Source organism: Coenobita brevimanus, chromosome 14 (genome assembly GCF_032717465.1).
Source record: "Coenobita brevimanus isolate Jiangsu-jjx chromosome 14, ASM3271746v2, whole genome shotgun sequence".
In the NCBI taxonomy this organism is placed as follows: Eukaryota; Metazoa; Arthropoda; class Malacostraca; order Decapoda; family Coenobitidae; genus Coenobita; species Coenobita brevimanus.
The window spans coordinates 6,525,121-6,597,209 of record NC_136967.1 but is presented as its reverse complement, the minus strand read 5'-3'; the positions used below and the strand labels follow the sequence as shown (position 1 = coordinate 6,597,209).

At 42.6% G+C, this 72,089-nt stretch overlaps 1 protein-coding gene across 1 annotated transcript; it reads left to right on the top strand.

Annotated features, from left to right (window-relative positions):
* The first annotated feature begins 14,933 nt into the window (after positions 1 to 14,933).
* LOC145418141 (EF-hand domain-containing protein 1-like) lies at positions 14,934 to 71,843 on the top strand. Its single transcript, XM_080286666.1, has 13 exons — positions 14,934 to 14,981; positions 19,119 to 19,228; positions 25,832 to 25,919; positions 27,304 to 27,432; positions 29,600 to 29,752; positions 31,341 to 31,507; positions 34,638 to 34,816; positions 37,435 to 37,531; positions 39,495 to 39,594; positions 53,318 to 53,410; positions 57,077 to 57,184; positions 70,794 to 70,923; positions 71,665 to 71,843. Exons 1-13 carry the CDS (start codon positions 14,934 to 14,936, stop codon positions 71,841 to 71,843), a joined length of 1,581 nt encoding a protein of 526 aa, XP_080142792.1.
* The last annotated feature ends 246 nt before the right edge of the window (positions 71,844 to 72,089 follow it).

Below are 72,089 nucleotides of genomic sequence, written 5' to 3'. Positions count from 1 at the left end.
CAGTTGTAACTCTTTCTGCTGCACCTATAACGCCTCGACGCTGTTCACAGCGCTCTTTCTTTTCTTCACTTTGTGCTTCTAGTTGTTCACTTCGTGCTTGTAGTTGTTCTCTCAGTTCTTTCTGTCCTTCAGTTTGTGCTTGTAGTTGTTCACTGAGCACTTTCATGAGCTCTTTCTGTCCTTCACTTTGTGCTTGTAGTTGTTCATGAGTTCTTTCTGCCCTTCAATTTGTGCTCGTAGTTGTTCACGTTGTGCTTGGAGAAACTTATGATTGGAGCCACAGACGCCTCTTCCTGCCTAGCTTGGCTTCTTGTCTATACGCCTTCTGGCAATCTGGCTCCATGTCGAAGATTTAATTCACTGAAGCACTTTTCGATCCCATTCCTGACATCACTGTTACGTCCACGTCCCACACTGCCACAGGCTCCAACAACAGTAATCTCTCCAAGATCCGACGTAATAGAGCCAAAGGCATGTCCAGGACTTTGTTTTGTTCGGGACGTGGGTAAAATGCCCCTGGACAGGTATACTTATACACCCCAACCGAATCTAACATTGAAAGCCACTTAACACTCCCTACCGGACATGCACAGCACCTCTTTAAGACCCTATTCACACAAACAAAGGCCAGAACCAAAAAAAATAAATGAAAAGGAACCAGAGAATGAGAAATTAGAATTGAGTAAAGAAAATATTTAGCAGTGTACAGGGTACTTACGACACGTCCGTGGCCGTCGCGAAGATTAACCCGCCTCCTCTATATAACTCTGTCAGTGAAGGTGAACTTGAAACACGTACAGTTTGAAACACGTACAGTAATTCAGTGTTGTGCTGCACTTAATCCTTTGCATTGTAAATTATAATTGTTCAACACTGCACATTCTGTTCTTATTTGCGCCACGCCAGTTGCAGCACGCCAGTGTTGCACTCTGCACTTAATCCTTTGTACTCTGATTTCTTAACACTGCACAACACTGTAAATTCCCATGTGGTCTAGTGGCGACGTATTGCAGTTTACTCATTGTCCACCACAAAAACGAGCACGTGGACAGCCATGGTACGAGCATGCAGTCACGACGGTAGGTAGGCGGGAACTGGGGAGGATGCAGGGGCATTCTAGCAGATGCCGCCGGATATACACGCCAAAACACAGCTGTTCGTCGCCGTGCGGCAATTTTAGAGTAGGGATGAACACATATCGGCTTTTCTTTTTTTTTCTTGTTCGTTTTTGGGCCATTTTTGGTGTCCAAGATGTCCAGATATCTTAGGGAATATTCCGAAACTTGGACTAATGGACCCAAGCCCAAAATGTCCGGGACTTGAGGCGTCTGGGATTTGGCCGTCCGGGTCTTAAGGGATTACTGTACTTTAGTATAGGAGGGACGTCACTCAGTGATTTGTTCTTCTTAGGGTCAGCCTTTCGGTGTACAACAGCAGATCCTTACACATGATCAACTCAGGCATAATAACACAGGTTTCTAGTGTTCATTGTCTTTATTTTACCAAATAATTACATTGTCTGCTTCACAACTCCAGAGCAACCCTAACTTCACAAGGCCCTAAGTCAAACAAAACTGAAACTTCTCTATTCTCTCCCCCATCCTTTTATAACCCTCCTTGTTTCCCCATTATTCTAGGACGTGCTGAGACCCGCTCCTGGCAACAACAGCTACCAAATCAGAGACATCCAAGATATTCCTGAGTTTCCTTATATTACCTAGTGAAATACCCACCCGGCGGAGGGAGCTCGACACCACCACCCCGGGAGGAGGACATAGGGAGGTAGCCCCCCACCCTACTATGAGGCGATGGGGAGGTACATCTGCATTCTGCACGGCAAGGACATACATCCCCATGACCCGACGCCCCTCTTCCATGCAACTGGACCACCAGGCAGTACTCTGATTGAGTGTGTTGCTCTCCAATGGAGCAAGCACTTGCCAGAATCAGGGTGGAACTTGCCCTAGGAAAGTCCCAAGTAGTCCCTCGGATGCAGAGTCCACTGGACCTGCCTTCAAGAGAGGACAAGCTGCAGCTAGCGCTCACAAGCCTACTTCACCCCAGGAGAGCAGTGGCACATTAGCATCCACCAGATCTACTGTAGGAGGAGCGTCCACCAGATCTCCTCCTTCTGCCACCCACCTTCAGGAGCCGGTGTGTCAGACCTTCTTACCGATGACCTTCGCTTGTGCTCCCCAGGAGGGTGGTGGGCCCCGTGGTGGTATCCACCGGATCTGCCACACAGGGAGAGACCACCAGTCGTCCCCCAGCTGCACTATCCCCCGGTGGCAGGAGGGCAGCAGAGTCCACTGGACCTGCTGCGGAAGCCAGAAGGCCCTACAGGACTTCTCCTCTGGTCGTCCCCGGGACGAGTGGTCCCCCAGCAGTGTCCCCTGGATCTGCCAGCCTGAGGGAGTATCCACCGGATCTCCCTCGACCACCATCCCAGGAGGGAGCCTAGGCAGCGTCCTCCGGACCTGCCCAGCAGAGGGAGTGTCCTCCGGACCTCCTTCCTACGCCCCGGCATGGAGTTTTGGCAGGGACCGTCAGGCCCAACAGGCTGAGGAACAGGCCACTGGTCGTTCCCCCTCTGCTACCCCAGAGGCTCCCTGTAAGGGCAACGTCTCTTGCTCAGCCCGCCCCTCCTGTGGCTGAGCGAGATGCCCCTCCCGCCTCCCCTCCTTCACGGAGAGTGGAGACTGCTCCCCCACAGAATCCCCACCAAAGAGTACCTGGGACGAGACCACCCTGAGGCCAGGTGTCCTGTTGCTGCATTGCAGCCCCCGACGCCCGCAGCTGCTGATGGACTCCCCCAGAGCGAGTGGCCGCAGTCTACCCCTGATGGCCTCCTCCTCCAGGAGAGGCCGCAGCCCCCAGGTGATGGCAAGCCACCCCCAACACCCCCAGCAGCTGCCGGATTCCCCCAGTGCAGGTGGCTGCAGCCAACCCCCCGGCCTCCTCCAGACGAAACCGCAGCCCCAGGGAGGCGAAGAGTGTCCCACAGCCGACCCTAGGCCCGGACCAGCCCAGGTCCGTTCCCAGGACTCCCACTTCTGCTATGGGCAGGCTCCATGCTGAGCGCCTCTTAGCCCTGTTTGGTCCTAGCCCAGATGGCCACCATACTCCAAGGGCCCCCACCACGAAAGGGTCGCCCATCACTCCTCCCTTCAGCTCGACCCAGACCCCAGACTACGCCACCAGAGACACACCGGTGTTCTGGTGCCAGACATCGTTTCCATGAGGTGTTGGAGTCTCACACTATTTTTACATATTACATACAGAAATGTTTATTCATAATTAAAGAGTGTGTAATATAGTATGAAGATAATCAACCAAACACCACCTTAGTATAAGTGTGGCATGGGATAGGATGGGTGCCCAGACTTGCAAAGCCAGCATTTCTCTGACATAAACATTGAGGGTAAAGAAAGGCAATAGAGAAATATAAAATGTACATACGTTTAAGTCTTGGGGAAACATAAATCCATACTAAAGTATTTAATGTACTTAATACTTCCTTGTTGAGGTATCTGATGTGCATGGTAGAGTTGTAATTCATTTCTACTCATGTGCAAATCCCAGAGAGTCTAAGGGATATGGTGTCTCTAAAAACGGCTGACCTGAGGCCACTCCCAGATGCGTAGCAGGGCAGATGTAGCAAATTACACTCAGCCTTCAAGAGAGAGAGACATACTACTCTGAAAATACTCTCTTATCGGAGTTGTATCTTTCTGTGGCGAATAAAGAGAGATAAAAACACATCTTCTCCAGTTTCTGTTTTGGTGTCCCAGGGAGTGTTTGCAGTACAGCCGGCGCCTGGGCGAGACGACCAGCTGATGGACTCCCACTGAAGGCAACGCCGCAGTTCAACCCTGACGGTGGCCTGACAAGGAGGGAGACCACAGACTCCGGACTCCCCGAGGTGCCCCTGCAACCCCAGGGCACGACCTCCCCAGCCCTAGATGACGGCGACCTCCTCCCCAGGGTGGATGCAGACAAGCACGCCTACTCGCTCTGTTTGGCCCGAGCCCCAAGGACCAGACCACTCAGCAAGGCCCAATGAACGGAGGGCCTCTCACCACGCCCAGCAGCAGCCCACAGAAGACGACGTCGCCCCCGAGGGTTGTCCCGTGGCCTTTGCGAGAAGGAGTACCTGACGGGACCCCTCCCACACCTGGCCGACACCTGGAGGCCACCAGACTCCTGCAGCCCAGTCGGAGCCCTCCAGTCTGCCTAGTGTAACTGTGACTGACTAGTGTATGGTGTGATTATGGTGTTCATGTTGTATACTGTGCCTGACTAGTGCCCTGGTGACTGAGTAGCATACTGTGTCATTCATGTTCATATTGTGTACCGTGTCTGTCAGTGCCCTTATAACTGCATAATATACTGTGTGATAACGGTGTTCATATTGTGTACTCGTGACTGGATAGTATACTGAGTGATGCTTACGTCCATACTGTGTACTGTGTCTGTCTAGTGTCCTTGTGACTGAATGGTATACTGTGTGACACTTGTACTAACATTATATTTTACGTATAACAGTCCAGTCGAAGCCATCTAATCTGCCTTGTGTTTTTGAGACTGAATGGCGAACTGTGTGATACTTATATTCATATTGTATACTGCGAGTGGAAATTAAGATGATACACGTGTAAGGTTGTTGTCCAGAGTTTTTATGCCCTGCTCTTCTCGTTGTGTGTTTCTAGCTCCGGTCTCGAAAGAGAACCCCGGTTCAACAGCTGATGTTTCTAGGACGAGAAGTCGGCCTAAAAACACCTAGCGTAACACTTTCTCCCATCGTTTCTGTCACTGTTTATTACTTTTCTTTCCACTTCAAGTGACTCATTGTGATGTGTCAGTGAATGAAGAATGATATTTTGAAATGGTGGGGGAGTTAAGTACTGTCCCGTGGTGCATTAATAAATGGGCTAAGTGAGCATGTGAGAAGTAGAGTGGCTAAAGGAAGCCAAAGACGACGGCGACGATGATGATGGTGATGATACCCGAAACTTCAGCTTACTTGTCTAAATTCTGCCTCTATCCCCGCCTCCATTCCCCTTGCCACGTGTGTTTATTTTTTCAAGGCAACACTGAAGGGGATCGTAAAATGTCGCGTGTGTAAGGGAAGACACAATAAACGTCAACAAAGTAACCATCCCTCCCCATCCCCCACCACACACACACACACACACACACACACACACACACATTCGTAATAGGAGTAGTGCCAACTTCCGTGGGCCCAAGATACACCCAGGGCCAACAATGCTACAGGAGACCTGGGGTTCACCTGATGACACTGCTCACATTATTATTCAAACTGTTCAATCTTCATTCACATTCATTTTCCCCACAAGATTACATATTCATTCATGCTCCTTCACACTCCTACTAACCTCATTTTTCCCTTTTGTTTTCATGATCATTAATATTCATTCGCATTTCTACTGCCCACATTTCCCCCGTCCGTTTTCATGCTCATTCATAGCATTTCACATTCATATTATCTTAATTCTCCCGTTCGTTTTCATATTCATACTAGTTCACATTCATGTAATCTTCATCCCGTTTGTTTTCGTATTCACTAATACGTGTTTATAGACCCATTCTCTTCATTTTCACATCAGTTTTAGGTTCACGTTCTCCATTCCCATGTTATTTCCTACTTCATCTCTTTCCGGCTTCCAAAATACCGCGTCCTTCACCACTGCCCGCACTTCACGTATCAACGTATTGTCACATATAGCATGTATAAATTTCTCTGAGTGCATACTCAGGCAGAGCTACTCATGTCTCTACTGCCTGTTTCCCGGCGTTGTAAAAAAAAAAAAAAAAAAAAAAAAAAAAAAAAAAAAAGCCCCACCCTGCGCAGTGGGACAAATGGTCACCACGACGACAACGACAGTGATGATAATACATACTATTATTACATGATTCACTGAAAAAATGGTAAAGATGACGATGATGATGATACACGTTCTCATTACATATTTCATTACAAAAATAGTTATGATGATGATGATGATGCACATTGTCTTTACACAATCCTTTACTAGTTCCGCATAACGAAGCAGCTCGATAACCAGCCGGCGTCTGAAGGGGGCAGAGGGGCGCTAGAGTGGACGGCAGGGGGGACCCTAGCGTCCCCGTCGCCATGGCAACCTCGCTAAACTTTACCCGCTAAATTCGTGAGTCAGTAAGGGTGCGTGGCCGGGCCGAGGTGGAACTGGCACCAGAAGGGAGGTGAAGGAGGCACTGACAGCATTCAAGTATTGCAGGTATGTACTGTATGTTACAAAAAAAAAAAAAAAAAAAACAGTTTCGGACAACACATAAGTGGAGTTGCGAAATTACTAGTGTATTTCGACAGTACTCTTTCGATAATTATCTTCAATGGAACTATGGGAAAGAAACAGAGCAGTCTTCAATCTCAATAAATCTACTTTTAAGTACATTTAACCTACATTAAAAGTAGGCTAAGCACCGCACTGTTACTTACTCTGATTTTATATTTTTCGGTAAGACTTTCATAACGGAAAATTTTACTTCGAGTGGGTAAATAATGAGGATAAATGGACTCACCTTCAAAAACAAAAGTTAAGAGCGGGAACTTTTCTTCTTATTGGTAACTGGAAATTAAACTGAGCAATGATAATAACCGTTCAATCCGAGGACGTGCGTGCTCTCCATTTTATTCGTGCTAATGAATGACGATTTTATGTTGCTTAAGAAAAAATGGTATAAGGGAGTTAATGGAACTCGCTTCTAATACCTTCATTATGAGAGGGAATATTTAATCCGAATAAAATCGTCTGGTGGCAACAAGAATGAACGAAAAATGAAGTCGTCGGGCTAAAGGAGTCAAATATTAACTTGAAAACTGGCAAAACATTTTATTAACCATGCAATCCTCAATAATTTCAAGTACGGAGTTCTTTCACTGCTTTGGACGTATAGCTACTTGGACATTCCCTTTAGTACATTAAATGAATGTGTTCAGACACGTAGTAAAGTAAATGCAACCCCAAGTTTATCATGTAAACCCTGCCTTCCTCCCGCAGTTCACCCTCCTCCTTTCGGGGAATAGGAGAGTTATTGAGGAACGTCTGTGTAATCAGGCGGCCCTCCGCCTGGTTTTACCGGTGCCACCACATAAAAGAATCTCTCTCCAGCATCGTCCAGAAATAGACTGTTTCTGTTAACCCTTTCAGTACCGATATAGTGACGTCTTATAATTTTATTTCAAACTATCTCATTTAATATTAGAGATTTTTCGAGCCGAATGGGTTAAAGTGTAACTTTCATATAACCCCCTTCATTACGATGGGTGTCTCCTAGCTGGGTGAAATAATTTTATGTTGGCTAATGCAAACATGGGAAAAAGAATCCGTTGCACTCCTTGCTCAGCAATCTATTTTTCACATTATTCACTAATATCCTCTTGTGTGTTTTCCAAGTAAATCATGCCGGTATTAAAACCATATAAATGGCATGTTAAAAAGTATAAAGATGCGCTGTGCAATATATATTGGTTAGGATGGGATGAGGTGCTACTAATTTCTATGCCAACGAAAAAACTGCTTTTTATCTCCTATGGCGGCGCTGCTTATAATTACCAGCTATGTGCAGAATATATGAATCAGTAAATACCAGCCTCAATCCCACCGAATCGCTGGGGTGAGGCAGTTTGAACAGAGAAATCGTGAGTGGGAAAGCTATCAACCATACCCAGTGAAATTTGTCAGCTTTCCACAAATAAATTAGTAAATAAGTAAATAAATAAATATTAAATAAATATGACTGAGCAGTACTGGAAAGACGCCGTCACGTGGTGGTACCGCTTTGACTGGACTGTGTGTGTGTGTGTGTGTGTGTGTGAATCTAAACCCCAGGCTTCAAGAGTAATGTTTTCAAAGTTCGTGAAAGATTCGTGTCTACACCTGGCGGATCGATACGAGTGGTTGCTAACACAGCCAGTTGGTTTGCGTCACTTCAACAAGACATACATATACGTTTCATACATATACACAAAGGTTTACACAAAATATCACAAACCGTACGAAGAGTAGCGTGAACCACTGCAGTCTGGCGTTGCAATGCAGCTGTTGTTAGTACAGTAACCTGAATAATCTCCGTTCCCTCACCTCCAGATCCACAGGTTGCCGCACAAAACTCACAACTGTCCTTGCTTTTACTTTTTAAAAATCTTCACAGCACGCGCCCATTACTTTACTGACAATAACTAATCTCAATAACTACGTTGTGTGGCTTTGTCCTCGGCACATCCGTAATCTTTAGGTAGGTGGTATCCGACCATCTGCAGTGAGATTATAAAGAAATAGCACACACGAGTCAAGAGAACACTTCTTCTGTATTGAGCTTGGTCTTGATTTACAGGCCTTGCCATTTTAACAGCAAAACTCGTACATACCGGCACACACATTTTAAAATGACGGAGCATCTCTAGGAGCAGGTATATGTCCGTCTGCCTCCCACAGACGATTTTCGAACCTGTAATGCCACACTCCCATAGATTCTAGTGACTTCAGCGAAGCCACACCAGACCACATCATACCACAGAACACATCATACTACATCACACCAAAAAACACATCATACCACACCACACCACACAACACAACACAACACATCATACCGCATCACAGTACACCACACAAATTCACCCTTCCATACCACACCACATCAAGCCCATTAACTGAAGGGCCCTGAGGTTTCCTCATCATTCTTCTGTAATTGCGTTTTACAACACCATACCAAGTGTAGCTTACATGTACATTTTGTATGTATGTCAGCATGTTCATGTTGTCTGATGTCAGTGAATTTAGAGGCTACCGTTTATCAGAAGAAAGCCCAACTTCCACCACCTAATGACGATGGGCAGGATCGATCGAGGGTCCAAAGGGTTAACAGAACCTCACCCTGCAATGATACTGCTCAGAACGATGGCACTTTCCCTGTCACATTCGCTCGCAAACCAGCCACTGCTAACCCAGGTTTGCTAGAATCTCTCTTCCATTAAAAATAATTACCATCTTATTATCAAACTAGTGGTGAATGTTGCCACTACATAATATTTTTGATTTTATTCCTATCTTAAAACTGTTTTATTCAGGACAGAAGAGACTTCAAACTGGAGGGGGCTACATTACTGTAGTGAAGGGTACATAAAAACGTCACGCGCAGTTCTTGGTCACTGGCGTATAACTAGAGCGTGCTTAGTAATTTATTGTTTCATGAAGTGACAGTGTTAGATCTTTCATGTGAAATTAGCTAATTAAACCTCAAGTAATTAGCGCGTGACGTGGCTTGTAGTGAGTGCTAGAGGTTCATTATTCTTCTGGCAAATTTGGGGACAGGGTGGCTCAGTGGTACAGCCCCTGAATCGGGACCGAAGGGTCGAGAATTCGCGCCCCGTCATGGTAGCTGCCACTGAGCTATATAGTAGACTTCGGAATGGAGAGGCTATCTCCGCCGCGAGCGTGTGATTTTGGCCGCCATATTGGAACACCAGCATTCAAATTCATATTCAAATACTTATATTTCCACTAAGCAGTGGTTATTAATAAAGATACACTCGTCGCTTATAATACAAAAACATATATGGATTATGATTTTTTTTTCTGCCTAGTTCAATGAATTATATCGGGTACATTTAGCCAATGAGTATAAAACAACGCCATAGGTTGCTGCAGTGCAGAACTTGCCCTTTATGACACTTATGCAGCGTATTCTGGGTCCAACTCCTTGGACTCAGATAGGGGCACGGACTTGGGTTCTTTTGTTCTGGACCGGGCTAGAGCATGCAAGCAAGGGATAGGGCTCAAACACGGGCTAACCAGACTTACTGTACACGTATATTACCTTATAAACAAATACAGTGGACTTTACACAATTAGTACATGAACAACACCATGGTACAAGTATGGTATATGGCACAACACTATATATGGCACAAGTATGGTATATTATACAACACTATATATGACACAGGTATGGTATATGGCACAACACTATATATATCACAAGTATGGCCCATTGCACAACACTACAGTATATATATCAAGGGGAGACAGGTATCCCATATGACTATGACGCTGTAGGTTACCACATGTATGACATAGGGCTCGTGATATTACAACTGGGGCACAAGGGTGTGGGCGCGATATTACACACCGCAAGTATGATATATGGGGGTCACAAATATTACACAGGGGTGTCGATATTACATATAGGGTACGGTATTACACAGGGGTGGAGGGCACAACACAATAGATCACTAACAGGAACGATGCCAGGGGTTGAAAGCATTACACAAGGACAAAGTACAAATATTACACAGGGAATGTGTACACCTGGGGTCTATGACACGTTACGGGGAGGGGTTACTGTATTACACAGAGGCACGACCCTCTAGGGGGGGGGGGTTCACAGGGATTATAGCACTAGGGATTGGACAGGGGTGTTGCACAGTGTTGGCGGTGCCGCTGGTGGGCGCCGGGGCGCACAGAGGGCTAGATCGCAGGTAAACACAGGTGACGGGCCGGTGTGTGGGAGGGGGGGCGTCAGGGGTGCGCTCCCAGTAGGGGCACAGGTCTCGGGCGGCATGTTCAGGAGTCCGGGGTAAGCTTGAGGACGGTGTGGTGGGCAGCCCTTTCCTGGTGGGGGCCCTGGGAGTGTGGTGGCCCTTTGGACTGGGGCTGAACAGGGCTAAGAGGCGCACTGCACGGCGCCTGCCCTTGGCCGTGGTGGGAGTCCTGGGGGAGGGTCCTGGATGGTCTGGGCTTGGGATCGGCTGAGGGGGCACCCCTCTGAGGGCTGCTGTCTCGCAGAGAGGGGAAGGCCATCAGGGGTTGGCTGCGGCCGCTCGCCCTGGGGGAGTCCATCAGCTGCTCAGGGCATCGGGGGCTGGGCCGCAGGGACAGGACACCCAGGCTCACAATGGGTCTGCTCCAGGTACTCCCTGACAGGGGCCCCGTTAAGGAGCAGTCTCCACCTTTTGTAAAGGAGGGGCGTCTTGCTCGGCCTTTGGAGGGGCGGGCTGAGCAAGGGACTCCGCCCTCATAGGGAGCCTCCAGGGTAGTGGACGGGGGACGACCGGTGGTCTTCCCTCAGCCTGGTGGGTATGGCGGACCCTGACGGAACTCCACTCCGAGGCAGAGGAAGGAGGTCCGAGGGACACTCATTCCGCCTGGTAGGTCCGGGGAACGCTAGCCAGGCTCCCTCCCAGGGTAGTGGACGAAGGAGAGTGGGGGGACACTCCTTCTGGCCGACAGGTCCGGGGTACACTGCCAGAGGACCACTTGTCCCGGGGACAGTTGGAGGAGAAAGTCCGGCGGACTTTTTGGGTTCAGCAGCAGGTCTGATGGACTCTACCGTCCTCCTGCTGTCGGGGGAAAAGTGTGGCTGGGGGATGACCAGTGGTCTCTCCCCCGGTGGCAGGTCCGGTGGACACTACCACTGGCCCGCCGCCCTCCTGGGTACTGTAGGCGAAGGTCGTCTGCCTGATGGCCCAAGACGCCTGCTCCTGAAGGTGGGTGGCAGAAGAAGGAGATCCTGTGGACGCTCCTTCTACAGTAGATCCAGTGGATACTACTGTGTTGCTGCTCCCCTGGGGTAAAGTAGGTCTGTGAGGACCAGAGCTCGCTCTTCCTCATTTGGAGGCAGGTCCGGTGGACTCTGCTACCGAGGGCCTACTTGGGGCTGTCTTAGGGCAAGTCCCACCCCTACAGTATTCTGGTGAGCGCTATCCCCGTCAGAGGGTAATGCACCTGGTCGGTGCACTTCCCGTGGGTCCGGCTGCGTAGAAATGGGGCATAAGGTCACGAGGGAGATGGGTCGATGTAGTGCGGGGCACCTACAAGCCTCCCTGTCACCTCCTCTTATTGTGGGTGTCACCTCCCCATGTCCTCCTCCTGGGGTTGTGGTGTTGGGGTCGCTCCGTCCGGTGGGTATTTCAGACACTAAGGCAGAGAAAGGTAATGGCAGAAAGGGAAAAAATAGTGTGGTATGAACGTTGAAATGATAGTGATGTTGAAACTGTTTTACGTCGAAGTAATGGTGTTGAAATGATGTGGGAAGTCCTTAGACTTTCCATATCATGAAACGATAAAGGTCGGAAGAAATATGGAAATATCTACAAGAGAGTGTGAACGGAAGAGAAAAGGACATGAAAAGAAAGACCGGAGATGAATGGGCCCCTTTTAGTGGCCTCATTCGTGCAGGGATACTGGGGAAGAATCTTCCCGCCCCACCCCAGGGGGCAGTGATGCAACAAGATATATTTCTTGTGAAATGTAACGCCATCTCTCTTCGATGAATTCCTGTGCCCATTTTTGTCTCCGTAAGCTGCACAATGGACCATGGCACAATATTTTCCGGAATCATTAGATGCTTTCAAAAATCCACAGAGCAGCTCAGTACAAAAACCCGGGCATCAAGCGTGGCGTAACATGGCTGCCGCTACACCAGCGGCGGCGGCTACATAAATTACGCGGTGCTACCCATGAGAAAGCCTCTCCAGGCTATACAATAGATCTCAGTGGTAGCTGCCCTCCTGGGAGAGGTGGGAGAGGTAGCGCTCTCCCGTTACCTAGTCGAGTTATATTATTTACAGTATCAAGGTTTTGCTCGGGGAATTCATTTCCCCATAAAAAAAAAAAAAAATCCTCAAATTCACGAAACAGAGCCACTCACTGAATGCTAAACAGTGATTGCGTGAATTTTGATAAGTCTTAATGAAGAGCTAATTATGAATGGGTTTCCTTGGTTACTAGTCAAATAAGTCCTCCAATCTGACTGTACTTGGTCATCTGTATCAGATTAAACATAGCCTTCTCATGGTAGGGGTAATTCTGGTATTCTATTCGAGGTGACGTCAGATGATTTTATTCAGCTGAGTGTGATAAGTGTTAATGTTCACAGTATTGTACAATGACGCCTTGAGAATTAAACCTTTGCTGCTGTTAAACGAATAGGCTAATTTTAGCTCAGGATGGTTCCCTAGAGGAAGGCCCAATCTATCCTAAACTGAATTACATCGTCCGGGGATATCAGGAATGAAATACAGGAAAAATGTCATGGTAGTGGAGGGCGTAAGGTGACGACATATGGTGAGGTGACAGCCGGTTGTCGTTTGCTTAGGATGCTTTCTGACAGCTCTTCCTTGGTGATTTATTTTCTTCATTACGGTTTAGTATTTTCTTCTGTGATATTTATTAAAGTGCCTGGGACGGGGTCACTTACCTCAGTCCCCGCTTCAGCTACGACCACAGAAAATCGGCGCTCCACAGAAAACCACCACCGGTGTCATAATAAGCACGGAGTGACTTTATGCTGGAAGTTACCGTTTCCTTCTCTATTAAGCCTAAATTAACCTAACCTAACCTTAACCTAACCTTTCTCCGTGCATATGACACCGGGTCCCTTCTAGCTTCCCTGCGAACCCTCTCTGGGAACAAATTACACTCTCCTCCAAGGTCCAAAGAGAGAACAAGATATCAGGTTCCTCACCTTCGGAACAAGAGTCGTAGTCTCCCCCTACTGGCCCTGTCACTACCTTACTCCACACACCTCAACACCCACACGTACAGACGTAGCCTCACCCTCCGGGCCTCCTTGCTTTCCAGTGCATACTGTTGGTGGCGACCTCCAGTACAATGGAAGGGACAGCTTCCCTCCAGACCCTCAGATTGAGACCCCACACCCCAAGCAACCATTTACCTCCCTTTGTCTTATGCCATCAACTTCACCTATCAGGGTTGTACCAGGAGTTAACAATACTGTAATAATAAATCTGTAGCATAGCCATCCTGAGTTTGTGTGTCTACCTCGTATCGCTAGAGTGTATTGGAAGTGTTTTGTGTATTCCTCCCTGTTTAGACGAACTCAAAGGAATTAGCCTTGTGCCAGCATAACATTTACATTACTCTGAGACGGACACAAGAGAATATAAATGTATCATATGCAAAAATAAACTAGTGGGAAAGGCGCCAGTGAACCTCTTAAGGTGACGAGAATACAGCCCACGGAGAGGGAATGGGGAGCGCGGTAGCTCAATAGTAGGGTGTCTGGCTTGTTGCGAGTTCGTGCCCCGCCCGGTGGCTGCGTGCTGAGAGGGGTAGCGGTGACCCTAGCAGGGTTATATGATCTGAGGAGGTCTACTGTAGCTCAGGGATTAAACCCACAGAGAGGGGAGTGGAGGGAGTAAAGTAGAGAAGTTCTTGGCCAGCTCATTCCAACCTCTTAATCTTTACTAGTTACAGGATATTTTGACAGTAACTGTGGCTGAATTAAAAGACTGCACTTAAATCAGGCTATTATTCAAATTAGCTGAAAAAACGAGGAATATAAAAACTTAGCACCCCATTTCTTTACCTTCCCAGTTTAACAGTGGGCTTTAGATATACGGTCTTGACATAACATAAAAGGTTAGGAGAGAGAGAGAGAGAGAGAGAGAGAGAGAGAGAGAGAGAGAGAGAGAGAGAGAGAGAGAGAGAGAGAGAGAGAGAGAGAGAGAGAGAATGGTGGGGATATAATGAAAAGATGAAGATCGAGGTAGCATGAACGTAGGTAAGTCTGAGGTCTTCAAGGAATACTTCACAGTACCATCGATACTGAGCAATATTTTCTTCAGAATTTGAAGGAATTAAACCATTGAGCCCAAAGACGTCAATTTATGTTACCCTTACTGCTATGATTTTATTCAATCACCCTAGTAATGAAGAGGTCAAAGAAGGCCATATTAACTTCGAAAAGTCTCACTCTCTCCCAAGCTAAATACAGTACAATCGACTTTAGATGACAAGAAGAAACTAGGGAAAAATGTCACCGTGTTCATACAGAGTTTAAACACATAATAATCTACCTGCATGCATCTATGTCTGACAGTGTGTGGCGGAGTAGAGAGAAAGATGTCTGACCTGCCACTTCTGCCTGGGTACTGCATCGACGATCCTCAGGTATCTGATTCCTTGACTCTCACTTTTTTCATCCCTCCTTCACTTGTCTTGTTCATCCCTTACCCTGCTTATCTCTCATTCACCTTTCCATGTTGATATCACACTCAACCCTCCATGTTCAACTCTCGCCTCTTGGTATTCATAAAGGAGGCTATGGCCACACCGAACGCGACGAGCAGGTAAGTAGTGTCAAGCGATGAGCGGGGCGGTGAGCGTCAACGCGATGGCTGTCCAAATAGGAAACGGCAACCTCGTGGGCGAGATAGTCAGAAGCTGTTCATTGGTGTAAACATGTCATTGTCCAAGCTGTTCACTCTCATCTTATATGATACGACCAACTTGCCTAGCCCCCGGGCTTCTGCGCTCCTCACGGGACAACACTGGAAAGATGATGAATGAGTAAATAAAATTTCAATGTCTAACTGGTATGAGTCATTTTTTGACGATACTCTTTTACTCCGTCGGGCTGCTCAGGCACGATCGTGGCATACACAGCAGACTCCGTCATGCCACGATCGTGGCAGCCTTCAAATCTCCCATTCCTGTGAGAATAGGAGTTTGTTTTGGTTGAGGCAAGACGTCACACATCGAGGCTTATGATTGGCCCATTGTTTCCCACTCTACAGCTATCCAATCACGTCCCAGCTTTTATTATAGAATTAAATAGAGAGTAGACTAGTATGTCCGCCATCTTTGCCTGTGGGTGAGTGGAAGTCGGGAACTTGCTATATATTATTCTTTTTAGCAAATTTATAAGTGAAATAGCTAATATACTGTATATATACGTCCACTGGTAAATGAGTATTTCAGGCATAAGTTGTGACACATGACATTACATGACAGTGTTATTTTGGGCTATTATTGACAAATAAGAGCGTGGACGTGCTAGGCCTACATGTGCCCGGAGTGTAACAAGGGATTTTGCCCAGAATGCTACCCCAGCCACAATAAGAGGCTCAGGGAATAATCTATATGTCTTCTGGTAATATCTGTACACCTGTATGACTTCGAATACCAGTAAGTTTCATGTATTACGAGTTGTATTTTCTTTACGTTTTTGGACAGCAATATCGCTTTTTTATTTTTATTCTTTATGTCTGCCCATGATCATTATTCTTTCTAATTTTATCATGGGAGAGAGCAGCTTCTAAGCTTTCAAATGATATATTGTTACCCCATACTTTGTCTAGTGTTTTAAGTGAATAAAAGAGCAGACGAAAGAGACCAGTTTCAAAGTTCCCGCCCTTTTTTTATGCACAAAATGAGACGGTGCCGCGAAATTTAAAAACGGAGTACAGTATAAGGGTAGATTAATTGTGTGGTTTATTTTTCTTTATTTTTCATGTGTACTATTTTACGATACAAGTTTCTACTGATTGCCTATGGTGAAATATCCGCTGGACAATTCACAGTGTACCGACATATTTCATAGAATTATGTATTCATAAAGAGTAAAATCTTCGATATACACTACATACATATAGTGTATATACTTCTCTGTTTATTAGTTTTAAGCCTACGGTGTAACAAGGGGACTAGAGCACTAAATACTATACACGCGGCACACGACTCTGAGGGTGACATTATCGTACCCTGGCAACCTGCCATTCAGAAATGCGTCCGATTTCGTATATTATACATGAATAATATTATGCACGAATATACAGTATTATACACGAATATTATTATACGAGAACATATTATACACGAATCAATGCGTCTCATATTATACACGATAATAACAACCTCAGAGTCGCGTGCCGCGACTATAGTATCAATTCTAGGCATTCATGGCCTTTGATAGTGGAACAAACGTTTCTTAAGCAATCGTATAACAAAATAATGTTCGATAATAATTTACCAGTTGTATGCAGTTATTCACAATATCTTCCCAGTGTTTCTTCAACACTCACTTGAATCCCGCGCAGCTCACCTGTGGTAGCCTACACACTCCAGTAAAGTGTTCATTAGACAATTACTAGAACTCAACCGCCCCAACACGCAGTACCAGCACGGCTGAATGATGATGCAAATGCCTGGGAAGTGAGGATGTCGCTATAGGTAGTGCGCGATATTTTGGAACATATAGGCTATAGTGCGTCGCGTAGCAAGGAGCGTAAAGGGTGAGCTGAGCGAAAAACCTCCCCGCTCATTCAGTGTGGCCACCCCCAGAGGTTTTAGTGTGTTTTATCGTGTCACCTCATCCCTCCCCGCTCAAGTCTCTCCGCTCGTCGCGTTCGGTGTGGCCGTACCTTTATTTCTCTTGTCTCTCCTCTACCGTCTGTCATTTGCCTCTATACCCTTTCATCCCTCACCTCTCTTACCTCTTATTCATCCTTCATAATTTATGTCTTATTCACCTCTTCCTGTTCATCCCTCAGTGTTCATCCTTTACTCATTCTTCTTATCTCTCAGCCTCTCATGCACCTCCCTGTTCATGCCTCACACACCTCTCATCTTTCATTCACCTCTCCCTATTCATCCCTTACTCACCCCTCTCATAACCCGGCCCTTTCGTCTTTCATCTCTTATTCACCCCTTTTGTTCATCCCTCACACATTTCTGTTATCCCCCACTTACCCTGTTCTTACCACTCACGTCTCCCAGCCTTTTCTCTTCAGTCTTACACACCCTTTTTTCTAATCCCTCATTCTCCTCTTCTCACTTTTCTTATCTCCCCACTCTTAAGAATTCTTCTCGTTTTTGAGTCACTCGCGTCTCATCTCTCATTCATCCCACACCTCCTCATTCATCTGTTCAAATGTAATGAGAATAGTTCATGTATTTTCAAGATGTGCGAAAAGCAAAACTGGCTTACTCTCTCATAATACAGTACTTACTGATGTGCTGTCCATAAGTATGCCAACAAAAAAATTATCTGGATGATAATGAAGGATGTTTGATTTCCGGTACCATCAATTTATGCAAATAGCTACATGTTAAAATCCTTCAGTCTGAGAAAGCCTTACCAGGTATGTATTCTATTTTTGCTACATTCTTATGATTTTATTCAGCTAAGGTGATACTTTTCAAACTGGTGAGGTTGAATAAAGCCTTCACTGCCCCCATTCACTATGAAAGGCCTCCCCTGCCCTGACTAAAACCATTGAAGGTAGCTAACAAGAAAAAAATAAAAGTACATCATCAGAATGAAAAGATTAGAGTTATAGCACCATTCTGTCATAGTACAGTACAGTATGGTGTGTTATGTGAAGTCAGCTTCTAAACTGCCGGTATGATATATTTCTTTAAAATTATTCTTGCTGTTGCCTAATGAATTTATGAATCTCTGGAAAGCTTCTTTGTTATGATACAGTTAAGGAAGGCTATATCTGACCCCTGCAATTTGAAAAGTCCATGCTTATTTGAATAAACTACGTGCTGGTACCAAGAAGAAAATAATTAAAATGTCAGAGTACTCAAAGGTTTAAGTGCCTTCAGAGTAACTATTGAGATGAAAGACTGAGGTATAAAATTAACTTAAAACAAAGATATAAGAATATATTTCTTCAGTTCATCTATAAGTAACTGTTTCATTGTCAACATAAAGGATAAGATTTTATGGTAAACTCAACCATTACAGTGTGGAGTGACTAAAACGTACAGAGTGAGAGAGAAATGCTGTGTGTGGAGAGAGGAGTGAGGTGAGTGAGTACGAAGTGCAGTATGGAAAGTGAGGATGTGGAGGTGTAGTATGAGGAGCAAAGTGTGTCATGGAGAGTCTTTGTGTTTGGAGTGAGAAAGTTGAAAGTTCGATGGGGAGTGAGTGAGGCATAGAATAAGGTGATAATATATGAAGTGAGGTGAGATATGTGGATTGCTGTATGACATGACATGATACACGGAGTGAGGTGTTACATTAAGGAGGAAGGTGTGGAGGAAGACAATGTTATGGCATATGAAGCAAGGTGAGATTTGGAAGAAGAGGTGATGAGTGAGGTTTGGCATTAGGAGTGTCTGGCATGTGAGGTGTGGTGTGTGGGATAGGTTTTGGGGGGATAGGAATCTGGAGTGAAAGTGAGTTGAAGAGTAAGAGAGGCTTGGAATGAGAGGGTGAATTGTGTGGTACGTGAAGTCTAATATATGGAGTAAAGTTTGAGGTGAGGTGCAATATGTGGAATGTGCCATGTGGCGCAGGTGAAGGCACGGCCGTTGCGACAGAGCCTGGGGTGGAAGAAGGGTGCCCCACTGGTAGCCGAGACAATACCACCAGCCCTCCCTCTTGCAGACCATCATGATCTGGAAAGGTAAGCCTTTTTATTTTCTTTCCTATTGAGAGATCAATGGAAATTTTAATGGGATAATAGCTCCAGTGAAGGCTGTGTTACAAAATCAATGCGGTGACCAAATGGTGTAAGTGCTGGATGAAACATAACCAAGTTAATCACGATACTATAGAAGGAACTCAAACTCAGGCCCAAGAGTTCCACAAGCATGTGTATTATCACTGAGCCAAAGCGAGGTTAACCACTTAGCCTCTGGGCATTGCTGGCTTTTATAGACTCAGTTTTACTGGCTTTTGTTCCCTGGTGATTAATCGACGAGTTTCACACACACACATCCAGAGAGAACGAACGTGTTTCGATCGCCTCTCAGCCATCGCTGCTAACCTTGAGTAGTTTTTAGGAATTACGTTTGTCCTGTCTTCTTTGGTCTTGTCTTAAGTTTAAAGTATTGTAAGTTAATGTAGACTACCAAAAATGTAAAGAGTTATTGTCAGTGAGTATAAATGAATGTCTATAGTATTTTCGGTAACAGGTGTTTAGTGCTGCCAACCTCAAAGATGGCTGACAACATATTGTAAACATGAAGGGACTCGACTTTCCAGGATTTAACAGTGACACAAATGTCATGGATTTGATTAAAACATTGATTATGAAGATTAATGAACTAAAAACGAAAGTGGAGATTTTAGTATTAAAAAACATGCCTGAAAATACCGAGAATACTATACAGAGTCTGATTCAGGCCAATGAGACGGCGAACCAGGTGATCGAGAATTTGAAGCGAGAAAATATCGAATTAAGGAGAAAATTAGAAGACAGCAGTAACAAAACGGAGGTGAGTAGTGTGTTAGAAGAAGAAAAGGCAAAGTGGGCACATATGGAAGAACAGAAAGAAGTGGTCAGCTTAAGGGAAATCATTCAGGAAGAATGGGAAATCTATCTGTCTGTTGCCAGACGCCATAATCCCGTAAGGGGTGGCCATTTGACCCTGAGTTACGTGTTTTACGGGGAGGGGGACTAACCCTCCACCAACCCACTTGTTGACACGTGGGGAGCACGTATGGTTTGGTTATATGGTTACCACCCGGCGTTGTAAACGGTTTCCTGGCTTACAGGAAACCATTTGGCTTGTCACTCAATGTAAAGCCACCCATAAAGGAAGGAAAGGCAATAAGAAGTGACAGGAAAGATGGGAGAAATAGGAAGAGAGGAGGACAGACACAGAAAAAGAATGATAAAGGCTAAGGAAGAAGTAGGCAGCACTACATCGTGAGTGGATGATGGTCGCCACCACCCACAACTAGAAAGGGAAATGAGCAAGAAAAAATGGAAGAAAGTGTAGTGAAAATACTGAAGAAAATAGTGAGAGAAACTGTAGAAAAGAACAGATGTGTGGTAATATTTGAAAACAGGGAGGAGGGAGAAAGGTTAGATCCATGAGACTCAAGAGAGAGACGAATCTGTTGAGAAAAATGTTGGGCAAGATTGATCCCGAAGGAAACAAGTGGGAAAAAGAAATTGAGGAAATAAGGAGGATAGGGCCATATAAGAAAGGGGAAACAAGACCAATGAGAGTTGTCATCAGAAAGTGTAGTAAATGATATACTTAGTGACATGGAAACTAAGCAAAGAGGTAGGGATGGAAAATATTATAGTACCAGTAAGAAAAGATTTGAATGAAGAAGAAAGGGAAGTTTTAAAATCTTTGAAGGAACAAGTAAAGGAAAAAAATAACAAGAGGACAGAGGAAGAATGTGAAACTTTTTTTTGGAGAGTGATGGATATGGAAGTAAGGGAGTGGTATATGAGGAACTAGAAGTGATGGAAACAAGGGGGATGGATATGAATATGAAAAAGGGAAGAATGAGTAAAGATAAAACCGTGCAGTAAATCTAAGTACCTGGTATCATGTATAGTGATGTAGATGGGTTAATATCTGAGAAAGGGGAAATTGGAGACTATATAAATGAAAATAAACCTGACAGTGTTTGCTTGTGGAGACTAAAGTGCCCCGAGATGTTGATACAAAATTGCCTGGATGGAGCAATGCTAATATTTGGAGGAAGGATAGAGAAAGCATGTTTGGGGGAGGTATAATGATTTTAACTCATAATGACTTAAGAGCAAAAAATATAGGAATTGAAAACTCTGTGGCTGAACTTTTGGGAATTGAAATAGAGGACATTTATGGAGAAAAAATAGATGTAATATTATTTTATATGCCCCCCAAAGCTAGGGCATGGACAAAAGAAGAATACAAACAGTTGATAAGAGAGTCCATTATTAAAAAAAAGATGTTAATTGAATGAAGAAGTAGAATAGTAATAATGGGAGATTTTACCTGTAGAGAAGTTGACTGGGAAAGTGTGGATGCTGGGAACAGTGAAGAATCATGAGGAAATAATGGAATTGGTAATGGAAAATATGTTAACACAATTAGCTTATTAAAGAAAATACAAGAATTAGGGGTGACGACGAACCATCTACTGTGGGCACAACTTGGTATTCACTAAGGACCCAAATGATCTGAAGAACATAACCTACCTATGCCATTTTGGTGGAAATGATCATCTGGTTATTGAGATGGAAGTAGTGGGAGTAAGGGAAGGAGAAAGAGATGAAAAACACAGAGAAAATAGCTACAGTTATGGGAAGGCAGACTTTACTTCCCTGAGGAACTTTTTCCAAAATGTAGACTGGAGTAAAATGAATACGATCACAAATGTTGATGAGTGTATGAGTTTATGATAGAAGTGTATAAAACAGAAGTTAGTAAATATGTCCCAAAATTTTTCGCAGCTATGAAAAGGAAGAAAGAATGTTTGAACGATAGATGTAGAATGGCACGAGAGTCAAGAAAAGGAGAATGGAATAAAGTGAGAAAAAGGTATAGTGAAAGGGCTTGGAAGGAGTACAAGCAGGTAAGAAATGAATATGGAAGGGTGCGGAGAGAAGAAGAAAGGAAATACGAAAAAGTTATTTTAAGTAAATGTAAAAAAGAGCAGAAACTATTTTATAGGTTTGTAAATGATAAAATGAAAGTTAAGGACAGTATAATATGATAGAGGGATGGAGGTAAAACTTATGAAAGAGAAGAAGAATTGTGTGAAATAATGAACAACAAGCTGCAGTCAGTTTCTGTGCTGGAAGAGGAATTTAGGGAACCTGAAATGGAACTCAGGATGATGAGAATGGCAGAAATTACAGTTAATGTGAATAAGGTGCAGCAGCTGATGAGGGATTTGGATGTGAGAAAAGCAATGGGACCAGATGGTGTGGCTAGATGGATCCTGAAGGAATGTGCAGACCAGTTAGTCTATCTGTCTATCTATTGCCAGACGCTTCAATCCCGTTTGGGATGGCCACAAACAAATCGCCTCCACGTCGTCCTGTCCCCCGCCATTTCACTGCCCTGCTCCCAACTCACACCCCCCTCTCTCATATACCTCTCCACCCCATCCCTCCATCTCATCCTCGGCCTCCCCCTCCCTCTTCCCCCCTCCACCTCACTCACATACACTCTCTTTGTCAGTCTTTCACCCTCCATCCTCTCCACTTGGCCAAACCACCTCAGTGTGTTCCTCATAACACTTCCTATCACATCCACATCCACACCACAATGCTCCTTTATATCCTCATTCGTCAGCCTGTCTCTCCATGTGACTCCGCAGGCTCCTCTTAAATAACTCATTTCCACTGCTCTCGTGCTTGACTTGTGTCCTTCCAACAATGTCCAAGCTTCACTTCCATACTTTAGAGTTGGTATCACAATACTGTCATGTAGTATCTTTTTCACTTCCATGCTCACTTCCCTGTTTCTTATCACTGCTTTCAAAGGCCTGTTTATATGAAGACCTCACTGGAAAATGGACAGTTGCCTAAAGATTGGGAAAGAGCATATATTGTGCCAATCTTGAAGGGAGGAAATAGGGAAGATCCACTCAGTTACAGACCTGTATCACTTACTAGTATTGTTTGTAAAATCTGTGAGAAAATTATTAGAAATAGATGGATAAAGCTTTTAGAAGAAAATGAAGTGATAACACCAAGACAGTTTGGTTTTAGGGAAGATCATGTGTTACTAATCTGTTAAGTTTCTGCAGTAGGGTAATAGATGTTATACAAGAAAGAGAGGGATGGGCAGATTATGTCTATCTCGATCTCAAGAAAGCATTTGACATGGTGCCCAGTAGGAGACTGCTGTGGAAGTTGAAGACCTTTGGAGGGGTGCATGGGACACTATTAGAGTGGATGGGAGACTATTTGATAGGAAGGCAGATGAGAACGGTCATAAGAGACAAGGTACCTCAGGGCTCCGTCTTAGCCCCAGTAATGTTTCTGATATACCGGTATGTAAATGATTTGCCAGAGTGTTTGAATAGTTACGTGAGTATGTTCACAGATGATGCTAAACTCATGAAACATATTACAGGTATTGATAGTTGTAAAAAACTGCAAGAGGACTTGGACAAACTCCACAGCTGGAGCCAGACTTGGAAAATGGATTGTAATGCCAAGAAGTGTCATGTATTAGAAATGGGAATGAGTGAAAAAAGACCACACTGGACATATAAAATGGGCAGTGAGATAATTAGTAAAAGAAAAGATGAGAAAGCTTTGGGAGTGATTATTCAGGATGACTTGTCACCAGAAAAGCATATAAACGAAATCATTGGAGGAACTTGTGGATTACTGACCAACATAAGAATGGCTTTTAATTATATGGACGAGGAAATGCTGAGGGAGTTGATAGTGACCATTATAAGACCAAGACTGGAGCATGCGGCTGTGGTATGGTCACCTCATTTGAAGAAGCATATTGATAAACTAGAGAGGGTTCAACAGATGGCAATTCAGATGATAACATGCTTATGGGAACTCACCTACAAGGAGAGATTGGAAGAACTGAAGTTACCAACACTGCGCGAGAGAAGGGAAAGAGGTGACTTAATCATGATATTTAGAAATGTAAGAGAATTGGAAAGGGTTGATAGAGAGGATCTTTTTGTGCTGGATGATGGAAGAACAAGAGGTCTTGACTTCAAGTTGAGGAAAGGTAGACATCTTGATGATCTTAAAAGGCTCAGTTTCCCGAATAGAAGCATAAGTATTTGAAATGACGTAGACGAGGAGGTGGTGCAGGCAAAGAACATTCATGTGTTTAAAACTAGACTAGATAAATGTAGATATGGAGACAGGACAACACGAGCTTAGCTCAATGCCTGTATACTACAAATAGGTAAATACACTCATTCTGAGCCAGAGAGGATGCTCACTGTGCCTCTTGGCAGTATGGGCCTTTAAAAGGCTGTAACAGTGTGTTCTGATTTCTTTATCATCATCTCAGTACAGTTTCCAGTATTCATCTGAAGTAGAGAGATCCAATGTCAGACCTTTTCATTTTACTGGGGCTATGGGTCATGGAACTCGAAGTACTGTCAAGGGATTTCAGGTCTGGGTTGCCATGAAAATTGTGTGCAGATACTGTACACTGACTGCTGGTAGCAAGGACAGTGCAATGGAGAAATTAGCAAGAGGGAGGGAGGGTAGGCCTATGTAGTTTAAATGTTTGACAATGTGTGGAAGACTAAGACTATGGTTAGCGAGATGGACAAATAGGTTCATTGGTGGAGTGGTCAGTGGCCCTGTGCCATGTGTCAGAACAAAGACTGGTTGTAACTTTGTCTTATGTGGTGTTTGTGGAGAGTGGGAACATGTATAGTGATATCAAAGGTAAACTGCTAGGAATAACCAGTTGTGAATGTCCTATGCAAGGGGTCATATCGGCCAGCCAGAGCTGGGGAAAATTTATGTATGGGATGTGGGGATGCAGCTTATGAGTGTGTGAGTTTTATTATCTGGGGGATATGATGAACATTTGAGGTGGTGCAGAAACTAGCTCAAATGTGAGCTATAAGTGAAGCTTAAAGAGCTGTTGCTCTTATTGTCAGTGGTGGAACACTTTAAACATGAAAGGGAAACTGAAATGGTTTTGTGTTCAAAAGTGTTTGTGAGGTGATGCAGATGGTTAGGTGTTTTGGACATGTGGAGAGAATGTGCAAGAGTAATAGGTACAGATCATACTGAAGGAGCAACAGCCTCTGCAGGCAGACCAAAGAAAACTTGGTATGAGGTGTTGAAAAGGTACCTCAGTGTTAGAGGACTTCACTATAATGCCGCAGAAGGCTGCGGTTTAGAAAGTGGCCGTGAGGTGAAAAGGCTAACCCTGACAAGCATAGGACACTTTCAAAATCTACGGTATGTGTGTGTGTGTGTGTGTGTGTGTGTGTGTGTAAATATATGCACACAGAATGCATGGGTACAATTTATTCTTCCCTACTTTATTAGGTATCTCCAGTAATGTGAATACCGGTACTGTACCTATACTGCCCAAAGCCAGTATGTTGAGGTAATGACTTCCCTGTTGGGGAGAGTTGATTCTGCAGTTCCTGTAATGTCCCTGCCTGTTTTTAACTGTTTAAGTTATTCATTAATTCAAGAAACTTTGCTAATAATACAGTATATAGACTTGGTTTATAATACTACATAAACCATTGTTATTACAGATACTGTATAGGTGTTCAAAGAGCCATTAAATACTAGGTGTTTTACCAACCCTGCCAGGCAAGAGAGGCTGCTGCAATTTGGACACAAGCGCCGCCCTCAGACTCCGCCTAGATTCCTGCCAGAGTGGGCCCTGCTGGACAAGAAGGTGACCAGCCCCTGCACCCTACTCTCTTCGCTGCAGTCGTCATGGAGGCCACCACTGATGAGTTACAAGCAAATCTGTTACCCTCCCTCACAGTGATCACAGGCTGTTTGAGACATTGATGCTTTAGTGCTTGTTAGTGGTACCAGAAGCTGGTGGCTGCTCAGAGGTTCTGGCTTGTACACTAGTTTAACTCCTTAAACTTTGGTTGACATCATTTCATGTTCAGTGTTCCTGCCAAATCCTAAGTTAACAAGAACAGTTTGGCCACCTATTTTCTTTTAAATCTCCATCCAATGACTTTTCATACTTTTAAAAATTTATTGACACCACTCTGAAGTATGATGCAGCCATAATTAGGTAGCTAACATAGTTAATTCAGTATCATGGCGGGAATGCACACGTGGAAGCAGGATTATACCTGAAGTTTAAGATTAAAGGAAATAACTAGGGCCTTATTTGATACTTCAATTAAATCCTTCCAGAAAATGGATGAGGGTGAGTTCAAATATTCTTGGTCCATCACCAACAGCTTGTTTAAGTCACAGTACAGTACAGTACACTGAAAGCCATAGCAAGTGTGTCCGTAAACCTAACGTGGACACAGGTTACAAGCTTCATTAGTGGGCATATACAGTAGTACCAGTATTTCCACATGCTCTACATCATGTCGATGAAACATACGTGAAGAACTGGTCATTTCCCACTGGTGTGGCACTGAACATTTCAAATTATTTAGAACATTATGCAGAGGATTTTTTAAAAAATATTTCATCAGACTTTTCTTAGTAACAGTACCTTTACCATGATTGTTGTTGCTGTTGTTGACCGGCCTTAGTCTGTCTAGGGTTGATCAGTTACAGGCAAGCTGCTGTCCCTGCAGGGCTATCCAGTGCAGTAAACTGATGTTCCCTTGCAGTTAACATTGCCTTACTGAAGTGAAGTGCAGGGAACAGTGTGGTTTGGTTCCTGGATGGCTGCGACATTTTTGTCTTCACACAGTTAGCAGGGACACCATAGATTCCACTTCACCTTGTTATTTGGTTATATGGTTACCACCCAGCGTGATAAGTGATTTTCCTGGGTTACAGGAAACCATTGAACTTGTCACTCAGTGAAGAGTCACCTGAAGTGGAAAGAAAGCTAATTGAAAGTGAAAGGAAGGAAAGGGAGAAGTACGAAGAGAGAATGACAGACACAGAAGTAGAATAATATTGTGAAGGAAGAGGTAGTCACCACCGTATCAAGTGAGTGGATGATGGTTACCACCAACTACCACTACCACTATTATGATTTTTAGCCATATACAGTAATATGGTTTGGTTACCTTAGAATCTATCTGCATTCCAGATCTTCATTGCAATATATTTCTTTTTTCTTTGGTCAGGTACTGCGGTTTCGGGGTTACTTTAGCGAGCAGGTTGAGGGGTCAAGGCAGGTGTATCGTGTCAGGCCTGTTGTCATCTGCTACCATCTTCTGGATGATGCAATCACAGTCACAGAGCCAAGGACACCAGTCAGTCATTCCACTTTCCTCTGTCCACTTATGGAAACTTTCTAGTAGACAGTGATACTGTATTTACCTGTATTTGTTAAGGATGAAGATGCTGCATGAAATAACTAAAGTATTATAGATTTTAATCAGTGTAATTAAAAGGGCAAATGTGATTATGTGCATCACCTTTTTTGACATGTTGCTCCTTAACTGTTAGGGCAAGGTGGCCGCAATTTACATCAGTTATTGACCTGTATGATGGATTGATTGTGTATATAAGTTAATAAAATTTGTTTCATTAGATTTTTATTCTGAGATTTTTTCTCAAATTTCTAAATTATCTACAAGAAATTAATAGGCTCCTAATGTAATGCATGAAATCTGGCTTGCTATGTGGCTAAGTAGTTACAATACCCTTGTGTTCAGTATGCGTTTGTGCAGTACTATTCTCATCCAGTATGGGTGGCCAAAAAATGACATAATTTATTACTGTAGTATGGATTTAATTGGCTAGTACAGGTCGGCTGCTCAAAGTGGGCCAAATTCTATGTGCTGTGTCCAGCACTACTACCTGCTTTACGCGCGGGAAGATAGCCAGCACTGAGGAATGTTTCCCTAGTACTGCTGCACCAGTCCAGTACGCCTTCCTCGTGATGCGTGATGTGTGCCAGATTGTAGTAGCTATTGCACTTCCCCCTGATGACGAAGGTGACGATGTATCAGTGTGTGACTGTGAGGGGTTTATAAGGGAGGTTGAAGCAGAGAGGCCTCCTCAAGATCCTGAAGGCCCTTCTCCAGGGGGTCAGTAAGACCTCCTACAGCCTCAGAAACCCCTCCCCCTTCCCCCCCAAGCCCATCACCACTCACCTTAAAGGTTGGTAAAATCTTAGTTATGTAAAAATGTAGTTAAGTTGGATCTACCGGGGGACTTTTTCAAGGCTTGTCTGACATTATTCATTTTTTCCATAAGGTCTGTTGTTTGTCCAGTACGGATTTAGCCCAATATGGCAGTACTGTCTGACAAAAACACCGTACTGGATGTGAGGGTACTGTGTAGTTGCTTTACAGATTCACCAATACATTTTATGATATTAGAAGAATATCAGTGATTTTTATTTTTTCAAATTTTCAGTGAAAATCTAAGTTTCCTAGCTTACCAGTTTCTGGGATGATTGGCAAGCTTTGTACACCAAACATATCATTTTTCTTCTATATTTTTTTTTTTTTTTTTTTTTTTTTTTTAATGATTGCATATGGCCTTCTAACTTATGAGTTTTGTTGGTACTTGGCCCCCTCCCATTACTGAGATATACAGTTTATGATATTTGCATTAGAGAAATATATATATATATATATATATATATATATATATATTTTTTTTTTTGAGGAAAATCTAAGTTTTGTATTTTACAAATTTCCTGGACGATTGGAAAGCTTTGTACACGAAACATATAATTATACAAACATTCCAGTGAGAGAATTTATAGGAAATTTTATAGGATTTCCAATGGTACACTTACATGGCAAGCCAAATTTTATAGATAATGTAGGAATTTTGATAAAAAAATCTCTTAAAATCTAATGAACCAAAGTTGATGAAACATAGAGGCAATCCTCCCCCCCCCCTTTTTTTTTTTTTTTTATAGGCAAAAGCCTCAGGGCCTTTCCCAAGGCCCAGTAGTCCTTCAACATGTCACCATTTCGGTGCTAACACCCACTATCCATATTGAGTAGGGTACAGGCTTTGACTATCTCAGACAGGACTGGTGCACTGGTAATTTTACGACATGTCAGCGGGTCTTCTGGTAGATCAGTAAAGTCTGCTTTTATGAAATGCAAATCCTTAAACTATTCCCTGCCCTAGGTCAACAACTGATGTAAATTGCAGCTTCCTAGCTCTAATGGTTTAGGAGCAACATGTCAAAAAAGACAATTAATTTATAAAGGTTTGCACATGAGCACTTGATATGGGTGTGCAAAAATGCAATTTTAAAACACTTACACATTTCTGAAGATTATAATACTTCTCAGAGACAGAGGAAGGATGCCAGTGCTTCCTGGAATTTTCTCAGAATTTTCAAAATTTCAAACTTTTTCTTCAAAAATGAAGATGATGTCCTTAAGTGCTTGGTTTCTGCATGGCATATTTTCTAAGCATATTTTTATGAACACATATATGAATTTACAGAATTCTGGGCTGGACCAGGGTCGCTTGCTGAGTCGACAGCGTGTGCCACACCCTGATGGTGGTTTCTGGCATTGGACACACCTCAATCTAGGCAAAACACTAAACCTGTATGGCAGGCACTATGTCATCTGTGACTGTGACCCTTTTACCAAGGTAATCTCAATGTGGCAAGCCAGTATACTGCAAGTTTATTGTTGTTACCCTGATGGTAGTGAGCATGTGGACATCTACCTCTCAACCACACACAGGTACTTCCTTCATAGTCCTAATAGGAACACTTGAAAAAAAAATACTGAATATAATCTTGCCTTTTATATCACATTACTCCATTAAAATAATACAAGTTTGGATATGGCCTAGCTTTAATTCCCATTTCTGGGCAAGAGCAGTTATACTGACAGTGTGGGTCACAGAATACAGGGATGACTTTTTTGCAATGTTGCAGTGAGAAATGTACTGCTCAAATTTGAGAAAACTCCATGAAGAGGTTATGTATGCCTTCAGGATACTCTGAAAACATTTTGATTCAGATCCGAGAGGGAATTAGTTCAAACAATATAAGATGCTGACTGATGTAAGCACACATGTATGGTACTTTTAAAAATTTCTTATCCAGTAGTGATATGTAATGCACAGTAAGACTAGGATGATTAAGAAAATACTGTAATGACTGTTTCTTTAATAGCTAAAGAGTACTTGCCAGAAATAAAATTTATAAGACTAAGATGATTAAGAAAATACATTAATGGCTGATTTTTTAATAGCTAAAGAGTGCTTGATTTTTTAATAGCTATAGAGTGCTTGCCAAAAATAAAATTTCAAAGCCAATTACTTGAATGACCAGTTTGTTTGCTCCAAGCCTGGCAAAGTTCAGGTGTAACTGAAGCTTCTTGGATGTTGTGGCTGATTTTTTTTTTTTTTTTTTTTTTTTTTTAATGCCGTCCCATTTTTTCAATAAGGGCTAAGGCATTGCCCCTGGGTAGAACTCTTGGGTTTGAAGCATGTAGCACTTTATTACTGGATGCCCTTCCTGATGTCTACCAATGACCCTTGGGTGGACTTGAACCTCCGACACTTCGGCCAAAGCAGAGTGCTCTAACCCACTAAGCCACGGCCGCTACAACAACTTTTAGGTGATGGAAAGGTGCTACCTTTCCCAGCATGGCAGCTACCCGGGCAGGGAGCAAACTCTCTGCCCTTCGGTCTTGAGGCAGCCTCTCTACCACTGAGCCACCCTGCTCCCCCAGAATTATTATGTGATGAGAGGTTTCATTACCGGTACTTCTGTATGTTTCAGCCAAGTTTACAGGTCCCTTGTCATTGGGCAATGGCAATGTTGCTTGACCTGTACCTTCAGTATATACATACTGGGTTATGGTTCATTACTTCTGTATGTTTAGCCAAGTTTACAGGTCACTTGTCATTGGGCAGTGGCAGTGTTGCTTGACCTGTACCTCCAATATATACATACTGGGTTATGGTTGTTTAATCCATTGAGCTTGTGGGCAATGTTATGGTTGTTTAATCCACTGAGCTTGTAGGCATAATTTTAATTTTATACTTACTATCGCCAGATGATTTTATTCAATTAATGATAGGCTTTACAAACATAAGGCGTCAGATACAGCCTTAATAAAACCCCTTCAGTATGAGAAGCTTTTCCTAAAGTGAATAAAACCATCTGGTAGAATTAATAAATGAAAAAGGATGTCATCTAGATTCAAGTGGTTAAATATGACAGGAATACCTACTGAGTGAGGGTACTGAGGTGGGATCCCCCTTTCCACTGCCGTGTGACCCATACAGCCTTCTGCGACAGTCCCGTGCTGAGTCCCCCATGCGCATCTCAGACTTGCGGCCACACTCAGCTCCTGCCCTCACTGCCAGACACCGTGGGATTGTACTCAGGTATGGAAAACAGACTGTAAACTTACCTCATTCAATCTGATGATGTCTTTTTAAACTAACTTTTATCCACCTGTACAGTACTGTCCTTTTTATTTATTTCTGCTACTGCCAATGATGTAGTTCATGTTAGAATAGACTTTTTGGACAGTATTAACCCCTTCACTATCAGGGTGCTCTCAAAAGCTGAATAAAATCGTAGTGAAGGTGTAGAAGTAGTAGTAGTTGTTCCCTAGGCAGTCTGACCGAACAGCCCCAAGTCCCTAAGGAAGGCCATGGCCAAGACCTGGCTTTCCCACAGAGTTCTCAAGGAGTGTATGTTGTGCTGTTGGCGTAGGTCATTGTATGCAATGCAGTCTTACGTAATGTGCTTAATACCATGGGGTGCTGTGTTACATTTTGGACAGGCATCAGCGACGGAGTCATCCAACCTCTTCTGGTAACTTAAGAGGGCTGAATGATGCCCACATCTCAGCCTGGCCAGGTGGATCCTGTCCTCACGAGGGAGATAGGATTCAGAAGGGTGGATATCAGGAGGCCTTGCATGCAGCTGTGTGTTGTCTTTGACTAAATGGAGCAGTGAGTGATTTGAGTATGCATATGCTTCTGGAAGCTGGTCAGAGGTGGGCGAGGGGGAAGAGATGACAGTATTTGTGTATGATATTGTGTGCCGGGTGTTGTTTTGATGTTCCTTGGTGTGTGTGGATGTGCTGCCATGTAGTGTAGTGGATGTTGTGGGTTTGTGGAGGCTGCAGCGAGCATTTGGGTGCCTCTCATGTCAAGGTGATGCTTGACTTTGAGGACTTTGGTTTCTTGATGTAGGTGGTCTGTGGGTGTAGTAGCTGTGCAGCCTGTGATTATTTTTAGGGCCTTGTTCTGTATGGTCTGCAGAGTGTTGTAGTGTGTATTGGTGAGGTTAGGAGCCCAGGCAGGGCTTGCATAATTCATCACTGAATGTATGTACATTCAATCCTCGTAAATTGTGGCAATTTGGGTTTGGACCACTGCTGTGATTTACGAATTCTGTGATTTATGAATAATAACTCTTATGTGAAAAATTAATTTGGGTCTGGACTTTGGCCAACCCCACCCCCACAGCACCCTACCTACACTTATCTAGGCACCATCAAACACAAACATACAAATTTAGGAATATTCAGTGCATGTATTAAATAGAAATAAGCTATGTTAAGGGATCTCACCTTAATCCTATGACGAAATTGCTTAAGTCAATGGAGTTGGGATGTGTTGGGAAGAACTTAGAACCTCTCAGCACTTGCTCTTCCCAAACTCTTTTGCCAGCTTTTAAAACTTCTCTCCCCTCTCGACACGATGATTGAGCTCCAAACATTGACTGTACAACAACTGCAGCAGCTTCTTGATGCTATACTGCTTAGAGCGCTTCATTGGGGGGTCGGGGGGGGCCATGGCAGGTAGGAGATGGGGGAAAGTTGCACAAAAAAGGCAGGTAACTCTTGTACTCCACTGCGACGGTCCGTAGTGTGCGGACTGGCGGGACAAGAAGAACAACAACATGGCGGCATTAGTATGCACATATGCCACCAGGGACAAGTGGTGATTGGTTGTTGGGTCGCGATTTTCAGTTTGAATGCCGCGGTTTACAATACTCCTCGGAAAAGGCCCACTTAGGTGCCTAGGTCTGCGATTTTTGTGACATAACAGTGATTTAAGGTTGCTGGCAGTCTGACGGCCACCTAGCCATGATTTACGAATCTGTGATTTATGAACACGCGATTTACGAGGATTGTGTGTATTGTTTGTATACTGTGGTGGTTGTTTCTTTGTTGTGTCCAAATGTTGTATGGGCAAGTGACCTCAAGGCATTGAGTCTCGATGTTATTTTATTTTTAATCTTTGTGATGTGTTATTTAAATGACATTGATGTATTGTATGTTACACCAAGGATTTTGTGTGTGTGTGTGTGTGTGTGTTAGGGGAATGTTGTTCATGGTGAGGTGTGGAATGTGACTGTGTTTTGCTGTTCAGTTTGTGAGAAGGGTCACTGTAGATTTGGCTGGGGCTATTTTGAGCCAGTTTGTGGTGAACCATTTGTGTAGTGTGTTGAGGTAAGGTTGGAGGATGTGTGCAGCTGTATTTGCATTTTGATGTGTACATGTAAGTGTAATGTCATCTGCATAGGAAGCTGTGTGTGTCTGTGGTGTGTACAGTAGGTATGTCATGCATGTATAGGTTAAAGAGTGTAGGGGACAAACAGATCCTTGAGGGACGCCATTTGTGAAGTTTCTGATGTTCAAAGACTGACTGGCAAATGTTTATATGTGCACATCTGCCTACTATGTAGTTTGCCAGCCATCTTTGTGTTATTGTGCATGTTTGTGTTGAATATTTTGTTTGTAAGGTTGTGGCTGGGGATGGCATCAAAAGCTTTGCTAATGTCTAGTGTGAGTAGGAGTGTTCTGTGTGGTGGCCGAGCTGAATTCATGCCATCAAAACTCTCTGTGTAAGGTCTGTAAGAAGAGTGTTTGTGGAGTGTAGTGGCCTAAAGCCATGTTATGATGGGGCTAGGGGGATGTGAGGTGTAACTTGTTGTAGTACCAGTCATTCAGTGACATAAGAAGGGGTGCAGAGGAGTGTGATGGGGTGGTACCGGTATTTGGTGTGTGAAATGACACATAAAGCACTGCAGTAATATCATACTACTGGGAATAGGCTTACATATTAGTCTTACCACAGAATAAAGCAGCTTATTTCGATATAAAATCCATCTAATCAACCATGCATAACAGCTGATGGATATTGGACCTGTCATAATTACTTATGCAGTTACAGTATATGTTCATTTTAGACCTGAAAAGGTGAAAAATAACAGGGATACATCATAAGACAATACTGTATTCCCTGGCATCCAATTAAAAAAAAACTAAAGAGCACCTCAAAATGACATTAGGTTGCTTGAACTGTACCGTAATTAAGTAATGTTATTCTTATATCCAAGGAGTGATTGAAAGAGAGGTATATACAGACAAAGCATCCAGCCATGCCCCAGTGGGAGATTCCTGAGAGGAAGTAAGGCACTGGTAGTATTGGCGGCAGTGGAGGTGATGGCATTGATGATGGTGATGTTCTCTTATGTACATTCCTCTCTCTCCAGATTTGATGTGGTGGTGGAGGAGGGTGATGGTGGTGCAGTGAGTGCTGTGCTGCTATACCGACCAGCAGGGCAAACAGTGGAGATGCGCCTGCCAGCTCACTTGCAGCTACCAGAGATCAAGCGCTTCAGTCCTGTGCTGTTGCGACCAGTTAAGGTTCCACTCTCAGACTCTGGCAGGGGTGAGTAGCCATAACACCATCTCAGTCTGTGTCCAGGAGATTATAGCACTTCTACATAAGGTCATTTTCTTCATTATCAATATTATCAGGGGCAGGGGACAGGGCAACATTGAGGTGATTTGTTTGTGGCCACCCTTTACGGGATTAAGGTGTCAGGCTATAGATATGGTAGTTAGATAGATCATCCTCTTCCCCAATTTTGTGCTGTTCAAAAGGATTGGGGAGAATCAGGATTGCAATGCTGCTGGTGTACAACCAAGTACCTTTCCAGTTCTTCCGTCTGCAAAGTTCTTCTCTGTGAAGGCATAATCTAAAACACACACACACACACACACACACACACACACACACACACACACACACACACACACACACACACACACACACACACACACACACACACACACACACACACTACACACTACACACACACACACACACACACACACACACACACACACACACACACACACACGATGGGTGTAAGCGAGAAAAGACCAAAATGGGGCTATAAAATGGGGATAGAAGACATAACCTAGATGACACATGAGGATTTGAGTGTAACAATACAGCAGGGATTATCACCAGAGAAGAATTTAAATAAGATAACCAGCAGAGCATACAATATTTTAACAAATAGCATTTAATTATATGAGTGAAGATATGCTAAGTTCATTGATAATGACACTGGGTGCATTTGTGTGGTCTCCACCAAAAAAACATTTCAGTAAATTAGAGAAAGTACAAAGAGTGGCTACTAAGTTGATACTACACTTGAGAGAACTTGTACAGTATGAGAAGGGGTTACAATGGCTGAAATTACTTATGTTGTAAGAGAGAAGAGAAAGAGGAGACATGATAATTTTGTATAAATGTATGCATTGTATTGAAAAGATTGAGATACTGTAATTATATCCTAGCGGATGGTGGAAGAACAAGAGGACATAGTTATAAATTTAAGCTTCATGGGTGCATGGATAATGTAAGAAAATATAGTATTCCAAATAATTTACAAGTATACTTAAATGGAACCAATTAGATGAAAGTGTGGCAACTACTAAGAATACCCATATTTTCATGGAAAAATTGAATAGTTGTGGTGCTGGAAACAGAACAGTATGAGTTTAATACTCAGATCCTGTAAAATACAAATACAGTAACCCTTATAAGACCTGGACGACCAAGACCTGGTCACCCCAAGTTTTGGACATTTTAGGCTTAAGTCTCGGATATTCCCCAAGATATCTGAACGTCCGAAACAATCAGGGACACCAAAAATGGCCAAAAAATATCAAAATGAAAAAAAAAAGAAGAAAAAAAAAAAAGCCAATATGTGTTCATCTCTGCTCTTTAAAATTGCCGTGCAGTGATGAACAGTTGTGTTTTGACGCCTAGTTCCAGCGATGTCCACTAGAGCACCTCTGCATCCTCCCCACTTCCCGCATACCTACTGTCGTGACTGCATACTCGTCGCCAGCTTTAAGAAATTAGAATTCAGAGTGCAAAGGATTAAGTACAGAGTGCAACTCAGGAGTGTTTCAAGTGCAGCGCAAGTGTAAACACCAGAATATGCAGTGTTAGAAAATTATAATTCACAGTTCAAATGATTAAGTGCAGTGCAAGTAAGAACAGAATATGCAGTGTCAAAAAATTATAATTCACTGTGCAAAGGATTAAGTGCAGTGCAAGACCGGATTACTGTACTGTATGTGCTTTGAGTGCACCTTCACCACTGTCAGAGCCATAGATGAGGCGGGTTAATCTTCACGATGGCCAAGGACATGTAGTAAGTACCCAGTACACTGCTAAATATTTTCCTTACTCACTTCTAGTTTCTCATTCTCTGGTTCCTTTTTATTTATCTTATGGTTTCTGTCCCTTGTTTGTGTTAATAGGGTCTTAAATAGGTGCTGTGCATGTCTGGTAGGGAGTTATTTAGGTGGCTTTCAAAGTTAGGTTTAGTTGGGGTCTATATGTACCTGTCCAGGGGCATTTTGCCCAAGTCCTGGACGTTACTTGGGCTCTGTTACGTCGGATATTGGAGGGGTTACTGTAGGTGAATACACACACACACATTCATGCATGTATGGATGCACATGTGCACAAGCTATACTTATCCATACTCAGCCTAATACTCTGTTAAAGTTTGATATACAGGGTTCACTGATTGCTTTTTGATAGTACATTTTTATAATGTGAACCAGAACAGTGATTAATTAAAATATAAGTGCTCATAGTCATTACACCTACCATACCTCACTTGCAACTCAGTGGGAGGGACTCAGAGTGTTCAATAAGTGCATAGGCTAATGGCAGCTTAAATTTTATTTAGGCCTTCAGTTTTCTTAGAGGTAAAGCACCTTAAAACATCCTGCTGTATTCCCTGAAAAAAGTCTGAAATGGGTAAAGGAAAGTGCAAAAGAGGAGAATCTAATAACAAAATGCTAAGTGAAAAGGATCATACATCCATTTATGCCTTGCATTTCCTGGCTCCATCCCAAACTCATTTACCTTGATCACATTAAGCTAATTTCCTTTAGTTAAAGAAAGAAGTCTCTCCAAAGAAGAGTATGTAATCTGAAGATGCTAAAACTAAAGTAAAACACGTCTTTCCACAGGAGCTTTTGTGGATATTGGAGAGGAGGGCCGCATAGAGGAGTGGCTGACCCCCCGCCACCTCATCCCACCAGCCACACTCACCATCTTTGGCAGAAGGTAAGAATTGGAAGTCAGGTTTAATTATTCCCCTGTGCAGAGGTGTTTCTGTCCTTCATTCTTTCCTCTTCCTTCTGCCTACGGGTGACTTTACACTCTCTCTTCTGTCTTTCTTTCCTTCATTCTATCCCCTTTCTTCTGCCAATGTGTGACTCTGCACTGAGTGACAGGCCAAATGGTTTCTTGTACACCAGTGAACCATTTACTAAGCTGGATGGTAACCATATAACTAAATTATGGCACTTGGTGATTCAATGGGTAATGAAGGTGCACCAATTGGATTGAGCCTGTTTAGGTTTATATCCAAGGGGTGGTTGGGGTTTATTGCTCACATAATGCTACTCAGGGATGAGTGAGGCTGATCACTCTCATCTTAAATGTCAAGATCAACTTGCCTAGCCCCAGGCTCCTGTGCTTCTCATGGGATGACAAATGATTGGATGGTAGATTGATGTACAAAGGAAAATGGGAAAAAAGAAGTGTGTGGTAATCATAGGGGCATTTGTCTTCTTAGTGTAATAGGATAAGTAAATGGTAGGATACTAATTGACAGAGTTAGGGAAATAACAGAGGAATTAATTGGAGAATTACGGGGAGGTTTTAGGAAGGGATAAGGTTGTGTAGATCAAATATTCAATTTTAGGCCTTTAGTTGAAAAGTTTCTAGAGAAGGGAAAGAAGTTGTATGCAGTCTTCATGGATTTGGAGAAAGCATATGACTGGGTGGATAGACAAGGAATGTGGAAAATATTAAGAATATGGAGTAAATGGGAAGTTGTTGAATGCCATGAAGATTATATGAGGATGCTAAGGCTTCAGTGTGTGTGGATAGTGAACTGAGTGAATTTTTCTGTCTGAATGTTGGATTGAAACAGGGATGTGTCATGTCTCCATGGTTGTTTAATCTGTATATGGATAGGATTATAAAAAAGATACAAGGTAGGGCAGTGGATGTTGGAGCAGCCCTAATGAGAGAGGGCAGCATTTGGAAACTCCCTGTACTGTTGTTTGCAGATGATACTGTATTTTTAAGTGAGGACGAAGGGGAACTTCAAGGCTTGGTGAATGAATTTGGGAGATTGTGTAAGAAACAGAATCTAAAGGTGATCATTGGGAAGAGCAAAGTTATGGTCTTCGAGAGAAATGAAGTCAGTGGATGTACAGTGAAGTTGGATGATGTGGAAATGGAAAATGTCTATCTATCTATCTATAGCCCGACGCCCTAATCCCGCAAAGGGAGTGTATTTAAGTACTGTACTTAGGTAGTGTGATACCGTAACTAGGTAGTGTGATGAGTAAGGATGGAAGTTTGGAGGGTGAAGTGCTTGAAAGGTACAACAAGGAAGAAAAGTTGCTTGTTGTTTGAAAGCAGTGATGAGAAACGGGAAAGGGAATATGGAAGTAAAAAAGTCACTCCAAGACAGTATTGTGATACCAACTCTAACGTATGGTAGTGAAGCTTGGGCCGTATTGGAAGGACACAAGTGAAGAGTGAGAGCAGTGGAAATGAGTTATCTGAGAGGAGCATGTAGAGTTACATGGAGAGACAGACTGACAAATGAGGAAGCAAAGGAGCATTGTGGTGTAGATGTGGATGTGACAGAAAGTGTTAGGAGAAATAGTGAGGTGGTTTGGCCATGTGGAGAGGATGGAGAGTGAGAGACTAACGAGAAGAGTGTACGTGAGTGAGATGGATGGGGGGAGAGGGAGGGGGAGGCCAAGGATGAGATGGAGGGATGAAGTGGAGAGGTATATGACAGATGGGGGAATGAGCTGGAAGCAGGGCAGTGAAATTTCAGGGGACAGAGCAACATGGAGGTGATTTGTTTGTGGCCACCCCTAACAGGATTAAGGTGCCTGGCAGTAGATAGATAAATAGATTACAACAGTACTATGACTGCAACTGGATACTACTGTTGCTATCACTGCACAGTACATTACTATGACACAGTGACTTTGTGCAGGGTGCTGGTAACAGGGTGTGATGATGCCACCCAGAGGTTCCTCCTCTACCACTACGGTGCTGACAACATCCCACCAATGAAAGTAGTTGACAACACCAAGGTAAGTACTGAAAAATGCATTGTAAATAATATACATACTGAAAAAGATGGATTACATCTTAAAGTGCAAATATTTTTCACTGTACCCCCAATTCAGTTTCTCACACTTACAAAAGGTAGGGATATCCAGAACACAGCTTTTGGATTTCATTGGGGACAATCAGTGGAGAAGATGGATCTACTTGAAAGGCTTTTCTTTCCCATGCCATGGGAGATACCAGTCTGATAGTACTGTAGTACAAATGTTGAGCAAGGGGATTGTCACATCCGAACACCAGTACAGTGAGGAGAGATTTCCAGGCCTCCTTTCCTGTTTTAGTTATCTTTACATCACCATGAAATGTATGGTAGTACAGTACACATATTCATTCTCTGCCCTCTCCCAGTATTATTTTCATAAACAATAATTATGTTCTCAAGTTTCATATTTTGTATACTGTATAATTAAAAAATTACTGATATAGATTCCTTGAGCAACCTAAAAGTGTTTGGCTTGATGTACATTGTTCTTTGTTTGTCATGTGATGGTGCAGGCTAAACGTCAGTAGCCTATCTTATTTGAGTCTGTATGTTGTCACTGAATTGGAAATAATGTAAACATCAGAGTTTAGATCTAATGTATACCCACTTAAAAAATTATTGGCATTCTTTTAATGTAATAAAGTTTGACACACCGGACGAGAGATCTGAGAATAAACTGAGTTAATGTGCCATGTTGGTATCTCTGATCTGCTCCGTATTCATAGTGGCATCGGAGGCTTTGTAGCACTGGATACCAGGCTGTTTGTTTTGTCTATAATTATGAGTCTTTTTAAGTTACCATACTTATAGAGTTTTAGTTTCAACATAGTTTTCATAAAAATTATAAAGAGAATGTTGTCGTGTAATGTGCTGAATAAGTCACTGTCTAAGAAGTGTTACAAAAGAACCTGAAGCCACTTTGAATATGAGTCCTAGGATTGACTACTCCATAGTGTGTGACTGGCAGCGTTGCCATTTTGGTGTGGAAATCAGTTTCTAGCACACTGAAACATCATTTAGCATATTTTATACATTAAACTATTTTTTTTTTTTTTTAATGCTATATCCTCATTTTTCGATAAGGGCTAAGGTGTTGCCCCTGGGTAAAGGACTTTGGTTTGGAGTGTGTAGCATTTTATGACTGGATGCCCTTCCTGATGTCTACCAGTGACCCAGGGGTGGACTGAAACCTCTGCTCGTTCAGTCAGAGCAGAGTGCTCTAACCCACTGAGCTATGGCTGGTACAACAACGCTAGGTGACGGGAGAGCGCTGCCTCTCCCCACGGTGCAGCTACCTGGGCAAGGTGTGAACTCTTGATCCTTTGGTCTTGAGTCAGGTGCTCTACCACTGAGCCTTCCTGCCCTGCATTATCTTGCGCTGTTACAGTGAACCCTCGATATAACAAACTAATTGGGGGGAAGGGTGGGTCACTATATCTGAAAGTTTTGCTATATACGAGGGGTTCGGTATTTCCGAGGGATTACCGAACTCAGTTTGCTATATAAGGGGAATCATTCGGTCCTACGTGCTCAAGCATAACCTAAACTAATTCTGTGAAGTTTTACATGGAGAATTCAATGGTTTATGAAGTACAGTAATCCCTCTAATATCCGAACGCCCAATATCCGAACATCCCCACTAACCGGACATAATCCTCCTGGGATCCAATATTCCCAAAATGGGCCAAAAACTGCAAAAAATTAGAAAAAAATCTGACTTTTTTCCCTCCCATAATTTGAAATTCCCGCCTGGCGCCAAACAGCTGTTACACCATGGTCCCTTCACCCCTTCCTTCCTCCCCCTCCCCCCTCCCCTGTCAGGTTGCCATTTGGTATTTTTCATTACCAAGTGTGAGCCAATTTGGTAATGAAAAATTCGTTTGGTAATGCATTAGAATAATGCATTACCAAATGGATTTTTCACATGTATGAGGATACACAGGATGGAGATGGTGGATTGTTTGCTCTCTCTGATTAATCTGCTACCCTACATAGTGTGAAAATAATCAACATGTTGTTAGTTATAAGGAGAGTGATTACATGTATTTCCACTTGTATATATAATTAGTGAAGAATATATGCTAGCTTTACGAATTTGGTAATGAAAAGTTATATTTGACAATGAAAGTTGAGGAGATTGGTAATGTGGCTGTTGCGATCTGGCAACTCTGTTACCCCACCAACATCAACAGTCACAGCTTAACTCCGATGGAGAGCAGATACTCATAACAGTGCAAGCCACAGGTGCTTGTTTTTTGTGAATAAACAGTGAATAAACTGCAATACCTTGCCACTAGAACACACAGGAATTTACAGTGTTGTGCAGTGTTAAGAAATTACAATTTAGAGTGCAGAGGATTAACTGTGGACTGCAAACTGGCGGTTCAAACCAGTCCAAGACCAAGGGACTTGTAAGTACCCAGAATGTTTAATATTGTATAAACTCACCTCTAAAACCTCATTTTATGGTTCTTTTGCTTTTATTTCAGTCTTTTATGTACCTTATTGGTGTGATTTGGGTCTTAAATAGGTGCTATGCATGTCCAGAGGGAGTTGTATAGGTGTTTTTCAGAGTTAGGGTCCGTAAGTACTAGTCCATAAGCTGGGGCCCAATATCCGGACAGGACCACTATCCGGACCTGCCTATGGCTCTATTGATCCGGATATTGGAGGGGTTACTGTACATGTAAATACAATACTGTATGAAGTTGTACATATAAATACAATACCTATAATAAGAATACAGTATAATGTAGTACTGTTACAGTACACTTACTGTGCCAGAAAGGGATGCGTTGAAGTACACTTACTGTGCCAGGAAGGGATACTGTTGTCACTGTGGGTTGATTCGCGAACTTCCCATGCATTTAATGACCTTCGTTCGCAGAATCCGGGGGAAGTTCGGTCGTGATTTGGTCGTCCACTGTATCCAAAATTCACAATGCCAGGGTTTGTTTTATCGAGGGTTTACTGTATTTAAACTAATACTGTACATGCTTTTTAGTGTGCTGAATGCATAATGAAACAAGACTGCCATGCTGCATGCCTTTTTCTTGCTGCTGAATTAAGGGAAAAATGCAGTGGGTTCGTATCTACAGCTGAAATTCATTCATTTCATCCAACAGCATTTTGATAATTTTGTTGGTTACTGTATCTTAATGGCATTATTAATAGACAATACTACGGCTCACCATATTTTTCTTTACATTTCTTTGTGGTTAGTATCATACTGTTGCGGTGATTTTTAGTCATAGCTTTACATTAATGGTTGAGATTGCCAATCTGTCCCTGGTTAAAGTAAGGGCATAGTATATCCATCCATCCATCATCCAATCCTATGTCGCCCTATGAGAGACATAGGAGCCCGGGGCAAGGCAAGTTGGTCCTGACATTTAAGATGAGAGTGATTAGCCTCACTCATCCCTGCATGGCATTATGTGAGCAATAAACCCCAACCACCCTTTGGATATAAACTTATACTGGGTCAGTCCGAGTGGAGCACCTTATTAACCCACTAAACCACTGGGCGCCATAATTTGGGTATATGGTTACCTCCCAGCATAGTAAATGGTTTCCTGGTGTACAGGAAACCATTTGGCTTGTCACTCAGTGTAGTGTCACCCATAGGCAGAGAGAAGAGGAAAGAATGAAGGAAAGAAAGACAGAGGAGGGAGTGTAAAGTCACAAGTAGGCAGAAGAAAGAGGATAGAATGAAGGAAAGAAAGACAGAAGATGAAGAATGGAAGAGAGGAAAAGGCAGACACCCAAAGCAGCACTACATTGAGTGAGTGGATGGTGAGCGTCCCCACCTACCACTACTGAATAATAAAATTATTCAGGATCATCAGTGTGAATGTGGGTAAAAGACAGGCCCTATAAAAGCTCGGCTCCACTTGCAGAAGATTTTCAATAAAAATACGTATATTATAAAACGACAGAACATGAAAAGAAAACAGCTGATAAGAGAGAATGGATGTTAAAGACTGGTACTAAAAAGGGAATAATTAAACTTAAAATTCCCAAAGGGGAAGGATGTAGATGTAAGAAAGAACATGAGGCAGCTCAGAGATATAATACTATCTCTGGGGATGCAAGGAACAGCGTGGTGGACTGAAGAGGTGAGACAGGCTGTGGCACAAAAGAAGAAAGCATACAATGAATGGATGAGAAATAGGGGCATGGAAGAAGTTGAGAGGCGGAAGAGAGAGTTATATGTAGAAAGAAAGAAAGAGAGGTGAAAAGATTAGTAAGAGAGAGTAAGAAGAGAGTGGATGAGGAATTTGGAAGGAATTTGAGTGTAAAGTGGAGGGACTGTAAGAAAAGGTTCTGGAAAGAGGTGAAAAGAGTAAGACAGGGTGGAAGTGAAGTTAGCAGGGGAGTGAAAGATAAAAATGGTAGATTACTAATGGAGAAGGGAGAAAAAGTGAGCAGATGGAGAGAACACTTTAAGGAATTGTTGAACATAGAGGATGGAAGTAATGCGAGTATAAGTGGCTGGGGAATGGCTGGGAGAAGGAGGGAGGTGAGAAGACAGGAAGAAATCAATAGGATAGAAGTTGTGGAAGCAATGAAGAAAGTTAAATTGGGGAATGCCCCAGGAATTGATGGAGTGTGCGGTGAAATGCTGAAGCATGGGGGAGAGATAGTAGTAGAATGGATGTGGAAGATGTACAGATTGGCCTGGGAGGTAGGTAGAGTCCCGGAGGATTGGAAGTCAGGTATAATTATTCCCTTGTACAAAGGAAAAGGGGAAAAAGAAGTGTGTGGTAATCATAGGGGCATTTGTCTTCTTAGTATAATAGGAAAAGTGTATGGTAGGATACTTATTGACAGAGTTAGAGAAAGAACAGAGAAATTAGTTGGAGAAGAACAAGGAGGCTTTAGGAAGGGAAGAGGTTGTGTAGATCAGATATTCATTCTGAGATCTTTAGTGGAAAAGTTTCTAGAGAAGGTAAAGAAGTTGTATGCGGCTTTCATGGATTTGGAGAAAGCATATGACACAGTGGATAGACAAGGATTGTGGAAAGTGTTAAGAATATATGGAGTAGATGGGAAGTTGTTGAATGCTGTGAAGAGTATGTACGATGGTGTGAAGGCTGCAGTGCGTGTGGATGGTGTACTAAGTGAATTTTTGTCTTTGAAAGTTGGGTTGAAACAAGGATGTGTCATGTCTCCATGGTTGTTCAATCTGTACATGGATGGGGTAGTAAAAGAGGTACAAGGTAGGGTAATGGATGTTGGAGTGGCCCTGGTGAGAGAGGATAGTGTTTGGAAACTCCCTGTACTGTTGTTTGCAGGTGATACTGTGTTGTTGAGTGAAGACGAAGGGGAGCTGCAAGGCTTGGTGGATGAGTTTGGGAGAGTGTGTAAGAAACGGAATCTAAAGGTGAATGTAGGGAAGAGTAAAGTGATGGTCTTTGAGAGAGGTGAAGTCAGTGAATGTACAGCGAGGTTGGATGGTGAGGAACTGGAAAATGTGAGTACGTTTAAGTACTTGGGTAGTGTGATGAGTAAGGATGGAGGTTTGGAGGGTGAAGTGCTTGAAAGGGTACAGCAGGGAAGAAAGATTGCTGGTTCTTTGAAAGCATTGATAAGAAACAGGGAAGTGAGCATGGAAGTGAAAAAGTTACTACATGACAGTATTGTGATACCAACTCTAACGTATGGAAGTGAAGCTTGGACGTTGCTGGAAGGACACAAGTCAAGAGTGAGAGCAGTGGAAATGAGTTATTTAAGAGGAGCCTGTGGAGTCACATGGAGAGACAGGTTGACGAATGAGGATATAAAGGAGCGTTGTGGTGTGGATGTGGTTGTGATAGGAAGCTTTATGAGGAACACACTGAGGTGGTTTGGCCATGTGGAGAGGATAGAGGGTGAAAGACTGACGAAGAGAGTGTATGTGAGTGAGGTGGGGGGGGGAAGAGGGAGGGGGAGGCCGAGGATGAGATGGAGGGATGGGGTGGAGAGGTATATGAGAGAGGGGGGTGTGAGTTGGGAGCAGGGCAGTGAAATGGCGGGGGACAGGGCGATTTGTTTGTGGCCACCCCAAACGGGATTGAGGCATCTGGCAATAGATAGATAGATAGATATTTCTTTGGAAATGGATGTGCTCTAGTTGAGTTTGTCATCAACCCATTCATTAAATGTTAATGGTTGTTGTCACAGTATCACAGTGTGTCAGAAAATCCTAAGGTGGCAACCTTGGATACAATGGGTGCTAAGGAGAATAATAGTACTTTCATTTCTATATTATCAAGTGGATAATGCGTTGAGACACCTTTGAGCATTATATCCATTGCTTTGAATTTTTCATTATACACGACATGAAGCTACAGGTGTTATACTACATCTGGAGAGAGAGAGAGAGAGAGAGAGAGAGAGAGAGAGACGGGGGGAGTGGAGGGACAGAGATTTAGAGGGAGAGGGAGAATCAGGTGTACCAACTGTTACTGCATATTCACAGTTTCTTTTCCAGTGATAATTGTAAAGGATATCGAAGCATGGGATGCTGATAATTATTGTAGTGGGTGTACATGAGGGACCATATGCCCACTGTAAACTTATCAGGAGAAAGAACATGTTTGTAGTATGGGTATTACATATTCAACTGTAGCTGACACATTTTTCTAAACATACTTGTAAATTACTGTACACAAACTCTTCCACTCCATCACCTCATGTCGGCAGGCAGAAGAGTACTCAATAAAGAGGTAGTGGCCACCATGCCAGCAAGCTTAAGAAAAAGAACATTAAGAACCTAGTGCCAAAATCCAGCATGGAGCTGGATTATCAGCAACAAGCTGTGTATGCTGGGCAGGCTGTAAACACTGATGCGGCGTATTTAAAGAAATGTACTAACAGAAGTAGTTCAGTAATCTCTTTAATAACCGTATGCCCAATATTCGGACACCCCAATGTCCGGACATTCTGGGCCCGGACCTTCAGCCCCCCCCCCCCCCCCCCAAAAAAAAAAAAAAAAAAAAAACACCCGTAATTTGAATTTGGCACGTGAAGCTGAACAGCTGTATTTACATGCACTTCTCACTTCCCTGGCTCCCCTTCCTCTCCCCAGTTCCCCCTCAACTACTGTTGTGAGTAAACAATTGTCGGGATGGCTGCCGCTCGTGCTTGTTTTTGTTTAAACAGTTATAATTCACAGTGCTAGGGATTAAGTGCAGCACAACATTGGATTACTGTACGTGCTTCAAGAGCATTTCACCACTGTCAGAGCCTTAGAGGTGGGGTAATCTTTGTAACAACCACCACGGACGTGTTGTAAGTACACTGTCAACTGCTAAATATTGTCCATACTCTCCTCTAAATCCTCATTCTCTGATTCCATTTCATTTATTTCATGCTTTATGTCCCGTATTTGTGTGCATAGGGTCTTAAAAAGGTGATTTTCATAGTGATTCTCATGTCTGTTAGTGAGTTTCAGTAGGCAGTCAACTGCTAAATATTTTCCATATTCACCTCTAAATCCTCATGCTTTGGTTCCATTTCATTTATTTCATGCCTTGTGTCCCTTACTTATGTGAATAGGGTCTTAAATAGGTGCTATGCATGTCCGGTAGGGAGGTATGTAGGTGGTTTTCTGAGTTAGGCTGGGTTAGGGTCCATAAGTACCTCTCCAGAAGCCTCAGGCCCAGTAACCAGATGGACCCAGTTTCCGGACATGCCTTTGGCTGCATTACATTGGATATTGGGGAGATTACTGTATGTCATATTACAAATGGAACTACTGAAATAGGGAATGAAATTAAAAGTATGAAAGAAGACCAACAGAGATGAGGAAGGACATGATATTATGGAAGGAAAAATATGGTGATTCTCGTTGGAGGTCTTCAAGAAGGGGGGGGATGTCGAAGATGAGTCAGGAAAGGAAAAGCAACACGTCGCTGTAAAGCTTAAAGAGGAAAGTCAAGGATGATATGGTGTACAGAGAGGAGGGTATTGCAATGAGTACAGAGGGGCGGGCAGTTACCGGACATCAAATAAGAGTGAGTAAACCTAGTATGTCCAATTCTAAGGTGAGCTAAAGCAGTCTCCCACCTCCTGTTATGGTGGCAAGGGGTCAGCCATGGAGAAATAAAGGGTTTAACAACACGAAGTTTATTATTAGTGATAGAGTCCCAACAAAACTGCCATTGATGTTTAAGGAAGGAAAATAGGACAGGAAGGAAATCAGAGACTAGAATGAGTAAGGAAGGGAAGATCTCCCTGGCAACAGCTGTGCAGGCCAACTGATCAGCACGTTCATTGCTTGCGACACCTACATGTCCTGGGACCCAACAGAACTGGACTGATTTACGATGAGATAAGGAACAACCATTCCAAGATAATAGGGACCAAAGGGTGAGAAGTAGAAGATGACTGAAGAAGGAACTGAGCACTAAAAGAATCAGAGAGTATCACGAATGAGGAAGAGGAGGAACAACAAATTTACCATAACGCAAACAAGAGGGCATACAACTCAGCTGTTAAAACACTCGCACAAACACGAAGGTGAAAACGATAAAAGGTGTCTGGAAAGAGAACTGCGAACTCAACACCCTCTGGAGTTTTTAAACCATCAGTGTATACAGGGAATGCAGAGGAATGGCGAGAGAGATGGTAAAAAAAAACTGGGAATGGAGAATGAAGGAAGAAGAATTGGACTTGGAATAAGGGAAAATGGAAAGACAAACACTGGGACATGGAAGAAGCCATGGGGGAAAAAGACTCTGATGAAAAGAGAAAACACCACCAACTGCAAGGGAGGAGTGCGAGGGGATGGTTCGAGTTTGAACTGCAAAAGGTGGCTTGATCCTAGGATGTGAGGAAAAGACATTCAAGTCAGGACTGGGAGGAAGTAGAGATGGAATACCAGGGAACCTGTGCAACTTAGCATAGGTACAAAGAGAAAGCAAAGCAAGACAACGGAAAAGGGAAGGAAATCCTGATTCAGCATAGAGACTTTCAACTGGGGAAGACTTAAAAATGTCAATAGCCAGACACAAACCTCGATGATGCACGGAATCAAGTTGTTGAAGGACGGTATCTGAAGCAGAAGAATAAACCTGGCAACCATAATCAAGTTTGGAGAGAATGAAAACAATATGGAGGTGAAGGAGAGTACTGTAGTTTGATTGCCACGTCATGACACATGAGACAAAGTTTGTAAGAGACAGAGGTGCTGCAAAGCTGAAATTTTCAAGAAGGCAATATGGTCCTTTCAAGTAAGACTAGAGTAAGTAAGGCCAAGAAAGGAGGCTGAGGTTATTTATGGGAGAAGAGAGCCATAAAGGAAAAAAGGTGGCTGAGGAATAAGATGAGAGCGTGTAAAAGTGATAGCATGATACTTATGAGGAGAGAATCAGAAACCATGGGTAGTAGTCCACTTTGAGGCAGCTGAAACTGCACATTGAATAAGAGCACCAAGAACAGAGATGTCAGAGTTTGAAGCGTATATTGCAAAGTCATCTACATATAAAGAAGAGTGAACGCCTAACGGGAGGGAAGAAATAATCCCATTAATAGCCAATATAAAGAGAGTAGTGCTAAGAACACTGCCTTGGGGAACACCTTCATGTTGTGGGAATAGATCCGATTAAGTATGCTAAACACAGGCTCTAAAGAAATGAACTGACAAAATTCTTAAAAAAAACAACAATGTTACCATCAGTACCACAAGAACGAACCATGCTCAAAGTGTGAGAGTGCCAGTCAGTGTCATAAGCTTTTTCAAGATCAAAGAAAACTGCAATAACAGACTGGGGAGTGGCAACGGGAGAGCGGATGTAAGTTTCCAGATTATGGATGGGAGTTAAGGTACCACGGGCTTTTCAAAAAAAAAAAAAGAGAGAGAGAGAGAGAGAAGATGACAAAAGCCGTTTGGATTCTAAGAGCCGCATAAGACGATGATTTATCATATACTCAGACAACTTGCAGAGACAACTAGTAAGAGCAGTTGGGTGATAAATCTGAGGAGCATGGCCTAGCTTTCCCAGTTTAAGAAATGGGAGAATGAGGGCATTACAAAAAGGAGGAGGAAAAACACCCTCGGTCCAAATATGATTATAAGTAGCTAATAAAAAGGAGAAGACCTGGGGGGAAAGGTGACGGGCATATTGTAATGTATGCCATTGGGACCTTCACAAGTGTTCATACTGAGACGAAGGATGGAGGACAGTTCATAGAGTGTGAAAGGCATATTATATGACTGACTAGACGACAGCCGGAAGACAACAGGCTTACATTCAGAAGTAGCTTCAAGGACATGGAAATTAGGAGAGAGATGAGGACCACTACTAACATTACAAAAATGAAAATGCAAGCCATTAGCAACCAGATAAGCATCTGCAACTGACTTTCCATCCAAATGAAGGACAGGAGGTGTGGGAATGTACTTACTTGCTATTTTGCCAATACGTTTACAGGCAAAAGCAATGGGCATATTGGTACAGTCATATATAAGCAAACCTAGATGTTGCATCGCCCATTCTTCAGCACAGCGGCAATGCGTCTGCGAGGCCGCCATCTTGAAATGTCAAGTATGTAATAGTGGCGCTTGTTTTAGAGTGAATTCAAGCTATGAAAATGAATGTTGTTGTTGTTGTTGTGGTCTGCGAGGCCGCACTCTTGAAACGGTCAAGCATGTAATGGTGGCGCTTGTTTTAGAGTGAATTCAGGTTATGAAAATGAATGATGTTGTTGTTGTTGTGGTGGTAGTTTTGGTGGTTGTGGTGGTGGTGGTGGTGGTTGTTGTGGTGATGGTTGTTGTGGTGGTGGGTGTTGTGGTGTTTGTGATTATTTTTGTGAATGTTGTTGTTGTTGCGTTGTTGTGGTGGTGGTTGGTGTAGTGGCTACTGTTGTTGTGGTGGTGGTGGTTGTTGTTGTGGTGGCTATTGTTGTTGTTGTGATGGTGGTGGTTGTAATGGTGGTTGTTGTGGTGGTGGTGATGGTGGCGGTTGTTGTGGTAGTGGGAGTTGTTGTTGTGGTGGTGGTTGTGGTTGTCATTGTTTTGGCTGTTGTGGTTGTAGTTGTGGTGGTGATGGTGGTGGTTGTGGATGTAGTTGTGGTGATGGTGATGGTGGTTGTGGCTGTTATTGTTGTTGTTGTTGTAGTTGTCATTGTGGTGATGGTAGTGGTGGTGGTGGTGGTGGTGGTGATGGTGATGAATGTGATAATGGTGGTTGTTGTAGTTGTGGTGGTGCTGGTTGTTGTTGTTGTGGTGGTGGTGGTGGTGGTGGTGGTGGTGGTGGTGGTGCTGGTGGGTGTTGCTGTTGTTGTTGTTATTGTTGTTGTGTTGTTGTTGTTGTTGGTGTTGTGGTGTTGGTGATTATTTTTGTGAATGTTGTTGTTGTTGCTGTTTAACATGGAGCACCACAGTACAATTGGAGTCCCACAAAGGGACACATTTAAAAGTAAAAGGACAGGATGACCTAGGAATCGCGGTCAAAACTGCTTTCAAAACTAAAACATTAAAAAAGGTAAGCATACAAGTATATAAACAGCAGGAAAGGAGGAAGGGAGTATAGAGGGAACTGATACAGAAGTAAAAGATGGCCAGTCAGCTTTTGGAAAGCATCCCCAAGGAGGCCTGAGCTTGGGACAATAGGAAGTAAGAGTAAGTTTGAGAGAAAAGTGATCACTGTACACAACATTGGTAAGAGCATACCAGTGAAAATCTAAGGAAAGAGAAAGGGAACAGAAGGAGAGATATAAACACAAGAATGTATGAGTTGTAGCATCAAAATGCGTCGAGGCTCCTGTATTCAACAGATACAAATCATTATTAAAAACAAGACTCAAGGCAGCGGTCACGAGAATCAGCAACAGTATTGCCCCATAAAGCATGGCGACAATTAAAATTACCCAACAGTAAAACTGGGGTGGATAAGTGCGACAATGAAAGAGATAAGGCATGAAAATCAATAGACTGGGAAGGAGAGAAATAAATGGAAATCACCGTAACCCAAAACCCAAGAAAAATACGAACAAAATCACATGGAACAATGGTGCAAAGGAAGAAATGTTCAAGAGGAACTGTATGGTGGACTAAGTTAGCTAAAACAGGAGGAGAAGCAGGAGAGAACAAGAATCAATAGTCAGGTATAGGTACTGGAGGGGAAGACAAACATGGTTCTTGTAAACGGAAAGGGCGGATGGTGAACTGAAAGATAACAAAGCTTAAAATAATTGGAAGAATTATATCCATAAAAGGAAGCAGTTTTAGTTGTGAGGATACATGCAAGTCTTCTGTCCTTATTCATACCTGAGGAAGGTACAAGCTGTACTGAACCCATTGTACTGTCTATCTATCTCTATCTCTCTATTGCCAGATGCCATGATCCCGTAAGGGGTGGCCATTTGACTCTGAGTTATTTGTTTTACAGGGAGGGGCACTAACCCTCCACCAACCCACTTGTTGATACGTAGGGAGCACGTATGGTTTGGTTATATGGTTACCACCCAGCGTTGTAAATGGTTTCTTGGCTTACAGGAAACCATTTGGCTTGTCACTCAATGTAAAACCACCTGTAAAGGAAAGAAAAGCAATAAGAAGTGACAGGAAAGATGGGAGAAATAGGAAGAGAGGAGGGCAGGCACAGAAAAAGAATGATAAAGGCTAAGGAAGAAGTAGGCAGCACTACATCAAGTGAGCGGATGATGGTCACCACCACCTACCACTACTGTATAGTACTGTTCATAATAAATTCTGTTTTGGTATGTGGATTATCATGGCACTGTGAAATTAGTCAAAGACAACCTAAAGCAAATCAGACATAATTATGACATTAAGATCTGACAACATACCTTAGTAACTGGATGCAAGAACTGGACAAAGCAGAAACAGTACTAGGAATGAAGGGCAAGATGAAACATTATTCACTACATTCTTTTCATTCCAGGAAATTAACTTATAGGTGTGTTAAAACAACAATTTACCTGTTGGATTACCTGCAAAGTAATTGTGTGTGTGTGTGTGTGTGTGTGTGTGTGTGTGTGTGTGTGCGTGTGCATGTGCTATGTGGTCTGAGGAGGAGGGGGAGGGGAAACTACCATACAACCATATCACTACAGTGTTACCGGTATTTGTTTAAACTCTGTATATTCTTGACCAAACCTTTTCTCCTCTTACCAACCACTCAGTTAATCTTTAAACATCTCTTTCTTTTACAGACTTCTTTAATCTATCTCCAGCTCACTGTGTTTTTAGGTTTCCTTACTACTGGTATCTCAGTATTGAGGTAGATGTGGATACCCACCATCCACTTCCTCGATGTAGTGTTGACATGATGTGACTCTATACTGAGTAACAAGCCAAATGGTTTCTTGTAGCCCAGGAAACCTTTTACTGCAATGGCTGGTAATCACGCAACCAAATGATGTCTAGTGGTCTACTGGATGAAGGCACTCCAACCAGATGAGGCCCATAAAAGTTTGCATCAGAGGGATGGTTGGGGTTTATTACTTATAATACCACTCAGGAGAAAGTGAGGCTGGTCACTGTCATCTTGAACACTGAGACTGAATAGCATAGCACTGGGCCTCTGTGCTTCTGATGAGGCAAAAAATAACTGGATGATGGATGAACTATTTCAGTACCTGTCATCTTTTCCCTACAACACATTGAACATATTCAAATATTATTGTGTCTCCTTATGCTTTCCTGGTTTCCTGCCACCTCAGTCCACATACTCTCCCTCACCCCTTAACAGCCTGATGAGACTGGGTCGAGTGGGAAGACCCAGTCAGATGTGGTACCACGACATAGACCACGGCGGGGGCTGCTGGACACAGATGATGCTACAGTGAGTCATTTCTGTCTAATATCTTCTATTTTTTGCCTCTGCTCCCTGCCTTATGCCTTCTTTCTCTTGGATTACTTTTCCCCCTTGCCTTATCTCATCCTTCTACTGCATTTCTTCCATCCTCCTGCCTTCTCTTATTTTATTTTCTTCTTCCATATCCCGCCCACTCTCCCTCTGCCTACATCTTTCAGTTCTTGCCCCATCCCCCTGCCTTACCTCCTCTTTCTGCAGCGTCGCTTCCTCCGTCTGTCTGTCTGTCTGTCTGTCTGTCTGTGTCTGTCTCTCTCTCTCTCTCTCTCTCTCTCTCTCTCTCTCTCTCTCTCTCACATGTGTGTGTGTGTGTGTACACTCCATCCTTATTCTACTGTGTGTGTGTGTGTGTGTGTGTGTGTGTGTGTGTGTGTACACTCCATCCTTATTCTACTGTGTGTGTGTGTTTGTGTGTACACTCCATCCTTATCCTACTGTGTGTGTGTGTGTGTGTGTGTGTGTGTGTGTGTGTACACCATCCTTATCTTACTGTGTGTGTGTGTACACTCCATCCTTATCTTACTGTGTGTGTGTGTACACTCCATCCTTATCTTACTGTGTGTGTGTGTGTGTGTGTGTGTGTGTGTGTGTGTGTGTGTGTGTGTACACTCCATACTTATCCCATCTTACCTTCCTCCGCCTAGTTTACTTCATTTCTTGTCTCTCCTGTCTTCCTACTTCTTCTGCCTTCTGCTTTATTTCCTCCTTGTATTGCCCCCGTTTCTTTCTTTAGGTTCACCTTATTGTATTGCCCGTAGTCCCATCCACCCCTTACTTTTCCTACCTTATCTCCAACAGTTCTCCCCTCTTTAAGTTGTATTTCTTCTTTCTGTATCTCCTGCTTTACCGACTCCTGCTCTTTTCGCTCTCCTGTCTCTCTTTATCTCTACTTATTTCTCTCTCTCTCTTTAAAATGTGAACTACTATACTTTCCATCAGGGTACTGATACCAGAGGAACCTGATCTCACATAATTTTACATGTATAATAACAAAATGTAGAACAGGATTTTGTGTATAAGAGGGAGAGGGGGTTGGAATGGTGGTGGAAGGGGACAAAATGATGAGAGGTAAATACACGAGCTTGGAGGCATGCTATTACTGCTCTCTTGAATGCAGTAAACTTAAGGATTGGGCTTATGATATTATACAGATAGTAGATAAAAAGACAGATAGATAATGTAAAAGTAGATACTGTATATGGATAGACAGACAGATACATATATACACTCAAACCTTGATTTAAGGGACCTCCAATTAAGGGATTTCGGATTTAAGGTACTCCATATTCGACCTGACAAACGGACAAGAACATTAAAAAATGATACGTACTGTTTAGGTTATACACATTAATGTGTTTCTTTATACACAATATACCTGTGAAATATTCGTAATCATATAAATAAGTGAAACAATCATTGCATCTCATAGTAAGATGGTCTTTATATGTGGTAAAACAATGGACATTTTCAAGTAAGGGACAAGCTGATTCCCCATTTAGTCCCTGAAATCGAGGTTTGAGTGTGTGTATATATATATATATATATATATATATATATATATATATATATATAATATATGTATATATATATGTATGTATACATAGATAGATAGATATACAATATATAGATAGATAGATAGATATATTGATATATGTATATATATATTACAGATACACAGACAGGTTTGTAAGCATACAGACCCTCAATTTATGCAGGCCTGATACGCACTAAACATTTTTTACATGGAAAGATAAACCCGGAGAAAAAGACCCCAGAAGTCTGCCCCTGTCCGTAGCCATCCCCCAAAAAATTTCCATTGTCAGACCATGCGGCTGCACATTCACCTCACCTGGAATAAACAAAAGAGTGTCTTTTTGTAGGACTTTGTTAAAAAAAAAAAAAGTCATAATGCAACATAGCTAAAATTATGGGACAAAATTGTCTGCTTATGCTCAAGGACTAATCACACACACACACACACACACACACACACACACACACACACACACACACACACACACACTCACATAATATATAGACAAGATAGAAAAAGTTCAAAGGGCCGCTACAAGATGGATACCAAGCTTAAGGGACCTAAGCTACGAAGAAAGACTAAATAAACTGAAGCTACCAACACTTCAGGAGAGAAGGAAAAGAGGTGACATGATAATGCTATATAAATGCATATCAGGAAAGGAGAAAATAGACATAAATGATTACTTAACATATGGAGAAGCATCAGCAAGAGGACACTGCAAAAAACTGCATAAGAAGAGAGGTGATAAAGACGTAAGGAAATTCAGTTTCCCAAACAGAGCAATTGATCAATGGAATGCACTACCGAATGAAATAGTGTGTGCCAAAACAATTCACAAATTTAAGGATATGTGCGATAAATATGGTTTAAGACACGGTACAGTACGAGCTTGACTCATTCCTGTAAAGATACAATTAGGTAAGAACAATTAGGTAAGAAGACACACACACACACACACACACACACACACACACACACACACACACACACACACACACACACACACACACACACACACACACACACACACACACACACACACACACACACACACACACACACACACACACACACACACATCACTCACTGCCTGCCTCACATCTCTCTCACTTCACTGCAACCACCCACTATGTACTTCTTCTTCTTTGAACTAAGGTTTTCACTATTTTAAGCTACCAAAATAGTTTTTCATCCGCTACTAGGTAGATAAGTCATTTGAAGATATGCCCCTCTTTCCATCCCCCGTCATGGTAAGTGAACACTACTGATTTACCATTTTGTACATTCTAATTAACCCTTTCTTATGCCCAGTGATATTGCTAGAGCAGTGGTTCTTAAATTTTCTCATGCAGCAGACCCCTTTTATTAAAACTAATCATGTGGCGGACCCTTAATTATGAGTAGATTTCCCTCCTACCCTACCTCTTGAGTTTAAAGGTGTTTGTAGGCTATAATATACTAAAACTGTTACTGAATTATTTATTAATGGCTTAACTTGAACATACCTGTTCAAATATTACTTCACATAACTGTCATAGCACTATTCATTCTACATTTTACATAATTTTATGTTTTATCTGATACTCAAATTAGCCTGCGGACCCCTTGGAACGTTCCATGGACCCCTGGGGGTCTGCGGACCACACTTTAAGAAACACTGTCCTAGAGGTTGTATGTGTACTACATTGAATATCAGGTGCTTTCAGGAGGGTGTAAAATTTTTTCAGGATGGCAGAGGGGTGACTTTGGGAAAATATTAGGATTTCACTACATCAATTAGTCACATGGTCTGGTTAGTACTTGGATGGGTGACCGCCTGGGAACACCAGATGCTGTTGGCATCTCTACGTCAAGTGGGGTTGGTGGAGGATTAGTGCCCCTCCCTGTAAAACAATTAACTCTAAGCCCTTGGCCACCCCGTCTGGGATACATGGCGTCTGGCAATGAATGAATGAATGAATTAGTCACATAACATGGATTTCAGTGATGCAGTTTGAGAGTTATGATTTGTACTGTAAAATTCCTGGATATATAAGTTGTGCAAATTGAGTCTACTTTATATAAACTAAGATAAGCCTCCATTTATTTTTATTCCACAGGTTCTACGATTCTCAGCCAAATTAGACTCCCCTAGTGATGAAGATAGTGACCGATGCTTCATCCTCACGTACCATGTTGTTGATGCCACCATGGAGTTGACCGAGAGGGTGAGTCAGTCCTTATTATCATTTATAGGCACTAGTTAAAGCACCCCAGTGGTGTGACAGCTTTTCATAGGTCTAGTTTTCGAGAGGTGACTGGATGACAATTAGGTGTGGAAAGTGAGAAGTGCGGACACTGGGTGTAGAGTTGCGAGAGGTAGACCATAAAAGACCTGAGGTAAAAAAATGTGACCTCAGTGATAAGGGACTGAATAAGGTGGCTGCAAGAGATCGAGCAGTGTGGAGAGCCGCCATTAGGTGACCAAGACTGATGCATGCAAGCATGTTGAAGCTTTTATAAATGATACGAACAATACAATATGAGTGCAATCAAAGGAAGTAGGCTAGTTATCCATGCTAGACTACATTAGTCTAGCCTAAGGGTCCAGGATTTCAAATGGGGTAGTATTTGACTGGCTGTTACTGTTACTTCTTTACCAATAAAGGATGTTCCAAAATATCACAACTTTTTCCATGAGTCTGATTCTGTACGTGTGGGAAAAGTGGCAAAGTAATTTTAAAGGAAGCACTGGGACTTTAATATGCAATTTTTCAGTAATTTACATTGAACTTGACAGTATACAAGAATGTAAAAATGCAGGTGGCCTGGTAGAAGGACTTACTGTATTTATATTTTCCTTGGCAATGTCTTTTACTAGTAAATGAATTTTGTTGTGTTAAATTACACTTGATGGTGTGGGAATGAAATTGCTTTTATTTATCTGTTTGCTTATTGCTGTATATCAAGATATTTTAAACATTATTAAGAGGAAGCAATGCATATAGACATTTCAGTTTTCACAATTGCGTAAACAGTGACGAGTAAGACACTGATAAATGAGCAACAGCCCAGAGATGGATTGAAAAGGAAGAGCTAGGCAGGGAATATGATGGATGCATAAAACTGCCAATACGGCAGCTAAGAGAGGAACAGGCTAAAAACAGGTATCTGATGAGAGTGGATAAAGCTGTGAGAAGTGTTTGTTTTGTAGTACTGACACAGGATGATGATTCCACTGTTTTTGCTGAATAAACTACTTCTAATATGCACCCTTCTCTAGCTAATTTGTACAGTCAGCATCAAAAGTCCAGTCATCACCTCCAGCTTTCCTTTTTTTGGATTTCTAATACAGTACAGTATGAGCATGGGTAATGTGAAGCAAGCATAGTGCTAACTATTTTTTTGGCCACAGATTATTGTCATCAGTGTTGTTTCTGTGGATTCCCTACACTGATTTTCAAAGTCCCTTGAGGAAGAAGCAGGAGAGGTGACAGGACTTCTGAGGCTGTGTATGGTAGTTTTCATTTGGAACTAATTACTGTACCTTAATCATTTACTGAACTGGTATCATTTGCATGACTTTTAAGCACGAACTTTCAAGAATATTATTTTTTTAAGTACCACTTTCACTATTTCCATACCATCTTTTATTTCCTAACCATGGTATGCTGAGACAAATGCGGTGTAGGGCAAAGAAAAATGGGATCACATGTTAACACTGCAGTCATTATTTCCATGTGAAATAATGCTACTGAGATATCTGCACTAACTTTATACATGATTATATATATACCAGGGTATATATTTAAATATACAGTAAGACCTTGATATAACGGACATCAATAGATTCGCTTTTATCAGAATCGAAGAGCTACTGGACTAAATTCCCATATATATATATTGGAAAAAGTCTGATAAAGCCAGAAGCAGTCCTGACTACCTGACCACATCAGCAATGTTCACCACATAAGGTAAATAAAAGACATGTCTATCAGTGCACAGTACAGTATTATTATATATATATATTACAGTAGTTCCCCATAGTAAGCAAGTATATGGGCAGCAGAGGACGTCGCATACTAGGAATTCGCATACTCTGAATACATAAACTTATGGGAAAAATTACATACGGGCGGCACCCCCCTTCACGGTCAACCTGTGAGACTCCTTTCAGACCTAAGTATTGTACTGTACATGGAAACTATCTAAGACATATTACCTAAGATAAAGTAAATCAAGAAGATTATGGCTTTACTAAACCAACAAGACTATGGCTGCTCGCTTTAACCCAAGAGGACGACAGGCTTAATGGAGGTAAGAAGAGGATCTGAGGCAGGGTGAGGCATCTAGCATGGGTTTTGGGAGAATTCACCGTCAAGTCAGTTCGCCATCACAACAATAACAAGACAATTCTCTGCCATTAATGAAGACAGCTATGGGTGACGCTAGAATATGTATTCAAAGATGACTACAGCAAGGAAGAAACAAGTTAATTATTGTCTGACGGCAAATTGACTTGATGGTGAATTTTCTCGAAACCCTAACATGCACCGCCTGCACCACTCGCCACACCACCTGACACAACCCCCGTCACCTACACTTTTGACACTTTCACTAGCTAATGCACTCACTTCGTTTATAAACCCTTCAGAGTGAAGTCACCACTTCCTCCACTCGCAACTGACAGTGTTCGATGGTCTTGAATTCATCTTTGAATTTATCTAGGGCACACACTACCTGGCTGAGCTCCAGCATTGACAAGTTTCCACTCTCCATCATTGGTGGTTGGCGCTGCTTGGGGTGGCAGTGTCGCATGCTGGGGGTAAACCCTGGATTTGGGCCACTCTTCACTGCTGTCTCGCCTGTTACGAGTTCAGTTTGCGTCACTATTAAAAAATACACTAAAATTCGATTAAAAAATAGGTCCTCGCGTACAATGAGGATCACATACCGTTAGCTCGCGTATTGTGGGTACCTACTGCATACCATTTGATTATTGTATTGAACGTATAATACAGTATAGTACTGCAGTGGTAGTGAAAACAGCTTAAAAACTGTTGATGTGATCCAGACTAATGTTTGATGTATCGGAAAAAGTCCAGCTTAGCAGGGGGAAGTCCAGATGTCGCTTTTATTGAAATTTTGCTTTTTTGGGAATGACTTGTGCCCCAGATAGTGTTATAGTGAGGTCTTACTGTATATATATATATATATATATATATATATATATATATATATATATATATACAGTAATCCCTCTAATATCCGAATGCCCATTATCTGAACATCCCCACTAACCGGACATAATCGTCCCGGGATCCCATATTTCCAAAATGGCCTGAAAACCACAAAAAAATTGAAAAAAACCCAAATTTTTCCTGCCCGTAATTTGAACTTGGCACGCGCGGCGCGGGACAGCTTTGTTGTGGCGTGTCATTCCTCCGACGTCCGATAGAGCGCCCCTGCATCCTCCCCACTTTCCACCTGTCTCTCGCCGCGAGTGCATGCTCGTCGTCATGGCTGCCCACGTGCTCGCTTTTGTGGTGGTTCCTTACCTGCTGCAGGCACTCTTGCTGCTCTTGTGCCTCTTATTAGTGTGTGTGATGATGGCCCCGCTGCCTGAGAAGAAGAAGAGAATGGTGTTGACTCTGGAGAAGAAACGGGAGATATTGGAGAAAGTAGATGCGGGGTGGTCTTCTTCCCGCATCCTCCGCGAGTTCAACCTGGCCTGATCTACTTTGTTCGATATCAAGAGATCCCGAGACAAACTCATGCAGTACACGGTTGACTTCTCGTTGAGAAGCAAATGCAACGTGGAGAGGAAGGTGATGTTTACTCCCAAGTTTGCCGAAATCGACTGCTCCACGTTGATTTGGTATTGACAGCAACGTGCTGCTGGTGTGATGGTACGTGGTACGGAGCTGAAGGCTGCTGATGAGAAGTTCACCAGGCTTCACGACGCCCTAGACTTCAAGGCATCCGAGGGTTGGCTCTTCGTGTTCAAGTTACAGCATGGCCTTACCAACTGTAAAGCTCATGGCGAAACTTTGGACGCTAACGAGGATGGAGTTGACGAGTTTCGGCACAAGGTGAAGGGCTTGATCGACAGGGAAGGCCTCACTCTTGGTCAAGTCTACAATGCTGACGAAACTGGTTTATTCTATCGCTCTTTGCCAACGAACACTCTAGCCGAGGAGACGGAGAAACGTGTACCTGGCCGCAAGCTCTCCAAGCAACGGATATCTACTTTGTGTTGTGCTAATGCTAATGGCATGCACCGGCTTAAGCCCGTTATTGTTGGCCATGCAAAGCAGCCTCGGTGTCTTCGTGGGGTGATGGATGTCCTTCCTGTCGTCTGGTACCATTCTTTGAAGGCATGGTTTACAGCCCAGATCTTCAAAGACTGGTTCCACCGCCACTTCGTCAAGGAGGTCATACATTACCAGATGAAGACACTGGGAATCCCGCGCGACCAGGTAAAGGCCCTCCTTCTCCTCGACAATGCACCTGCCCACCCGTGCGACAAGGACTTGGTGGCTGAGAATGGCCGGATTAGGTGCATCATTTCTGCCACCTAATACGACTGCTCTCATCCAACCAATGGACCAAGGAGTGATCGTGGCAACAAAGCACCTATACCGACGGAAGTTCCTGGACGAGGTGATGGTTGTTCTCGAGGACGAGGACGAGCGCAGGGAGGGACGGAACACGCGAGGCCAGCAGACTTTGGAAAACCTTCGCTGCTACAACATTGTCTGCAATCTACAACTGGGCCAGTGCATGGAAGGAAGTCCCTGTCAAGACTCTAGAAAATGGTTGGTCTCGTCTGCTTCTCGGAACGGATGTGGAGTACGATTTTCTAGGGTTTGACGTGGATGACTTCCATGCACGGCTACGTACGCATGGCGACGATGTTGATGTGGACGATGTGCGTGAGTGGTTGGATGACAACGAGGGCGATCCTGGGTATCAGACATTGTCTGATATCGAGATCGCATCTTCAGTTGCAGGTGTCAGTACCCAGCTTGAAGATTCTGACGAGGACGGCGACGATGATGCGGACTTCTCTCACCATGACACTACTCCAGCCATCCCCAAGCTGAGCGCACTCCGGGAACACCTAGAGTTCGTTCTCGACTACCTGAAACACCCGGACTGCGACAGGGAGATGGGGCCCTTGGGACTTGTGGAGGAAGTGCGTGCTTTCAGGCAGCGCATCATCAATTGTCAGAATCGTCAGTCCTTGCGTCAGTCAACCATTGACAGTTTTTTCAGGCCCGTGACCTCCGCTGTGCCCAGCCTTGTCTCCACTCCGTTGCCTCCCCAAGACAGGCCCTCATGCTCCGAGCCACAGCCCAGCACAGCTACGGTGGAGTCACTGCTCGACGTGAGTTTGCGTCTATCTTCAGAGTCGTGTGCAGTGGGTACGCCATCACCACGACCCAGTGACGCACCCCTAGGTCACCTGCCAGTGATACTCTCGGACTCTGACAGTAATTAAACAGCAAGAACTTCTCCACTAGACCACACGGGAATTTACAGTGTTGTGCAGTGAAAAAAACAGTGTGTTGTGTTAAGGATTTACAGTTGTGAGTGAGAATACAATTTTGGAACAAAATTTAAGGTAACTAGACTTGTTTGTTTTTGTTTTAGAAAATGGTTAGAAGAGTGGGTAAAGTTAAAGTGCAGAGTGCAACACTTAGTAAGTTACAATGGAGCATAAGTTAGACAAGAGTGCGTACTGTGAAGAGAACGGACTTCTGAGTGCGATTGACTAAGTTCAGTGGAAGACTTCATGAACAGTGTACTGGAAGTGCATCAGGAAATCCTTCTTACTGTCAGAGTCCGAGAGGAGGCGGTTATTCATCGAAATGGCCATGGACTTGCTGTAAGTAGGCAGAATGTTTCATACTGTACTTTTTTCCATACTATACTTACCTCAAACACCTCATTTCACTCTTTAATGTCCTTTATTGGTGTGAATAGAGTGTTAGGAGCTATGCATGTGCAGTAGGAAGGTGTTTTTCTGAGTTAGGCTAGGTTAGGTAAGTACCAGTCCAGGAGCCAGTAACCAGAATGTTTAATATTGTATGAACCTACCTCAAAACCCTCATTTTATGCTTCTTTTGCATTTATATCAGTCTTTTATGTGCCTTATTGGTGTGATTTGGGTCTTAAATAGGTGCTATGCATGTCCAGAGGGAGTTGTATAGGTGTTTCTCTGAGTTAGGGTCCATAAGTACAAGTCCATAAGCTGGGGCCCAATATCCGGACAGCACCATTATCCGGACCTGCCTATGGCCCTATTACGTCGGATATTGGAGGGATTACTGTATATCCATCCATCCATCATCCAATCCTTCGTTGCCCCATGAGGAGCATAGGAGCCCCGGGCTAGGCAGCTGGTCCCGACATGTAAGACGAGAGTGGCCAGCCTCTCTCATCCCTGAGTGGCATTACGTGAGCAGTAAACCCCTACCACCCCTTGGATATAAACCTTCACTGGCTCAATCCAATTGGAGCACAATAATTACCTACTAAACCACCAGGCGCCAAAATTTGGTTATATGGTTGCCACCCAGTATAGTAAATGGTTTCCTGGTGTATAGGAAACCATTTGGCTTGTCACTCAGTGTAGAGTTACCCCACAGGCATCATTCCTTCATTCTTTCTTCTTCCTTCTGCCTGTGAGTAACTCTACACTGAGTGACAAGACTATGGTGTGGCATGAAAATGAAAAGTCAAAAGTAAGAGCAGTGGAGATGGGACTGCTGAGGAATGTATGTGGAGTACAGAGGGTGGATAGGATACAAAATAATGTGATTCGTTAACGGTGTGGAGTGAGGAAGTCGGTGAACACCAGAATCAAAGAGAGTGTCCTGAGTTGGTATGGTCATGTGGAAAGAATGGATAACAATAGAGTAGTGACAAAGGTATACCTGAGTGAATTTGAAGGAGGGAGGAGACGAGGTAAGCCAAGGAGAAGGTGGAGAAATATGATGGATGAGTGTCCCAGGCAGAGAGGTTTGGAAATCGGTGAGGCTAGGTTAACTGACAAGAGATTGAGCTGGCTGGATGAATGTTGTGAGGAGAAGTTCATGATCAGGGATTTTGCTACCCCGTATGAGCATGGCAGCATCTGGACTGACTCAATCAGATACGTTTGTGTGAAGCTGCAGAATGTGGTGGAAACAACTGAAACTCCTCCTAGCCAGCCACCACAAATCACCACACGTATCTTATTCCAAGCGTTGGGCATTTGTGACACAATGAGGGAGGAGCTCTGTGCATTGGTACGTGGTGATGATGATTTAGAGAACAAAACCAAACTTTTTCTGGGCCAGCTGATTGAAGTGTTCCAAGAACAATATCAAGAAAAATTGAAAATGTCAAAGCAGGCAAAAATAACAAAGTTTTTCTTAGAGAATCTGGACAGACAACGCAGTATCCAAGACGTCATTGCCACCATTCCCGTAGACGATGATAACTGTGAAATCATTGATAACCCCCCCCCACTCGATGTGCCACAAGAACAGCCCCAATAGCAGCCGCAAGAACAGCCACAAGAACAGCCGCAACCTCCCCAGCCATCCCAACCTCCCCAGCCACCCCAACCTCCCCAACCTCCCCAGCCAAGCTTCGCTGCCCTCTTTAAGCTGGATGCTGACTTTTCTGGCTTCGATGAAGTGGATGATCAAGCGAGACAAATGGTTGCTAAGGGGGTTATGGGGGAGGAGGGGGAGAGTGATGAGGAAAGTGGTGGTAGCAACTAAGCTGCCCCCACTGCCACTCCGACGTCCCCAGCCAAGCAAGCCTATCTTCACTCTATTTACCGTTAGTTACAACCTTTATATCATGTCTTTTTAGCTTTATTTATTGTTTATTGGTCTGTTTTCTACATGTGTATTAATTTGTGAAGGCAAAAGATTTTATTTCAGCTCGAAAGATGGTGTTTTAGGGGTCAAAAGGGGGACTTTGGCAATGACCAAAGACTGATTGAGGCACTTTATAGGCAATTTATATGGTAAAAAGAACTCGCGTTTGGCGAAATTCGCATTTGGCGGTAGTTTCGCCAGACTAATTGGATCGCCAAACGTGGGGACTTACTGTATATATATATATATATATATATACTGTATATATGTATACAGTATATATATATATATATATATATATATATATATATATATACATACAGTAAGCCCCCTCGTTTGGCAAATTTCAACTTGGCGAAACTCACTTTTGGCGGTAGGGTGGCCACGGACCACCGAATGCGCGCTTGGCGATTTGAATTCAAACTTGGTGGTCCCCTGGCGGCCGCACGTTGAACAATATCAAGAAAAATTGAAAATGTCAAAGCAGGCAAAAATAACAAAGTTTTTCTTAGAGAATCTGGACAGACAACGCAATATCCAAGACGTCATTGCCACCATTCCCGTAGACGATGATAACTGTGAAATCATTGATAACCCCCCCCCCACTCGATGTGCCACAAGAACAGCCCCAAAAGCAGCCACAAGAACAGCCACAAGAACAGCCGCAACCTCCCCAGCCATCCCAACCTCCCCAGCCACCCCAACCTCTCCAACCTCCCCAGCCAAGCTTCGGTGCCCTCTTTAAGCTCGATGCTGACTTTTCTGGCTTCGATGAAGTGGATGATCAAGCGAGACAAATGGTTGCTAAGGGGGTTATGGGGGAGGAGGGGGAGAGTGATGAGGAAAGTGGTGGTAGCAACTAAGCTGCCCCCACTGCCACTCTGACGTCCCCAGCCAAGCAAGCCTATCTTCACTCTATTTACGGTTAGTTACAACCTTTATATCATGTCTTATTAGCTTTATTTATTGTTTATTGGTATGTTTTCTACATGTGTATTAATATGTGAAGGCAAAAGATTTTATTTCAGCTCGAAAGATGGTGTTTTAGGGGTCAAAAGGGGGACTTTGGCAATGACCAAAGACTGATTGAGGCACTTTATAGGCAATTTATGTGGTAAAAAGAACTCGCGTTTGGCGAAATTCGAATTTGGCGGTAGTTTCGCCAGACTAATTGGATCGCCAAACGCGGGGGCTTACTGTATATATATATATATATATATATATATTCTTATATTTATATATATATATTTATATATATACTGTATATATATATTTATATATATACTGTATATATATATATATACTGTATATATATATATATATATATATATATATATATATATATATATATATATATATATATATATATATATATATATAGTATATACATATACACACTGTATATATATATATATGTGTGTATATGTATACAGTGAGTCTTCGAAATACGAAAACCCAAAGTACGAATTTTCCCTGGTATGAAAGTGATGAATATAGGATATATTCCCCAATACGAAAATATCTGTCTTGATGATACAGAAATTGATACTCGATACGAAAGGAAATACAGAAATGGCCCAATTATCCAGACTATATGATGTGAAGAGGTGCCTGAATAGTCTGAAATCATGATTAATCCGGCGGAAACAAAACACAGTTACTGTTGGATTGATTTATTTACCAGTAAATGTACAGTGAAAGACACAACAATATTCCCAGTTCAGTCTGAAGAAAATTTACACCAGGTGAAATACAATGAAAACCCCATTTCCACTAGTGCATGTGTCAAAAGGTTTGATTTTTCCACCCTGTATTTGTCAGACTTTGGGAAGATACTTGTTTCTTTCATTGTTCACTTGAAGCAGCAGAAAGACCTTACCCGTTCAATTCATAATCCTCCAGCTTGTTTCTGTAATTTTCTGATAACTTTCAATTTGGCAAATTACTTTTTCTTGTTGAAAAATTTCCTCCCTGTTATTATCGTCACTTTCCCCTACGATCGTTTCCAGCACAGTGGAAGAAACCCAACGTGCACAAAGGTGGATATTGTTTCTCAGTTTCCCAACTGGAGGTTAGGTTAGGTTAAATTATTAGGTACAGATAAGCTCGGTTAGGCCAGGTATAGTTAAACACTTAGGGAAGAACAGTCCTTTCCGCCATTATGTTAACGAAATAAACAAGAGTTGTCACACCAGAACAGCTAAAAACAACGGGGAAACAGATTTAACAAGAAACATTTACTGTATTTACCAACCCAGAAATAATCTGAAAACTATAACAGTCTATCAGGTAGGACTGATGTGGTAAGGTGCTTTTACTGCTTAAAGTAAAATGTATGTTTAGCCCCCTCAGTGGCTGTGGGTTCAGATAATTGCATGCTCCCGTGGTCAGCCTTGGGACCATTTTTCAGAGTTCTAAAATCAATTTCTTTTTCTTACATACGTGAAAAGACTCTTCTGGCATACCTGGCTGTTTTTTTTTTTTTTTTTTTTCTAAACCCATCCTGTGATTTGCTATGATTCGTGTAAGAATTAATAAAATTAAGATGCATGTTACATTAGCATGTAAACATCGGCAAAAACATCTGGGATGAAGTGTACTGTGAATGCCTGACTGCTTGAGGTGGTAGAGTAGGGTCGTTTAAACACACCAGTAACCCTCGTTCCCTTCCCATAATTGCTCGCAGTTTTTTATAGCTCACCCTAACTCAACGTCACTGACACCGGTAAAGTAAGGTGTTGTTCAAGGCCAGTAGCTATGAGAGAGATAATGGAATACATTATTGTTTGTATCAGTCCTCTTATCTTTCACACAGACACATAAGAACGAACAAAAGAATGAGCAGTAAATGTAAACTAAGGAGCAGAGATACCTGTGCTCAGACGGTCTGAAATATATTGGGGAGAGCGATACTGATTGAAGAATGTGGAGCTGAATTCTAACCTACGAGAACATGTGGGATGAAAGAGTAATTTTTTTTCTGATTAGCAAACATTTTTGTACCATATCATCTCTTAAAATTGTAAAACCCATAATCTTTCGTGTAAGCATACAGCCTAAAGACTTTACGAATTCAATTCATATTCCTCTAGTTTGTCTTGCATATTTTTCGGACTATTTTGAGGATGGTAAATTATGTTTTCTTGCTGAAAGAAACTTACTCAAAATTAGGGGGCAAGTAACAAGCATGTAAACATCGGCGAATACATCCGGAGCAAAGAGAACGCCTGACTGCTTGGGATGGTAGAATAGGGTTGTGTAAACACACCAGTGACCTTCGTTCCCTTCCTGTAATTGTTCGCAGTTTTTTATAGGACGCCCTAATTCAACGTCACTGACACCGAAACAGTGAAGTGTTGTTCAAGGTCAGCAGCTATGAAGGGGTTAATGGAATACTGTATGAAAAAATCAAAATGGGCACGGCGCTGTGCACCGCCCTTGCTTGCCGAGAGAAAGCAAACTAACCCCTCTCTGGTAACCAAATTTTCGCGTGCTTCTCAGTTGGGTCCATGTCCCTCTTCTCCTTGCAGCTTCATTGTATGTGAGGATATTTGTGCAGTTCTTCACCTTTTCAAATTGTTTCGCTGTTCCTCCCAAGCGCCCTGCATCATCTCCAGCATCGCGGGAGCCCATTGCAAAGAAGCAGCAGCACTGTACTCAACTCTGGAATGGATATTATAAGACCCCATGAGGAGAGGCAGGGAGTCTTGGAGATTGGGCGTGCTTTAGGCCTTGCAGTTTCCACCGTTGGGCCTGTGATGAAGAAAAAGGAGATGTACAAGAATATGGCCACCTCCTTCTCTACAGTTGTAAAACAGGTATTGCTTACTTCTTAATGGGGGGGGGGGAGTTTAGGTTGGGGGTCCGAGGGGGTCCTGGGACACATCCCCCCATTTATATGTATATTTCAGTAGGGAAAATCTTTTCGATATACGAAATTTCGAATTGCGAAAGTATTTTTTTTGGTCCCTATCCCTTTTGTATATCGAAGACTCGCTGTATCCGGATGTGCAGTATCCAGACATGTTCATTATCCGGATGCAAGACATTGGCTCTGTTAAACCAGTTTCCGAATTTACCTGCTATTAACTTGACATAAAAGTCCCCGAGAACTTCAGCCAGCCAGCCGACATATTCAAACATTTGGTATCATGGCCGCTGGGGTCGAGCCATGAGAGGGAAATAGGCCGTAACCCACAACCAGTGTTAAACTGTCTGTCTGCCCCTGTACTGAATGGTCAAAGTCACGCTTTGGTCTGATTACTCCCAACGAACCTCCAGCACCCGAGTAATATGACTGTAACCTACAAGCGGTGTCAAAACGTCTGTACGCATCCCCACTGAATGTCCAAAGTCGCACGGCCACTGGTCTAAGTCTTTTCCAACTGCCACTCTGTGTTGAACACAGACCACAAGCCATGAGTACATGTTCTGTGACAGTGGCCTTCTACCTTTCTACCGAACATCCAAAGCCGCCCGGTCACTGGGAATTTTGTTTCCGAATGGCCACCACACGTCTAACAGACCACAATCCACAAGTAAATGTATGGTAAAAGCACCCATCCACCTCATGACAAAAGGGTGAAAATCCTGCCCACAGCCTCGCTTCTTTCCCCCTACCATTCCTCCTTCTCTGTACCCTCCCGGCTCCCTCCTCACTCCCTCAGTCCCTCCCCTCCTTTGCGCTGATAGCACTGACACGAGTTTTTAATTTTTTTTGCAATTTATTCAAATACTATTGGTCATATCGAAATTATATATATATATATATATATATATATATATATATATATATATATATATACATATATATATATATATATATATATATATATATGTATATGTACATATATTTATATATATATATATATATATATATATATTTTATATATATATGTATATGTACATATATTTATATATATATATATATATATATATATATATATATATATATATATATATGTATATGTACATATATATATATATATATATATATGTATATATATATATATATATATATATATATATATATATATATATATATATATATATATATATATTATATATATATATGTATATATATATATATATATATATATATATATATATATATATATATATATATATGTATATATATATATGTATATATATATATATATATATATATATATATATATATATATATATATATATGTATATATATATATATATATATATATATATATATATATATATATATATCTATATCCATCCATCATCCAGTCTTATTTGCCCCATGAGGAGCAAAGGAGACCGGGGCTAGGCAAGTTGGTCCTGACATTTAAGATGAGAGTGACCAGCCACACTCATCTCTGAGTGGCATGACATGAGCAATAAACCCCAACCACCCCTTAGATATAAACCTTCACCATCTCAATCCGACTGGATTGCAGGAAATGCCCACTAAACCACCAGGTGCAGTGATTTGGTTAGGTTACCACCCAGCGTAGTAAATGATTTTCTGGTGTACAGGAAACCATTTGGCTTGTCAGTCAGTGTAGAGTTACCCATAGGCAGAAGGATGAGGAAAGAATGAAGGAAAGAGAGGCAGCAGAGGGAGTGTAAAGTCACCCGTAGGTAGAAGGATGAGGAAAGAATGAAGGAAGAAAGGCAGAAGAGGACAGAAGTAAAAAGGAAGGTGGAGAGGAAAGGGCAGACAACCTCTCTCTGTATATATATATTTATGCACACACACACACAACAGGTTTAAGTTTGTCAACACCAAGACCCATCATTAGTCAGCTAGTCTGTCTTTTACCAGCTTCATCATCATCATCATCGTCGTCATCGTCATCATCATCATCATCATCATCATCATCATCATCCCGGCTCAACTTATTACTGAATTTGAAAAGCACAGGCAGAATTCTCACATAGAAAAATAATAGCATAGATTCATCTACCTTCAACAAACCCACAGCCGAGGCCAGGGGGACTTGGGGGGCGCCTGTTGTCCCGTTCTCGTGTGCCCAAACCAGCATCAAATGATGAGAAGCAGAGGGGATACCTGCTGGGCTATGACTTCTACACTTTGGATGATTTGTGTATTGGTGAGGATGCAGTACTGTACGCTGTCTATGTTGCCTTGACCTACATTTGCCATCTCAGTCTTGAATAATGATGAGCTGTAGCAAGTGATTAACACTGGAATATGGTTATTTGTAGGTAGCAGTGTAATTTATATAGGCAATGTTTAAACTCCTTCAATATTCTTTTGGTTATTCTTGCTACCATCAAATTATTTTGTTAATGCAGAGACAGGATGAGAAACAGTTTCCAGTACCCACTTCACAGCCTGATTTCCTTCCCATTGCTGAATAAAACTATGTAAAAGTAGTACGAATAAAATGAAAAATACACCATTGGATGGATGGGATTAATAATATGGTCATGAATGTTCTGTCTCTTCTAAGAAACTGTACTCAAAATTTGCTCCTGGACTCTGTGCCAAGACTGAGTTATCAGATGGAGAGTCATTAACAAATCTCTGAATATTACTCCAACTCTGAATGTTTTATCATTTTAAAACTACTTAAACTCCATTCCTAGGCTGCATTTCCATAAAACATGGCATGATGTAGCAAGACAGAGTTTGTGAAGGAGAAACTTAGAAATCATCTAAAATCATTAGGCAGGGCATAGTATATTCCAACACTGAATGCTCTGTCATTCCTAAACTGCTCAAACTATGCTTACAGGCTCAGTGCTTAACACTAATACTCTAAAATCAAGAAAATGTGCATACTCTAGCACTAAATGTTTTGTTTTTCAAATACTGTCTCTGTTCCCAGGCTCAGTGCTCAACATCTGGGGCCGGCACTATGTTATCACAGGAGCCGACCGCCATGTCCTCAACTACATCCGCCAGCATGAGGGGCTGGTCTCGTCTCAGTTCCTTGCCTCCCTCCATACCTTCTTTGAGGATGATGGTGAAGCCCAGGAGGAGGCAGGTGGTGGAGCTGACAAGTGATTACAATTGGCTGAAAAGCACTAAATAGTGTATTACCTAGATATTCAGTTACCAGTGCAATTAAACTGGTGAAAATGTAATTTTCAATATGAAACACTATCTGTAGTGGTATACAGTACTCTTAGGGATAGGGATTATAACACAGATAACTTAAGTCCCCACCTAGAAAACAAACGGAACAGTGTGGGTGTAATGGGGTACATAAAAGCCCGTGTTGCTTAGAGGCAAAGCGGGGGATCCTCTCTT

Excerpts from the sequence above, each read along its gene's own strand:
- LOC145418141 (XM_080286666.1), top strand. The coding sequence starts at position 14,934 with ATGTCTGACCTGCCACTTCTGCCTGGGTACTGCATCGACGATCCTCAG. Across the intron at positions 29,753-31,340 it reads ACTGTGACCCTTTTACCAAG|GAATACCTACTGAGTGAGGG; the intron begins GTAATCTCAATG and ends TAAATATGACAG. Across the intron at positions 31,508-34,637 it reads CACCGTGGGATTGTACTCAG|ATTTGATGTGGTGGTGGAGG; the intron begins GTATGGAAAACA and ends CTCTCTCTCCAG.